Here is a 56,286-nt window from a genome sequence, read left to right on the forward strand (position 1 = left end):
CGCGCACTGCACCGGATATGACATCACGCGCCACAATTGCAGTCCGGCGCTCCACACCTGGTATCATCCATTTGCTCAGGTATTTATACCCAGCGATTTCCACACACCAATCACCCCTGATGAAGCCACTGTGAGTGGCGATACGCGTGGGGCTCTCCCAGCCCCTCACCCTCTGAGCCTGGTAATTATATTGATTATTCTTTTTTGTATATTTACCACATCCTCTTACTCTAGAGATCTTGTTTGATTATATACATATATTTTTCGGTGTATAGTTGTCATCTGACGGGCCGAGGGTTTTTGGGGCTGGGTAGGGAGGGGTTGTTTTTTCATGGACCGTATCATGGGTCCTAACCTCCCTTGGGTTTTGTATAGAGGACTTTTTTCCTTTTTAAATGTTTTTATTGGTTTTTTGGTTTGGTGTGCAACTTCTATGTTATGTTTATATTAAATAAAGATCACATATATTTTGGAATAGCACATGTTTCTTTTGCATGATTGTACGACATGTCATTTGGGGCATACAGTGAAATCCGTAAAATCCAAGCCCACAAGAATACGGCACATATGCATTTTTTTTACCAATTTCACTGCATTTGGATTTTTTTTCCCGCTTCCCAGTACACGCCTTGGAATATTAAATACCACCATTTTGAAGTGTAATTTGTTACGCAGAAAATAAGCCATAACACAGCTCTGTACATGGAAAAATAAAAAAGTTAAAGATTTTTAAAGGTGGGGAGTGAAAAATGAAAACGAAAAAGGGCTGCGGCTTTAAGGGGTTATAGTGACGGATAAAACATAACTGTCACGGTTGCCTGCTCTCCGGAAGAGGTTTCAAGGGACCAAGAAGAAGAGGAGGAGGCCGAAGGGGGGTAAGGATGCAGGCCCGTGCTCCTCTCTGCTGCGGTGCTACCCCGGTCCCCAGCCCAATCTTACCTTTTGTGGAAAACACAAAACAGGGGATCCATCTAATTCGTTCCATTGGATCCATTGGAATTTACTGTATCCAGATAATGCTAAGACATTGGGGCTCATTTTCTAAGGGTCCTCTGGCCACACTTTGGGCGGATAGTCCGACGATTTCTGATCCGCACCGCATTTAGCAGAGGATTTTGGTGCACGCGATTGGATTTTGGCGAATCGGTGCCGGCTTTCATGCGACACAAATCGGAGGGGGGGGGCTGGGCGGTCCGTCAGACGACCCGACTGATTGGGACTGAGCGCGGGATTTAACTTTGAAATTGTGTTGCAAGCCAAGAACTTACATGCACTGGGAATAAGATGGTGAACTCTGGCGGACCTGAGCGGGTAGCCACACACATGCAGGATATTGGGCGCACGATCTACGTGAATCACGGCAGAGTTCATCCTCGTCAGATCGGGGCTCACTCAGGGACCGGGTAATTAAATGTGTCCCATTATCTTTCAGCCAGGCTTATTGGGCATTGTTTTTTTCTTCCTTTTTTATTTTGTCTTAACATACCATCCAAAAATGTTGAGGCTGTTGCCTTATTTAGCAGTTGCAGGTTGGTTCGGAAAAAATCCTGTCCCCTGTTGTTGCTATTGCTTTCATTGATCAGGATTTGGCCAAGTCTATTGCTGAAGCTCGGAGTTCAGCTTGTGAAAATATTACTGAAGGAATGTTTGTTCTCCCTAACCTTCATCTTTGTGCATTTAAAAACATACATTGGTCTGTGTTAGCCGGGCATCAGGGCATTGTTAGAACTGTGTATCTGTTGTCTAAGGTACCATTGGTAGCTATCCTCGTGACATGATGTTCAGGGCTTCGTAGCTGCTTTCAAAGTGTGTGCGAGATTCAAGGTCCATCGATGAGGGGCACCTCCACCCATCCTCTTTCCAGTAAGCCTAGGACATATATTTTCATGGACTTTATTATGGATCTACATGAGTTCCAGGGTAAAAAAAGTTATTTAAGTGGTATGTGACTGGTTTTCTAAGATGTGCCATATGATACCCCAGAAGAAACTCCCCAGAGGTAAGGTTTTAGCCTCCTTTTTAACTAACCATATTCTACATATAGATGAAATCCCAGATGATATTGTTTATGATCACATTCTACAATTGGTGTCTAGGTAATAAAGGGAGTCCTGTAGTTGCCTGGGTATCTCTCTTTCCTTCTTCTATGCCTTTCATCTGGAGATGAATGGACAGACAGATATACAGAATCAAACTCTGGAACAATTTTTAAGGTTTTGTGTCTCTGACTCTCAAGAAAAGTGGAGACAATACCTAACTTTCCCTGAGTTTGCTCTGAACAATGGATTGTTCTATTGTAATTATGGGTTTAACCCCAAGTAGTTGTCTTGCAGGGACACTGAATCGCTTAACCTTTCCACCGAATAGACATTTCAATGACTGAGCTCTTTTGCCTGGCTAAAGCCAAAGGCAAACAACGACATGAAGCCAGAAAAAAAGGTGGACTCTGTGTCCTGAATATATGTTAGGGGAACGAGTGTCAAGAACTTGCATCTTAAAGTTCGGTTTGGAAAATTTGCCCCAAGCTACATGCGCCCATATGCGATATTGTTGGTGATCGCAGTGTACAATTTGTGTCTAGGAACAAGAGGGAGTCCTGTAGTTTTCTGGGCATCTTTCTGTCCTTCTTCTCTGCCTTTCATCTGGTGAAGAATGGACAGATAGATATATGGAATCAAACTCTGGAACAAGAGTCTCTGACTCTCAAGAAAATTGGAGATAATTCCTACCACTTTGTTCTGAGTTTGTTCTGAACAATGGATGTCAGCATTGTATTGTAATTATGGGATTAACCCAAAGGACTTGTTGTCAGGCTTCAGGGTTTGTGAACCCCCTGGACCACCGCGGACGATGACACAAGCCGACACCTGGGACCGGAGTCTAAGTGGCACCCGGTCTTCACCAGAGCCCGCCGCAAAGCAGGATGGTCTTGCTGTGGTGTGGTACCACCAGGTTGTTCCACAGGTTCGACTTGTCCGCGGTGGCAGCCAAGGTCGACTAACAGGAACACTAGGCAGTCCCGAGGTCGGAGACAGGCAGATAATCAGGGTAGGTGACAATGGTGCAGAAACAGGAATGGAGCAGGAGGTCAGGGCTGGCAGCGAAGGAACAAGGTCAGGGTCACAACGGGAGGTTAGAATACAAGGAATGCACATAGGAAGCTTTCTCATAGGCTATGAGTACTAAGATCTGGCGGGGGTTGCTGTGAGCAGCCAGCTTTTAAAGAATCCCAGAAGTGGCCAGCACCAATCAGCAGTGTCCTGGCCTTTTAAATCTGCGAGTGCCAGCTCACGCGCCCTAGGGAGCGGTTAAGCGCGCGCTGGCCAGCCTGACATGAGCAGGAACGTGGAGAGGTAAGTGAGGCCGTACAGGGGTGCCGCCACGGGGATACATGGATTGCAGGGGCACCTGTGACGCTTGTCTTGCAGGGACACTAAGTCGCTTAGCTCTTCCACCAAATAGACTTTTCAATGACTGAGCTCTTGAGCCTGGCTAAAGCCAAAGATAAGCAACAACACCAAGCCAATAAAAAGTGGACTGTGGGTCTTGAATATGTGGTAGGGGAATGAGTGTGGTTATTGACCAAGAACTTGCATCTTAAAGTTCAGTCTGAAAAATGTGATAACCAAAATTATTAATCCATTGTTCTTTAGATTGCAGTTTCCCTGTAACCACTGTATCCACACTGTATTTCACATGTGGCTTTTGAAAAGATACATTTCCCCTGTCCTGCCTATCTCTAAGACACCAGTTTCTGCTGTTGTCCAGGGAGAGTTCGAATTCTTGATTCCCCATGGTTCAGAAAGCTGTTCAATACTTATGTCATGGGATCCCCTGCGACCCATGTCTTGTGTCACAGGCGCACCTGTGTTCCTCTGTGTGTCCCCCCTCCCCCACGTGAACAGAAGCTTCACTCCTGTCCTCGCTCCATCAGCAGTCTCCACGCTTTTGCGCCGCATCCCCGCCTCCTATGGAGCATGCACGTTGACTCTCTAAGGCTAGGGCGCCGATGATTAGGGCTGGCTGCCCACCTACCCTGTTAAATTGCCTGAGGCCTCTCTCTGTGTCCCCTGCCGGATCTTTGTGCCCTTATGCCGTTGAGAAAGGACCCGTTGTGACTTCCTGCTACGTTCGTGACTTTGACTCTCTGCTGCCTGTCCAGACCCTGCACTACGTCCCCGACTCCGATCCTATGCCACCTGTCCTAACCTTCTGACTGACGATGATTCTGGTTTTGCCTGCTGACGCTGTATCTCGCCTTGGCCACCACCATGAGCAAGTCGCGCCTGTGGAGCTACATGGTGGTATCCCGGGTCCGGTTTCTTGTGAAAAACGGGTGCAACTTAGACTCCGCTCTCAGTTGATGGCTTACCTCATCGCTCGCGGTGGTTCCGAGGGTCCACTACCCCTGATCCTGACAGTAAGATCCAGTAAATGATCCCGCTACCTGAACTAGCTCATCTTACCATCATCGTGGCTTAGCAGTCACAACAGATTGTCGTGCAGGGCCAACAACTTGGTCAGCTCATCGCCATTATGCAGCAATTGTTGTCTACCCAGCAGCAGTGTCCAGTTCCTGCCACATCTCCCACTATAGAGGCCACACTACCTACTGCAGAACCCAGACTGTGATTATCTATGCCCTCCAAACATAACAGAAATGCCAAGTTGTGCAGAGGTTTCATCACTCAGTGTTCCCTGCACGTCGAATTAATGCCTACACAGTTCGCCACAGAGCGGGCGGTGTAATTCGTGATCAGTCTTCTCTCCAGGAAAGTCCCGGCATGGGCCACTCCCCTCTTGGACAGGATTAACCGGTCACGGCTAATCTCACCTCATTCCTCGCTGAATTCTGGTCCGTCTTCAAGAACAAGCTTGGGCGTCATCTGCAGAAACCGCCCTGTTGAACTTGCACCAAGAGGACTCTTCTGTTGGTGACTACACGGCTCAATTTCGCAGACTTGCCTCCAAGCTCTCTTGTAATGAAGCGGCTTTGGTCGCCACCTCTAAGAAAGATTTGGCCTGTCATATAAAGATGCTCTGCACAGACCTGCTGTCTTCGCTGAGTGACCTTATCTCCCTTGCCACTCAGTTCGACATCCGGTTCTCTGAGGGTTTATAGGAGCAGCGTCTTGAAGAAGCACAAATCAGTGTCAGGCGCCAGGCATAGTGGACCCACTGGACCACCACGGACGAGGCCTTAAGCTGACAGCTGGGAGCGGAGTCTAAATGATACCCGGTTTTCACCAGAGCCCGCCACAAAGGACTTGTACGGCGGGGTACCACCAGGTCGCTCCACAGACGCGACTTTCATAGTATCATAGTATATAAGGCTGGAAAAAGACGCAAGTCCATCAAGTCCAACCTTTAAGAATTAAATAAATGTTTTATCCCCATAACCCGTGATATTTTTTCTCTCTAGAAAGGTATCCAGGCCTCTCTTTAACATGTACATAGAGTCCGCCATAACAACCTCCTGCGGCAGAGAGTTCCATAGTCTCACTGCTCGTACAGTAAAGAACCTTTGTCTATGTTGATGGTAAAATCGCCTCTCCTCTAGGCGTAGAGGATGCCTTGTCCTGGTCACAGGCCTAGGTATAAAAAGATCTTTGGAGAGATCCTTGTACTGTCCATTCAGGTATTTGTACATTGTAATGAGGTCTCCCCTCAGTCGTCTTTTTTCTAAACTGAATAATCCCAGATTTTGTCATCTGTCAGTGTATTCTAATCCCCCCATTCCCCTAATAATCCTGGTTGCTCTCCTCTGCACCCGTTCCAGCTCTACTATATCCTTTTAATACACTGGTGCCCAAAACTGTACACAATATTCCATGTGTGGTCTGACCAGGGATTTGTGTAAGGGCAAAACTATGTCTTTATCATGAGAATCTATTCCTCTCTTGATACATCCCATAATTTTATTTGCTTTAGCAGCAGCCGCCTGGCTCTGGTCACTAAAATTAAGTTTACCATCCACCAATACCCCCAAGTCCTTTTCAGCTCCAGTTTTACTGAGTAATTGACCTTTTAGAACATAATTATACTTTTTGTTTCCATGGCCCAAGTGCATAACTTTACATTTATCTACATTAAACCTCATCAACCATTTCTCTGCCCACTCCTCGAGCTTCCACAAATCCCTCTGTAATGCTAAACTATCGACCTCAGTATTTATTACTTTAGACAGCTTAGTATCATCTGCAAATATTGAAACTTGACTGTGTAAACCCACTACAAGGTCATTAATAAAAATATTAAAAAGAAGTGGCCCCAATACTGACCCCTGTGGCACTCCACTGGTAACGTCAACCCAATCTGAGAATGTGCCATTAATGACCACCCTCTGTTTTCTATCACTAAGCCAATTACTTACCCAAATATTTTCCAATTTCTTCTTCTCAATTCCAATTAAGATTTCAATAAACGTGCGTGAGCAGGTATTACATGCTTCTTCCCACCTCTTTCTAGTGATATCGTCATCTAGAGGGAAAGATGGGTATACCTGTACTCGAAGTCCCCTCGGTATTAGGTCTTTAGCTAAATATTGCTCCAAAGCTACTTTGTTCCACCATGTTTTAACCCGTTTTTTCAACAGTTCTTTCTGCGATATTTGAACTGTCTTGGTCTCATCAGAGCCTAATGTAGAATGGGGTGAGTCGCAATTAAAAACTTGAGTGACCATCGAAAGCCAATTTCATTCCCTACTTCGGAAATCCATAGTAACTGTGGGATAATCAAAAAACAAACAATAAATACCAATAACCGTGCCCACTTCTTAGGTAACAGGCCCCTATGCTGTTCAAACAGAGAATACCAACAAAGAGCATATGAGACCATGTATCATACTGCAAGTACCAATTAATTAGCACATGACACTTTAGATCTCTCCTTGGCTATCCGAGTGAGGGATTCAGCAAGGCACATTTAAATGTATTCACCTTACAATTTATCATGGTAGTGATTGTTGCACTTTATTAATAAGCACATTACACTTTATACACATAGCACTTTATGTAGAGTTAGATCATTACTTCACACATAACTATTGGGTGAGTCCAGCTTCTCACTTGCCACATTAAGCCACAATAAAATCGGGCTACAAATTATCAAATCATCACATTGCCTAATTCAAATGTATATTAATATTATTATAGTTAAATAAACAGCACAATCACATAGATTTGGACACAGTATATATAATTGTTTTTATTATTTTTTCATATATTTGTTTAGATTTTTTGGTTTTTGTCTTTCACTTCACGTCCTTTTTATATGCACATGATTAATTAATAAACAATTAATAGTCCAAGGTATAAATGTATAATATTTATTCATACCATCTATGCATGAAAATAAGTTCATTATTATGGTGGCTTTCCATGTATATTTAATGTCATCATATTTTGACCTCCGGTACATATTGTAACAACTTTCTGTTACCCTGCTTTGTATACTTACCTTTAATGATCTCTGGTATATCTTGTGCCCACACTCCTTGCCAGCATCCAAGATGGCGGTTGATGCGCATCTCTCCGGCGCATGCTCTGAATCTGGCGACGGACCCGTGCTTCCGGTCAGCGATGGCGCGCATGTATGCGCTTCATTCGCTCTCCGGAACTCGGGCCTGTCTTCCGGTCACGTGCCTGGCGGCCGGAGCGTTGCGCCACTAGTATACACCTGCCTCATTACATATCTTGGGTAAGAGACATTTTTCATAGGCTCATATTGGTCAGCTGGTTTTGTGTGAGAGGGTAGATATATCCTCCCCCCGCCTTGCCACAGCACACCCCCTTGAGGAAGCGACAGCGAAACGCACGTTGGGGTGCTGTGGTGGTAGTCTGGGGCTAATTTGACCTGAGGCACAGGTATGATACTCTGACACTTGTGATTTAACTGTGATGTAGTTTATATTTTCTGTGCTCGGTACAGCCCTTATCTCTATACTTTATACTTTTGATTTTGTAGATTGTTATGACGTATTATTCCTTACTATGGCTAATGCATTGACCACCACCATGCTGTTTGTTCTTGTGGTTTTAATGTGTATGTTTTTAATGTCCAATTTTTGATTGTCTATATGTATTAATAAAGATTTATATTTTGTATTAATTGGTACTTGCAGTATGATACATGGTCTCATATGCTTTTTGTTGGTATTCTCTGTTTGAACAGCATAGGGGCCTGTTACCTAAGAAGTGGGCACGGTTATTGGTATTTACGGTTTTCACCATAGCCCGCCGCAAAGCAGGTAGGACTTGTTGCGGGATGGTAGCACCAGGTTGTTCCAACTCGTGGTCGGGGACGGGCAGGAGGTCGAAACAGGCAGCACAGGATTGGAGTCAGGGACGTATTTGAAGGTCAGAACAGGCAAAACGTGATTAGTCATTAATGCACCGGGGTCACAACGGGAATTCAGAAATACAGCAAATCGCATGAAATAACTTTATCAGTTATACAATTTCATGGGAATGGCCAGCACCAATCAGCAGTGCACTGGCCTTTTAAATCTTCGATCGCCGACGCGTGCCCTAGGAGGCAGGGATGTGCGCATCGGGGTGCTGGATCCGGAACAGGAACGCAGATAGGTAAGGCAGCTGGGAGGGGAACAGGGACCGGAGAGAGGTACAGGTGTGTCTGCGACCCGGAACGTGGGCTGTGGGGTGTACCCACCCCCCTTTGGTCTCCACCTCTTTTTGGTTTGAATGAACCTTTGCAGGAGGCCACAATCCAAGATATTGTCCTCGGGCTCCAAAGATCTCTCTTCAGGCCTAAACCACTTCCAGTCAACAAGGAAGAACAGCTTACCTATCACTGTCTTCATGTCCAGAACCTCCTTTCCAGCGAAGACATCAGTGTAGTCAGCATCAGGAGAAGGAGATTGCCAAAAGAAGCGGTTCAGGGTGACAGGCTTCATGAGAGAGACATGGAAGGAGTTCGGGATGCGCATAGTGGGAGGAAGAAAGAGTTTATAGGACACAGGATTTATGCGCTTTACCACCTAGAATGACCCCAGAAAATGGATCAAGCTTGTAGCTTCGAATCTTCAGCTGGACATATCTGGATGATAGCCACACCTTGTCACCAGAAGACTGGAGGAGACCTGTGCTTCTTATCAGCTTGGGTCTTGTTGCGGACAGATGCCTGAAGCAGTGACTGATGTGTCTGCTCCCAGATCGATTTGAGGTCCTGCACCAACTCTTCCATCGCAGGAACATCCAAGGGAACAGACAGAGGAAGAGGTGGGCTCAGAATTCATCCATAGACAATAAAGAAAGGAGCAGTGCCAGCAAACTCAGAATCCAGGGGATTGTAGGAGAAGTACGAGTGGTCCTCTCGGTTACCCACGGTAACAGAGAGGACCAGTCGTCCTGACGGGCAGAGACAAAATGACGAAGGTAACAGCCCAGGGTTTGGTTAAGTCTCTCTACCTGTCCATTTGACTGCGGATGGTATAAAGAAGAGAAGTCCAAATGCACTTGAATTTGATTACACAGATCGCCAGAAGCGGGAGATAAACGGAACCCCTCGGTCTAAGACGATGAAGCTGTAAGATGTGGGTAAAGAACAGGCTGGCAAGGCGAGGAGCTGACGGCAGACCTGGCAGCGGAACAAAAGGGACATCTTGGAGAACGGGTCAGTTACCACCCAGATGACAGTATTTCCAGAGGAAGATGGAAGATCCATGATAAAGTCTTTGGCCACGTGAGTCCATGGGTAGCTGGGTATTGGCAAACGGCAATAGGAGACCAGCAGGTTTGAGGCGAGATGGCTTATTTCGAGCAAGGGAGGTGCAGGAACCCACAAAATACTGTACATCTTTGACTATGTCTGGCCACCAATAGAAACCAAAAATGAGGGCTACTGAGCGCTGCACCCCAAGTTGCCCAGCCACACAAGAGCAATGTCATCACTGGAACAGTAAGAACCAGCCGTTCAGGAGGAACGATATGTCTGGGAGCAGGATTTTCCCCAACAACATCCGAGGCACGAGAGAGAGCAAGTTGAAACGGGAGAAGAAAAGAGACCAACAAGACCGTCTTGGATTGAGACACTGGGCCGTCTGGAGGTACAGGAGGTTTTTGTGATCGGCATAGATAGTGAGTGGATGACAAGCACTCTCCAAAAGATAAAGCCATTCTTCCAAAGCAAGTTTAATAGCCAGAAGCTTCTAATCACCAATAGAGTAGTTCCTTTCTGCAGCTGCAATGATCTTGAAGAAGAACCCACATGTGAGAATTCGACCTTTGGGCCCTTTCTGGGTAAGAACAGCTCCAGCACCAACGGATGAGGTGTCAACCTCTGGCAGGAATGATTTCTCAGTATTAGGGGGTGAGAACGGGAGCAGATTTCAGCTTAGTGGAAGCTTCTTCAGCAGCCCGAGGCCAGAGCTTAGGGTTGGCGTTCTTCTTGGTCAGCTCCACAATGGGAGATACCAGGGAGGAGAAATGTGGAATAAACTGCTGGTACTAATTGGCGAAGCCCAGGAATCTCTGGATAGCTTGAAGTCCCACTGGATGCGGCCACTGAAGTACTGCAGACAACTTTGCAGGATCCATCTGTAGTCCGTTGTCTGAGATAATATTTCCTAGAAATGGAAAACTCTTCTGATGTAGTTGGCACTTCTCAAGCATGGCATATAGGCAATTGGCCCTTAGGCGCCTGAGAACTTGCCGTACATGGGCCCAATGGCACTCAATGTCCGTAGAGAACACTAGGATATTGTCCAGATAGACCACGACACAAGTATAGAGTAAGTGCGCAAATATGTCGTTGACAAACTCCTGGAACACCGCTGGTGTGTTACAGAGTCCAAAGGATATAACAAGGTATTCGAAGTGCCCATCTCAAGTATTGAAGGCGGTTTTCCATTCATCACCTTCACGTATGCGGATGAGGTTATATGCCCCTACAGATCCAATTTGGTGAAAACCTTGGCACCATAGACAGATCAAACAGTTATGTGATCAGGGGTAGTGGGTAGCAGTTTTTCACCGTGACCTTATTGAGACCACGGTAATCAATGCACGGACAAAGAGAACCATTCTTCTTGGTCACAAAGAAGAATCCTACTCTGGTAGGGAAAGAAGACTTATAAACCCCTTCTGCAGGTTCTCCTTTACATACGCCCACATGGCCGCGGTTTCGGGAACAGATAGGGAATACACTTGATCCTCCATCTTCCAGTTAAGCACGGGTGCATGGAGCTGCAAGCATGGAAGGCCCAACAGAATAGAAGATGTGTATTGGGGTGGCACATAAAAAGACAGTCTCTCCTTGTGTAGCGCTCTGACTTGCAGGAACAGAGGCTCAGCGCGGTAATGGACCAGATCAGAGAGAATTTGGCCACTGACAGAGGAGATTACCAGGGGCTTCTCGAGACGGACCACAGGGATATGATGCTGGGAGAACAGGGATGCATCCACAAAGTTTACTGCAGAGCCGGAATCCAAGAAGGCAGAAATCTGGACCTGGCTACCTGTGCCAGAGCTGATGAGCAGAACGGGAATGTTCAGACGTGGAGAAGCTTTACTCTCACCTAGGGCCGCTTCTCCCCCTAGGTGCGTGCATTTCCCAGACGCTGAGGACCGACTGGACAAGTCTCAAGAAAGTGCGCTGGGCTGGCACAATAAAGGCAGAGGTTGTCCTGTCTTTGTCTGGTACGCTCTTGGGTGGTCAGACGAGCTCTATCCACCTGCATTGGCTCCTCTGCAGCAGACATGGAAGACTGCTGAGGTGGTCTTTGAAAAACTGGAACCAGGTGGGGCAGACGTCGGATGCTGACTTGTGGTTGTTCCAAAAGTTGCTCCTCAGAGCGCTCAATAAACCGGATGTCAATCTGATTGGACAGAGAGATGAGATCACTGAGCATAGGCGGCAAGACTCGTGCAGACAGGGCGTCTTTGATCTGACCAGACAATCCTTTTTCAAACGTAGCAAGCAAGGCCGTCTCATTCCAATCCAGCTCGGAGGCTAAAGTACGGAGCTGGACCTCGTAGTCTCCAACAGAGGAGTCCCCTTGATGCAGGTTCAGCAGTGCGGTCTCAGCAGAAGACGCCCGGGCAGGTTCCTCAAAGATGGACCGGAATTCAGCGAGGAATGCAGTGAGAGTCGCCATGACCGGATCGTTCCTGTCCCAGAGGGGGGTAGCCCAGAGCATCCCGGAAAGAAGGCTGATCTCAAACCACCTTAGCCCGTTCTGTGGGGAACTGTGAAGGCATCAGTTCAATATGTAGGGAGCCCTGAGTAATAAAGAACCTGCGTAAGTTGGCCTCACCATCATATTTGGAGAGCATGGAAAAATGCAGTCTGGGCTCAGCAGTAGACGATGCAGTAACAAGAGTTACCACAGGTACTGGACGCTTATGCACGGTAGCCAACAATTGCTGCAGGGTGGCAGTGAGATCAGTGGTAAGATCAGCCAGTTTAGGTAGCGGAACCTCAACGGGATCCATGTCCGGATCTTACTGTCAGGATCTGTGGATCCTCTGTACCACCGGGGACAATGACGTAAGCCGACACCTGAGACCGGAGTCTAAGTGGTAGCCGGTTTTCACCAGAGCCCACCGCAAAGAAGTTTGGACTTGTTTTGGCATGGTTCCACTAGGACGTTTCACAGGCGCGACTTTTGCCGAGGTGACGGCCAAGGCGAAGTACAGAATCGTAAGGCAAACTCGTGGTCGAGGACAGGCAGCACAGTATCGGAGTCAGGGACATAGCAGAAGTTCAGGACAGGTAGCACGGGATCAGAGTCAGTAACGGGACCGGGGTCACAACGGGAATTCAGAGAGAGCAAATTGCATGAAATAGCTTTCTCAGAGGCACTAGACAAAAAGATCCGGAGGGGAATGCTGGGAGAGGCCGGCTTTTATCCAATTTCCTGTAAATGGTCAGCACCAATTAGTGGTGCGTTGGCCCTTTAAATCTTCGAGCACTGACTGTTAGATACGAATAGATACTGACTGTTTTTCTCACTCCCTCACCCACATACCCCCACTAACATAGTAAAACTTCACATTTTAGGACCTTTTATTGTAGCCAACCAAATACACAAGCATGTGTTAATCATGCTGTCTAATTACCATCTTGATATACTAAACCTGTGACTTTTATATTTTTGTTAGGTGTATGTGACCCAGTTTCACCCAATCTTTAGCTGTTGGTCGGTCTCATATTTGGCTCTAGAACAAATTGGTATACAGAGGCATTCATGGTTGCCTTATTGGGAGGCATTTTTCAAGTGAAAAAGATCTTTTCTCAGCTTCAGAGAAATTTTTTTCAGTGGCACGCATCTGATTTAATGCTGATTTGCAGAATTTTAAAAAGCTGTTTTACTGAATTTGTAAGCAGGGGCGTAACATGAGGAGTTTGCAGCGGGTTTGGTCGCAACCGGGCCCAAGAGGCTTAGGCGACCCATAAGGTCTCACTTTTCCAAATTAGAAGGCTACAAATATAAACCATCAATTATAGTCGGGGGCCTGGCACTATGCATCATCTTCAAGTTACGCCTCTGTTCATAATTTTGTCTACAAATATGGCCATGTATCACCCATGAGCAGTTATTAGGCTCGGGCGCTCCCTATATGCATAATTATGCACGCCTCTCGCAGCTCAAGCTCTCCTACATGTAAATGGAAGGAAGGGAAGAAGCGCCCCTCGAGCTGTCAGAGTCGTGCATAATTATGCATATGGCAAGTCAAACCTTTGCATTGCAAAAGATTATTGCTTTTCAATGTGAATTTATTCAAATAATGAATATGAAATTTGAATCCTGCTAATCCCAATCGCTGCAGAAACAAAATGCTATTTTATTTTCATTTATTAACAAATCCTGCTCCGTTGACTTACATTTTGGCCTGGGCAATAAAATATTCACCAGCTGCATCTCTTATACTTTAAGCGTTAAAGGAAACCTTCCATGAGGAATTTACTATCAGAAGTAGATCATATCATAGATTCTGCCTGCCTGCCTCTGCCCTAAATTGTAATATAATAATTCTGGAACCCAACCTAACAACTTTATTTTAGTAGCGTGAAGTAGCCTTAGCTGACAGTGCCTGGCCAGGCTAGTACACGCCCCAGTAGCCTCTGCAGTTAGTTTACATATTACTAAAATAAAAGTTTTAACAAGTTAGGTTAGGTTCCAGGATTATTAAATTACAGATTCAGGCAGAGGCAGGAAGAAGGAATCTACCATCAGACGGGAAAATCAGTCTAAACGCACAAGGCAAGGGACATAGCTTTCTCAATGCCATGAGATCACAAAGATCCGGTGGGGAATGTGGGAAAAGGCTGGCTATTTATTAAATAGCAGGTGGCCAGCGTCAATTAGAAGCACGATGGGCCTTTAAATCTTGCAGAGCCGGCGCGCATGTGCACTAGGAGGTGAGGATACTAGGATACTGCAGGAGCCGCCACTGGAACATGGAGCACAAAACAGGCTAGTGCTATAGTGGGTATTATTATCTAGTCAGATAGTACTAGTAAGCAGTGCCATTGTGCACACATTCCCAAAAGTCCAATTTCTGCCACAATGATTGCATGCTTAACCCCTTAAGGACGCAGCCATTTTGTAGCTTAAGGCTCAGCCCGATTTTTTGGATTCGGACTTGCGTCGCTTTATATGGTTATAACTTTTGAACACTGTTACTTATCAAAACGATTCTGAGATTGTTTTTTCCCCACATGTTGTACTTCATTTTAGTGGTAAATTTTGGCAGATAAGTTTTGCGTTTATTTACAAAAAAAAGAAAATATGATAAATTTTTTGAAAAATTTGCCATTTTCGAAATTCTAAATCATTGCGTTTTCAGGCAGATAGATGTACCACCTAAATAAGTTGCAGAATAACATTTCCCATTTGTCTACTTTACATTTTCATAATTTCTGAAATGTCTGGATAATTTATTTTGATGTTACGCGGCTTACAAATAGAATATCGCTTTTCCGGATTTTCAGAATTGACTATTTTGGGGATAAATACAGTTTTGAATGAAATTTTACATATTTAGCATCAAAACCCCCTATATAACCAACCCATTTTCAAATCTGCACCCCTCAAGCTATCAGAAACAGCTTTTACGAAGATTGTTAACCCCTTGAGATCTTCATAGTAATTGAATCAAAATGGGGGTGAAATTTAGAATGGTCATATTGTTCCCTTATACGTTCATTTAGCACTAAAATTTACACATTTCCAAAATATAAAAAGAGAAAACCCACCATACAATTTGTTCTGCAATTTCTCCTGAGTACAAAGACCCCCCACATGTGGCTGTGACTTGTTTTATGGGCGCACAGCGAGGTGCAGAAGGGAAGGAGGGCGCTGCAGCTGCCAGGATTTTAGTTTTCTCGTTGCCCCCTTTTGAAGGCTATAAAATTTTCGCTTTTTCGTTATTTGGGTCATGTGACGGCATTTTTTTTGCGGGATGAGATGCTTTTTCCATTGTTACCATATTGGGGTTGGTATCACCTATTGTTGAAAATTTAGGAACTTTTTTTGAGGGCAGGAGTAGAAAAGCATCAATTCTGTACTGGATTTTTTTTTTTTTTGGTGTTCACCGTATAGACTAATAATCATGTTATCTTTATTCTATGGGTTGATACGATTACAGGGATACCAGACATGAATATATTTTCTTACGTTTTACTAAATTTGTCAAACAAAACCCTAATGTGGGGAAAAATCTATCATTTATGTATTGCCGTCTTCCAAGTGGCATAACATTGTTACTTTTTTGGCTACGGAGCTGGTTGATGGCTTGTTTTTTGCGGGACATGTTGTACTTTGCACCAGTATCATGTCTGAGTACATATGGTTTTTTGATCGCATTTTATAGCATTTTTTGTGGGATTGAAAAGGTAAAAATCATGATTTTTGGAGGGTTTATACCAGTTTTTTTTACGGCGTTTATCGTGGGGGTCCAATAATGATTTACTTTTATTCTACGGGTTGTTACGGACGCGGTGATACTATATATGTGGGGTTTGTGTTATGATTTAGACTTTTTTTGAGTTATATGTCTCTTTATATGTTTTGGGAGTTTGGGGCATTTTTAGTGATTTATGACTTTATTTTTTTATTGAATAACTTTTTTTTTTTTACTTTTTCACTTTTATACCATGGGACATGAAGAAGCAATCTTCTGATTGCTTCTTCATGATAATATTCTGCAATACTGATGTATTGCAGAGTATTATCAGTGTCAGCCTATACACTTGCATAGGCTGGCACTGTGCCAGTAAGATGACGTCACAGACGCCATCTTACTGGCAATTCTTGCAAGTAACTCTGGGGTCCAGATCGGACCCCAGAGTTACTATAGCAACGATCGGCGCCCCCCGAAAACGGTTCGGGGGGGCCGATCGTGGAGGAAAGACCCCCCAGATGCAGGTTAGATGCCGCGGTCGCGCTGACCGCGGCATTTAACGGGTTAAGCACCCGCGATCGGAGACAACTCCAATCGCGGGTGTTACACTGATCCAGAGCCGAGCCGGCATAAGCGCCGTGGCGGATATATCCGCCACTGAGCGCTAAGTCACTGCGCTCCGTGGCGGATATATCCGCCACGGAGCGTGAAGGGGTTAAGGTAAAGATATTGGAGCCCTTTTACCAAGGGTCCTGTGGCCGCATTTTCTTCGGCCTTTCAGGGATTGTGCACGCTATTGGATTGTATCGCAATTGCGCTGGCTTTCACGCGACACAAATCGGGGGCGGCCGTCGGGCGATCCGACAGATTCAGACTAAGCGCGGTATTTAACATTTAAATTTGTGTCGCAAGCCATGCACTTAGATGCACCAGGAAGAAGAAGGTGAACTCCGGAGGACCTGATCGGGGGAAGCGATACAAGCAGGATATTGGCCGCGGGATCTACATGGATCGCGGCACAGTGCATTGTCGTCGGAGAGTCCGGAACGGGGATCGCGACCTGGATGTGTAAGTAAATGTGCCCCAATATTGTTCCTCCTTCTGACTCATTCTACCAACTTTTTAATGTGAGTAGCCAGCTCTGTCATGGATATTTGAAATCATCTAACAAGAAATAACTATAAGCTTTACGTAAAAAAGGATCTTGAGCTAATTCCCAGAGAGCTGAATTTTCCAAGATTGCGGGGTTTAACCATCCTGACAATCAGTAGATTATAGTGGTACTAAAGCACAATTCAGGACAATTATTATTTTTATTTTGTTGATAAACCACTCAGAAGAGGCAATTTGCTGGAATTGATCTTGTCTACAAACTAGATACAATATCAGATTTGTAGGCTTGGAAGACCTTGGGCATCAGTGTTCACAACACAATACATTCCGAAAGTCAAAGCAATCTGTCTGGAGGTAATAGTGACTAGGTTTCTGATGGCCTTTATGGTTAGAAATCCTGGAAGTTATGATTTCTCATTCGCAAGACACCAAGCTGGCTCTACTTAGATTAAATTATTCTGCTGTATGTTCCATGCATCAATAGCAGAGAAAATGTTCCAATCTCTAGAACCATCTATAATATTTAAGAGGTTCTCTGTACATTTGGTGGTGGCTACTCTGGTACTGCAGCTAAAGTGAATGGAGCTAAACTGCAATACCAGTTATTACCACTAAAATGTGTGTGTTGATGTGACGCTCAATGGAGCCCTGCTACCATTTATATTGAGTGTATGTAACGAGTGCCATTTTGGCACCAGTATAATGTTCTTGGTGAAAAAGGAAATCAATAAAAAAAATCCTAAAGAACCTCAGTGTGAATGGGGAAATGTGTTTTTTTTAAGATTTTAACTAATTAGCCAATTTTATGAAAATCACACTGATTTATATAATCACGATTTATATATAATCCATTAATGTCATTGTGGCTTTTCATATATGGCAGCTTACATGGGTCACATCACATTTATACACAATCACCTGAGTGCTATGTTATATAGTATGGTTGAAAAGGGGCATGAAGCCCATGAAATTCAACCATGGAAAGGAAGGCAGGGCACTGGGAATGAATGTAAGGGAACACAATTCTATATAATAATATAACCATAAATGTTATTTTGTTGTAAGTAGACATCTAGGCCCTTTGAGACCCTCATGACTATGACTTTTGTGCCTCTTTGTTGTACCCGCTTCAGCTCCAGGGCATCCTTTTTCTTACATCCATATCACTGGCTTTAGAGGCAGCTTATTGACATTGCATGCAGTTATTTGAACTATCATCAATAAGTCCACCCAGGTTATATGTTATACTGAAAAATCCTGGACCTAAAAAGCCTGTATACATTTGGCCAAATTTGTGTTCCAAGGAAAAATTCCTTCTTGACCCTAAGAGAAGGTGGCCAGTTCTTAGATAAAATGAAAACTTAGGAGCAAAGTGTTACATACATTTTTTGAGATATACATATAGAACATTTAACCCCTTACAGACATGTGACGTAATACTATGTCACACACGGGCTCTTTCCAAGGATCGCCGCTCCCCGTGACGCCATTGGGGAGCAGCGATCCGTCGCAATGGCAGCCTCGGGTCTTACGAAGACCCGAGGCTGCTTCGGGTTAACCTATTGATTACAATGTGCTATCAGCACATTGTAATGAATGAGGAGTAAAATCCCCATATACTGCCATACTGTAGTATGGCAGTATATGATAGGATCGTATGGATAACCTAGGGTTAAAGTACTCTAGGGAGTCTGAAAAATAGTAAAAATAAAATAAAAAGTTTAGAAGAAAAATTATAATTAAAAAAACCTAAAAACTGAAATCACCCCCTTTCCCTAGAACTGATATAAATATAAATAAACAGTAAAAATCATAAACACTTTCAGTATCGACACGTCCGAAAATGCCAGATCTATCAAAATATAATAACATTTTTTCACTGCGTTTAACCCCTTTAGCGGAAAATCGCACCCAAAGTCGAAAATGGCACTTTTTTGCCATTTAAGAAAAAGTTTAAAATTCGATAAAAAGGGATCAAAAGGTCATACAGTCCTAAAAATGATAACAATGAAAACATCATCAAAAGCCGCAAAAAACGACAGTTCCCAAAGCTCGGTACACCAAAGCATAAAAAAGTTATTAGCACCAGAAGACGGCAAAATACAAAAAAAGTTTTGTACAGGAGGTTTTAATTTTTGTAAATGTATGAAAACATTATAAAACCTATACAAATTTGGTATCCACTAATCATACTGACCCAAAGAATAAAGTAGATATGTCATTTGGGGCATACAGTAAAATACGTAAAATCCAAGCCCACAAGAATACAGCACAAATGCGTTTTTTTACCAATTTCACTGCATTTGGAATTTTTTTCCCGCTTCCCAGTACACAGCATGGAATATTAAATACCACCATTTTGAAGTGTAATTTGTTACGCAGAAAATAAGCCATAACACAGCTCTATACATGGAAAAATAAAAAAAGTTATAGATTTTTGAAGATGGGGAGTGAAAAATGAAAACTTAAAAATGAAAAAGGGCTGTGGCGGGAAGGGGTTAATTATTAAAAATGTGTATGATATCTTATTCTTTAATCAAATAAAATGTACTATGAATAACATTTTATGTTTAGGAGGCAGATTGCTGCTCGTCACAACAATGGGGCACATTTACTTACCCAGTCCAGAGGAGATCCCGAGAGTGCATTGTCCGACGGCAATGCACTGTGCCACGATCTACTAAGATTGTGCGTCTGATATCCTGCATGTGTCGCTTCCCCGCTCAGGTCCGCCGGAGTTCACCAACTTCCTCTCAGTGCATGCAAGTGCATGGCTTGCGACACAATTTTTAAGTTAAATCCCGCGCTCTGTCCGAATCCATTGGATTGTCCAACGGCCCGCACCCCCTTTTGCATGGAACCCCAGCACCGGTGCGCAAAATCCGATCGCATGCCACTCAATCCCCTTCTAAATCCTGAAAACGCAACAGAAATGCGGCCGCGGGACCCTTAGTAAATAAGCCCCAATGTGCTAGTCATGGCTGGTTATTCCGAACTCTGGTCATTTCTGGCTCCATCTACAAATGGCTGGCCGCTACTTGCTGAGTCCAGAAAAATATTGTTTGATCATTGCTGGACCCTTACACAGAAAAGTAATTGCTGGCATTACTGCTAGCTAGAGCAAAATAGACAAAAGTCCTACACATAGACTGGTCACTCATTGGATGTCAATCACACAGACTGGTCACTGCTGGCTGGATCAACAAAAAGGCTGGTCGTTACTGACCTGGCCTTTCACAGGACGAAAACAGAAACATAGAAACAGGTAACCGCTGACTATAACCACTGTCACCAACAGATGTGTGGGAAGAGTCTCTTGAGGCTAAAGTCAGTGGACTCCCTGGACCACCGCGGGGGATGATGGTACTAGCCGCAAACCAGGAGCAGAGTCTAAGTGGACCCCTGGTCTTTGCCAGAGCCTGCGGCAAAGCGGGATGGTCTTGCTGCGGCGGGGAGCCACCAGGTCGCTCCACTGGTGCAACTAGGCCTGGGGTGGCAGCCAGGGTAGAGACACAGGGTAGGCAGAACCTCGGGTAGGCAGGACCTCTGGATGGCAGAACCTCTGGATGGCCACCGGGATACAGGACCGCCACAGGAATACAGGACCGCCACAGGAACACAGGACCGCCACAGGAGTACAGGACCGCCACAGGAGTACAGGACCGCGGGAATACCACAGGACCAAAAGAAACACAGAGGCATCTGGAAACGTACAGGAAACACGGAGGCGTCTGGAAACGCTCACGAGGCTTTCACTTCAGTGGAAGGACTTGAAGATCCAGCAGGGGATGCTGGGAGCCACGGATTATGTAGCAGAGCCAGGAATGCCAGCTCCAATTAGGAGGACGCTGGCCTTTAAGTTCCTGGAGAGTCGGCACACGGGCGCCCTAGCAGCAGATGCGCACGGCCTGATCGGGACCGCGGCATAGCCATCAGGACGAGGAAGACCGGAGCCGGACCAGGGAGAGGTGAGTGCAGGTCCAGGGCAGGGGAGCCGCGCCACATCGGAAGACACGGATGCACCCACGATCTGTACCAAAGATCGTGGGTGTAACCATGACAACCACATAAATGTTGATCAGTTCTGGCCAGGCCCAATTACAGACTGGTTCCTTACAGGACTGTTCACTCACACCCTGCCCCTCACATACTTTTGACCGGACCCACAAAAAAGCTACTTGCTCATTACTAGACAAACTTATGCTTGTCGCTACTGCTCTGACCAACAGTGATTGGTTTTGCCTTGAGTAAAGGGGAGCTGCAGCAGCTAATCCCTGTCACTGCTCACTTAGATGCTGTATGCCAGCAATAATCAACCAATGGACATTGGCCGAAGACCAGGTCCTGAGCAGTGACCAAATGGTTGGGGAATGCTGTTATAAATCTGAAAAATTTTATATCCATATTATTATTAATTATTAATTTTATTAATATCAATATTATCCATAATAAGCAACACTGGCACACCCAGATTTCCACTAGTTTTTTGCAGTAGTGAGGGCTAGCACTATAATAAGTAGACAAGAGCATTTTAACCAGTGACATATGACGCTATGAATAAGTGCTGCACATTCTCTACCGCAGTATACACCTGGAAGCGACATCATTCCCACAATTAGGTGTTTGAGAAGTGCGGAGTATCGAAACATTGGGTTTCTGATGGTCTTTCTGTTTGTGTAATCACCAAATGCGCACTTTGTGCTATGTTATATGGATATCAACAGGTTATCCACTATGGGCACATACATGGAGACAGGACAAAGTCTAAGACTAAAAAGTTATTATCTATCATTATAATACAACATTAATTGAAGATCAAAAGGTTCCAACAACTTGACCCTACACCAGTCTGAGTGTATAGAGCTGAAACCAAACAGCGCAATACACTCTGAAGTGGCCAGGCTACAGCAGCTGCTTATCTTCTACTCAATCAAATAAGCAGCCAAAGCTCAGCCATAAACATGGTGAACTTCAGAGGCCGGCGGCACAAGTGGCGTTTTGAACCCAATTTTGGGCTGTTTTTAAGCGGTCTGTTAAAAAACGCATGCGTTTTTGACCAGTTTTACCAATTATCTTAATCAAAACGGGTCAAAAAACACATTCGTTTTTCAAAACCGCATGCGGTTTTTAACGGACTGCTTAAAAATGGCCCAAAAACGGGTTCAAGTTGCCACATGTGCCATAGAGACAAACAATGCTTCTAGAAACAAAGGATACGACTGGCGCAACCAATGAATCCATTTATTGATGAACAAAGAACACATTTCTGCTCAGAACCTGACCCTTCACCAGGTGTAGAAATTCTTTTAGCTTTGTACATTCTGCTCATAGCAGGAAATCTGTGTAGGGCCTGGGTGTTGAATCCCCAGTAATCTCCAATTAACAACCTTTTATAAAGATAGGCCATTATCTTAACAACCGATCACTACTCCCCTTCTGTCTATATGACTGCAACTGCAGTCTGAATTGTGAGGGGGAGAAGGGAATGAGAGGAAGTCAGAGACAGCAGAGCAGGAAATGCCTGGAGTGACTGCCCTGCCCTATATGTGCTCCCTCCTACTTCCAACTTCCCTTTATGTTGGTGGTAATGGATGTGCTCCACTCTTATACCTGTATGGGAGAGGTGATGTTCACTGCTGCCTGCTTCACAACGTCCAGGCTCTACACTCCATGCCATACACTCAGTCACACTATGACTGTGTATTAAGAGACCTGCCTAGCCAGGACTGCTCCATCTACAAATCCCTCTGAGGAGTCTAGTCTTAGACAAAATGCGTAAGGGGGCTGCTGGTGGGCACAACTAATTAAGGGTCATTTTGGAGTCATAGGGATAAGCTAGGGACAGAATATTGCTCCCCCAATGCTCAGGATATACCCTGTTTGTGGCTCCAATTGGTGAGTAATCACTCCTTCTTTTTTACAAATTGGTCCATATCGCGGATCGCGGGGTCACCCGTGCCTCTCGCCTGCGCGCAACTTACGGGTCTCGGCTCCTGTCCTGGCCTCTTCAGTTCCGGCTGCCGCTGCTCCTTCGTCCGCAGCCATGCGCGCGCACGCGTCCCCGGCTCCCAACTTCTGCAGATTTAAAGGGCCAGCGCGCCACTAATTGGCGCTGGCCATTTCAGGTAATCTTTGTGTCCTGTGCCGGATCTTTGTGTCCTGTGCCTTGGAGAAAGCTTTGTTTATGCCGTGTGCTGTTTATTCCCGTGAATTCCCGTTGTGGCCCTGGTTCTGCTTTTGACTTCGCTTCTTTGCCGCCTGCCTTGACCTATTGCTACGTCTCTGACTCCGATCCTGTGCTGCCCGTCCTGACCTCCTGCCTGTCCCCGACTATGAGATTGCTTGCCGTTTCTGTACCTTGACCTTGGCTGCCATTGCGGACAAGTCACGCCTGTGGAACGACCTGATGGTACCACGCCGTAGCAAGACCAACCTGCTTTGCGGCGGGCTCTGGTGAAAACCGGGTACCACTTAGACTCCGGTCCCAGGTTGTGGCTTGTGTCATCGTCCGCAGTGGTCCAGAGGATTCACAACCTCGAAGCTTGACAATGTGTTAAAGCTTTACATAAACATCCTCTTCAGGTAACTTTTAGGTTTGCAAACCCATCTTGTATCCCAGATGTGGGTGCAGACCCATCTTTTAATGGTTTTTGCATTAAAGTTTTGTGCATTTTAATTGGTACCACTTAGTTTAACACAGTATTTGTCACAGAATAGGCACCGTATATACTCGAGTCTAAGTATATATCCAAAAAATGTGCTGAAAACCCCTAACTCGGCTTATGCTCCAGTCAAGAAAAAAAAAAAATTAAAAATCACCTTCCGAAGATCCCCCCCCCCCCTTCCTCGCAGGTCCTCTTCTATCCGTTGATGCTCCGACATCGGCTCTGCATGCTGACATTCTAGTGTGTGCACCGGCACACACTATGATGTACTGGGGGGAGAGGCAGGGCTGCAGCCTATATACTGGGGGGGGGGCAGGGCTGCAGCCTATATACTGGGGGGGGGGAGCAGGGCTGCAGCCTATATACTGGGGGGGGGGAGCAGGGCTGCAGCCTATATACTGGGGGGGGGAAGCAGGGCTGCAGCCTATATACTGGGGGGGGGAGCAGCGCTGCAGCCTATATAATGGGTGGGGCAGGGCTGCAGGCTATATACTGGGTGGGGGCAGGGGCTGCAGGCTATATACTGGGACGATGCCAGGGGCTGCAGCCTATATACTGGGGGAGGGGGGTCAAGGGCTGCAGCCTATATGCTGGGGGTCGCAGGGGCTGCAGCCTATATACTGGGGGGGGGCAGGGGCTGCATCCTATATACTGGGGGGGCTGGCTATTTACTACATGGGATGGCAGGCTACATACTGGGGGACAGGGGATCAGGTCTATATACTACATACTGTATACTGTGACCTATGCATCTCCCGCCCTCGGCTTATACTCGAGTCAATTGGTTTTCCCAGTTTTGTGTCAAAATGGGGGGTCTCGGCTTATACTCGGGTTGGCTTATACTCTAGTATATATAGTAGATTTATATGGCGTGCATGGAATGTGGAGTCTGTGTGGGTTGTGTATATACATATAATAGCCGTAGGTGTTTATTTAGAGAGCCTGCTTGAGCAATGTGTAATGTGTGTGTCTCCAGTATGAGTGAGAATGAATATATAATATATATATATTCATAGAATATGTGTGTAATTTACCCTGGATGTCCTAAAGGGATTATATGACATTTATACATTTTGGAGCATGGCCTGATCTAAAATGCCGAATAATTTCTACTTGTGCCTCTTCCGTGCTCTGGGCACCACCATAAATATACTTATGTATCCCCAGTTCTGCTTTCTTACACAAGCTGCAGCAGTGAAGTCACATTGATGGTAATTGACTGCTGCAGACGCAGCAGAGGAGAGAGGTAAGTAGATCTCTTTTTAATCTTCTCTTATTTTAGCTCAGCCCCTGCTCCAAAATTTGTGAATTTTTGGTTAATGGCTAAGGGTAATGTCACACACGGCGATTTTAAGTCAGTTTTTAAGCATGAATTGTTGGGATAATTGAGAAAAATGGACAAATACTGACAAAAACTGATGCGTTTTCAAAAAAGACTGAAAACACATGCTTAAAGGACACCTGTCATCAGGTCTCTGCCACTAGTCCTGTCACCTCTACCTGTTGGAGCAGCTCACAAGGATCCCATCCCAGCCTTTATCTAGTTATTTCATACATTAATCATTGTAAAATCATATTTTCTTTATCATGTAAATGAGGCTGGTCACATGGTCAGAGGCAGTGATGTCACCCCTGTTCCCCCTCCCCTCTCCTCCCCCTGCTCATGTCTGTGTGTAATGTATAGTAAAGCATGGCTAGTGTGTGCTGCATCTGCTCACATGCTGCATCCTCCTAATATACAGGTGAGAGACACAGACATCAGCTACACATGAATCTGACATGTTCTGCTATAACATGGCTGCATGGAGCTGCTGTATCTCTCCTATACACACACACAGGCTGCAGGGGGCGTGGCCACAAGCACCAGGAAGCACATCATTATACAGCCTCACATCATTATACAGGCTGTCAGTCAAGCACTGGGGGTGTGGCTGTACCTCCCACTCATGAATAGAGTGGACAGCTTGAATATGCTAATGCTTCATTGGATATTTCACAGGTCATTTGCATACAGCTTTAGGACCTCATTGCTTAGGTTTACAGGCATGTAGAGGGACAATGAAGGGATAGAGGCAATGCTCTCTAATGGCAGTTTATGAAAATCTATTTAGTTTAGGGGGGATATTTTGCATGACGGGTTCTCTTTAATAACGCCATCACCCTCAGGGTACGTTAAAACGGTGTTGCCTTGACACGGCCTTGAATGTAGTTGTGATGTAAGAGGCCGTATCCAATTAACTCATCGTGCTGATAATTTATAAAAAACTGGAGATACCTATTGAAGACATATTATACTGGAAACTGCCAGAACTGACTACAATACTGGAGACCCCCATAGTTGATCTATAATACAAGAGACCCCTAGAGTAAAACAACCAACAAATAGTCACCTCTATTGCCTCCTGTTCGCCCTGACCTAGACTAGCGCTTCTTTTTGTGTGCTGATCTAGCTGCTGAGGCTGGTTCTATGTGCTGGCATCAGGACCCAGAGCAGTGAGAAGATCGGGTTCCAGGTCCACTCTTGTTTCGGGCTCTGACCCAGCGCCTGAAACCAGAGCAGCGCAGTAGAGCCCCTGGGAGCTGTGAGTACACGTCAGACCTACTCACCTTGGCCCTCGCACAGTTGTATATTCCTGATCTATATAAGATTGGTTTTGGTGCTGTCCCCATGTAATACAGGCAGTCCCCGGGTTACATACAAGATAGGTTCTGTAGGTTTGTTCTTAAAGGAAACCTACCACCTATAAGTCATAGTTCTAAGACACATATACATGGCACCAGCTCAAGGTGAGCTGGTGCCGGAGCATATTTTCATTAGTAGAATAAACCACTGTATCACCGATTTATAGTAACATTTATCTCGGCGCACCGCACTAGGGCACAGCGCACCATGTGCACGCCTGTGCATGCGCCGGATTCTGAAGTACTGGAGAGCCGGTGACGTCACTAATCTCTCCGGCACCCGCGTGCCTGTGCAACTTCGCACGGGGGAAACAGGCCTTGTTAAGTTGTGCAGGCTCACGTGTGCCAGAGAGCTCGGGCAGGTGCCATGTATATGTGTCTTAGAACTACCACTTTTAAGTGGTAGGTTTCCTTTAAGTTGAATTTGTATGTAAGTCAGAACTGTATATTTTATAATTGTAACACCAGCCAATTTTTTGGGGTCTCTGAGACAATTGGATTTTAAAAATGATGGATTCTTCTACAATGTGCCTGATACACGATCCGGCCCCTCCTCCCTCCATAGAGAATAGCGGTGCACGGCCGCACACACGCCAAAAGATAGAGCATGCTCTATCTTTTTGTGGTGTGCGGGCCGGATCGGTGCCACACATGTGTGCCACCGTATCTGTGCCGCGCCGCTATTGCTGTCTATGGGGCCGCAGACGGCCATGTGAATGTGCCCTTATTTGGTAAGATGTTGGATCGTTTTAAATCCATTTACTGCACATAAATTTAAAAAAAAATGGCTAGGGAGAAAGGGGCTGGGTGTGGATTATGGGGGGCACATTTGCTCTGTGGGTTTTCCGCGGTGACAGGTCCTCTTTAATTGCAGACACCTGTGATAACTTATAGATGTTTATAGTAGCCTAAGGCTAAAGTACAGTAAATTACCACCATCCAGAGGTCCGTTTGTAACTAAGGGTCGTCTGTAAGTCGGGTGTTCTTAAGTGGGGGACCGCCTGTACATGTTACTAGTTTTGTTACATTACTATAAGTGGCCAGTCAGAGGCCCCTGAGTGGAAGGTTATGGACTGACTTCTCTCTTGTGTGTACGTGCGCTGTACACTGCAGGACTTGATTTAGCGATTTTTAGCTGAAATGACTAGAGTTGTACACCCTCGGATCACTCTGCTCTTCTGTGGGACGTCAGTCAGGCTCTACCCAGTTACCACAGCTCCCCAAGCCCAACGCTATAGGATAGAAATGCTCCTTCCTGCGCATGTCTCGTTTCCATGGAGACGCGTATGAATACCTTTCCTGTATTGATTCGAAAACAGTGACGATGCCAGTATTTCCCGACGTGCAATGCGGGAACCAAATCTGAAAGGGGGAGGGGAGAACAAGAAACAGCAGCGCCGCCATATTGACACCGTGAAGTAAGCGGAAAGCTGGGAGGCCGGGGATCAGGCAAGTGGGGAGCATAGAGGGGGTGAGATGTGTGCGGGGAAATGGACGAATGCCCGGTTACGCTTAGTCGTTAATCGTTGTAGGCCGTGATTTAACGGCCTCTTGCTGCTCCCCCCGGTGCACAGTGGAGGGACCCGGACAGTAAGCGGCGCCCTGGTCGGTGACTGGACGTGTTCTCATCAGTCCGGTTGAAGAAGTACAGGGCTCCGCACACTGGGCAGGTCCTAGAGGTTTCCTGTATATCTCATCATGGATGTTACTAGTGCTGACCCCTGCTCCCTCACACAGCAGATGTCTCATTTCACTTACACTCCCATATGTATGGAGGTGTATGGCAGAATTATTATTATTAAATGATCTGTAGAGAGCTGCAGGATCTCACCTCAATGATTACTCTTCTGTCTTCATTGGGTGCTCAGGTCATGACAGGTCAGATTTGAGCATGTCCGATCCTTTGTTACACTGCACATAAACTGCCCATAGGTGTGCCTTGCATTACCCCTATTCGTGCATGCCCATCCGAACACTGGTGTGTATGTGGTCTGACAATGGTGGTGGTATTCTGTCATAGCCATCATGGATAATGTATACCAATGGTTAACTAAAGCTACATGCCAGTATAATGTGTAGTGGGGATATTATTCCAGCATACCTATGTCATACTGTATTATTCAGACACAGGTCACAGCTTGAAGTAAACAGTGTGTTCTACGTTCAAAATAATTCTCCAAAAATTATGAAAACCCCACAGAGAACGGGGCAGATGTCAGGAAAAAGTGTTTTGTTATCCTGTTCAGACTTTGCTTCTTACACTAACATGGAAGCGTCGCCAGCTGTCACTGGACCGACCGCAGCCTATCATTGGCCTCCCCAGGCCCTTGTGACATCACTTTTATAGAAGTGGGCCACATGGGGTTTTTTCTAGCAATAGTGGGATTTAGCTGAAATCTGCAAGAAAAGGGGAGAGAATAAAATTCATACCTACTTATATCCCTCCTGCTTCAATGCTATTGAACCCCATCTGTCATGCAGTGACGTGCCATTTAGATGATTGTAGCGGCTTCTCACTGGCATACCTGTCATCAGGTAATAAACTATTACCTATATGTTGTCAAGCTGTTTAATACCTACTAGATCAGTATGCTTGCTAGCTATGCCATTACGAAAATAAAGTTTGAAGTGAGATGTAAATTAATTTATAAAGTCAAGGAGGTGGAGAGTTTAACACTGAAGTCAAGCTTTGTGATTGTCCACATGCATCTGGTTACTGAGGTCTCTAGATGCAGGTCCATCAATTATAGTGAAGGGACACTCTGAGACTGGGAGAGCTTAACTTCTTTCTTCTTGACTTTATACAACCAATTTACATCTGGATTCAAGGTTGATTTTCTGGATTATGCCCCCATACTACACGTAGAAAAAGAAAAATGATCTAAAAGTTGTTCCACTGCTAGACAATATACTGGTAGTGGTCTATTAGGTCAATTTCTGTTGACATGTTTGACAAGTTTTCCATTCTTGTGTATGTCAAGTCTTATTTATGAAATATCTAAAGGATATGTCATAAATACATGATAAGTGTTGGTCTCACCTTTTAGCTATTCTTTTAGATCTATAGGAGCGCATAAAATAACCAAATCTTTAAAACCTGCACCTATTGTGTATTTATGACATATCCTGTATGTATGTGTCATATACAAAAGATAAGAAACCTTTTGGAACTCTATTCCTCTATATGAGGAATCTCACACCTGAACATCAGTGTTCTCCAAGCCAAGCTTAAATGCATTATTCACAGTCCTGCTACTCCCAACCACACAGGTAATTTCTGCAGCTTTGTATTGTCAAAACTAATGACAGATTTCCTGAGTCATTTAATGAGGACCTGTCGCCCAAAAAAAAATGCACTAGGAGCTACTAAGCAGCTCCTAGTGGTAGCCCGTTTTTAGGAGTGATAAACTGCTAGCTTTATCGGAACCCTCCACTGTAGCTCCGTAAGTCTTATCGAAGAGGTCCGATAAAGCTAGCAATTTATCGCTGCTAAAAATGTGCTAGCGCTAGGAGCTGCTTACTATAGTAGTGCCTAGTGCATTTTTTGGGAGACAAGGAAAGGGCCCTTTTTCGTTTTTTGCATACTTTGGTGTACAGAGCTGTGGGTAGTGTCATTTTTGCTACTTTTGATGGCGTTTTCAATGCTTCCATTTTTAGGACTGTACGACCTTTTGATCACTTTTTCTAGAATTTTTAATATTTTTCAAAATGGCAAAAAAATGCCATTTGCGACCTTGGGCGCAATTTTCCGTTACGGGGTTAAACGCAGTGAAAAACCGTTATTATATTTTGATCGGGCATTTTTGGACACGGCGATACCTAATGTGTTTTATTTTACTTTTTATATGACTACTGATTTCAATTTTTAGTTTTTTTTAATATCTTTTTTTTTTTTTTTACTATTTTTCGGACTCCCTAGGGTACTTTAACCCTAGGTTGTCTGATTGAATCTACCATATACTGCCATACAACAGATTTTGCATACCATCTATTATAATGTGCAAATCGCATATTGTAATAGCCTAAAACATGATAGCCTCGGATCTTTGTGTGACCCGAGGCTGTCATGGCAACGGATTGCTGCTCCCCGATGACGACACGGGAGCAGCGATCAGAGCCAAGATGGCGGCACCCACATGCTGCCAGCTTGTTAATGCCGATCAAAGGTGTTATCGTCAGGCGTTTGCTTCATTGTGAAGCAAGTACCCAGTGAGTATGAAGCCCGTGAGCCCTCTTCATACTCCCCCAGGTACGTCTTCTTGCGCTATGGGGTTAAAGAGAACCTGTCATGCAGAATAACCCCCTAAGGTAAATATATTTTCATAAACTGCCATTAGAAAGCATTGCCTCTATCCCTTCATTGTCCCTCTACATGCCTGTAAACTTGAGCAATGAGGTCCTAAAGCTATATGCAAATGACCTGTGAAATGTCAAATGAGTCATTAGCATATTCAAGCTGTCCAGCTTATTCATGAGTGGGCGGCACAGCCACACCCCCAGTGCTTGACTGACAGCTGCTCCATGTAATGGCTGCTCCATGTGCTTGCTGGTGGCCACGCCTCCTGCAGTCTGTGTGTGCATGTGTGTGTGTGTATAGGAGAGATACAACAGCTCCAGGCAGCCATGTTGTAGCAGAACATGTCAGGTACTTGTGTAGCTGATGTCTGTGAATCACACATGTTTATATCAGAACATGTCAGGTACTTGTGCAGCTGATGTCTGTGTATTAAGAGGATGCAGCATGTCAGCAGATGCAGCACACACACTAGCAATCCTTTACTATACATTACACACAGACATGAGCAGGGGGAGGAGAGGGGAGGGGGAACAGGAGTGACAGCACTGCCTCTGACCATGTGACCACCCTCATTTACATAATAAAGAAAAGATGATTTTATAATGATTAATGTATGAAATAACTAGATAAAGGTTGGGATGGGATCCTTGTGAGCTGCTCTTACAGGTAGAGGTGACAGAAATGGTGACAGAGACCTGATGACAAGTGTCCTTTAAAGCAAATTTGAGTACCATAAGTGAGCCTAATGAAATGGGTTGGCTTTGCTCATTCTACATTTGTGGCAGTCACTTCACCCATATCACCAACCTCTTCAAATCATCTGGCACATCTTTCTAAGAGTCAATACTATATTCAGTATAAAATAGTAGCTGGTAGTTTAAAGGTGTCTTTTTAGGTTTTGTTTTTTTTTTTTAATTTAGGCCTAGGCTTGAAATTAAGGTTGTGCACTCCTGGTTTATCATGTGATGTAAGACTAATACAATTTAAAGTGAACCTGTCCCCCAGCATGTATCTTTTAGCTGCTGTCAGGTCCAATCGCTTATGCTGATTTTACAAATGGATTTGTCAGCATTATAAATACTGCCACTACTTTCTTAAGCTATATTTCACATTACCTAGCGGTAGGTGGCCTTTAAAGCAGTGTTCCTCAACCAGCGGGCCTCAGCTGAACTATGTAAAATAAAAAAAAATTTCAATGGAAGCAGGGGAGACATTGAACAGGAAATGGGCCAATATAAGTGTGTGGGGGGTTGTGCTTCTTCAGACATTATAAGACATACATTTTTGGCTAGACACCGGACCACCTACCCATGCCCAATGGTCCCTGGAAAAAATTTATGCTCGCTGCTGGTCCCTGGGCAAAAAAAATAACGGTTGGGGACCACTGCTCTAAGGGCCATCTACCTCCAGAATAAAGCATTGTACAGGCAGTCTCCGGGTTACATACAAGATAGGTTCTATAGGTTTGGTCTTAACCCCTTAAGGACGCAGCCATTTTACAGCTTAAGGCTCAGCCCGATTTTTTGGATTCTGACTTGCTTCGCTTTATATGGTTATAACTTTTGAACACTGTTACTTATCAAAACGATTCTGAGATTGTTTTTTCCCCACATGTTGTACTTCATTTTAGTGGTAAATTTTGGCTGATAAGTTTTGCGTTTATTTACAAAAAAAAGAAAATATGATAAATTTTTTGAAAAATTTGCCATTTTCGAAATTCTAAATCATTGCGTTTTCAGGCAGATAGATTTACCAGCTAAATAAGTTGCTGAATAACATTTCCCATTTGTCTACTTTACATTTTCATAATTTCTGAAATATCTGGATAATTTATTTTGACGTCACGCGGCTTACAAATAGAATATCGCTTTTCCGGATTTTCAGAATTGACTATTTTGGGGATAAATACAGTTTTGAATGAAATTTTACATATTTAGCATCAAAACCCCCTATATAATCTACCCATTTTCAAATCTGCACCCCTCAAGCTATCAGAAACAGCTTTTACGAAGATTGTTAACCCCTTGAGATCTTCATAGTAATTGAATCAAAATGGAGGTGAAATTTAGAATGGTCATATTGTTCCCTTATACGTTCATTTAGCACCAAAATTTACACATTTCCAAAATATAAAAAGAGAAAACCCACCATACAATTTGTTCTGCAATTTCTCCTGAGTACAAAGACCCCCCACATGTGGCCGTTACTTGTATTATGGGGGCACAGCGAGGCGCAGAAGGGAAGGAGGGCGCTGCAGCTGCCAGGATTTTAGTTTCCTCATTGGCCCCTTTTGAAGGCTATAAAATTTTCGCTTTTTCGTTATTGGGGCCATGTGACGGCATTTTTTTTGCGGGATGAGATGCTTTTTCCATTGTTACCATTTTGGGGTTGGTATCACCTATTGTTGAAAATTTAGGAACTTTTTTTGAGGGCAGGAGTAGAAAAGCATCAATTCTGTACTGGATTTTTGACTTTTTTTTTTTTGGTGTTCACCGTATAGACTAATAGTCATGTTATCTTTATTCTATGGGTTGATACGATTACGGGGATACCAGACATGAATATATTTTCTTACGTTTTACTAAATTTGTCAAACAAAACCCTAATGTGGGGAAAAATCTATAATTTTTGTATTGCCATCTTCCAAGTGGCATAACTTTGTTACGTTTTTGGCTACGGAGCTGGTTGATGGCTTGTTTTTTGCGGGACATGTTGTACTTTGCACCAGTATCATGTCTGAGTACATATGGTTTTTTGGTCGCATTTTATATCATTTTTTGTGGGATTGAAAAGGTAAAAATCATAATTTTTGGAGGGTTTATAACAGTTTTTTTTTACGGCGTTTATCGTGGGGGTTCAATAATGATTTACTTTTATTCTACGGGTTGTTACGGACGCGGTGATACTATATATGTGGGGTTTGTGTTATGATTTAGACTTTTTTTTGAGTTATATGTCTCTTTATATGTTTTGGGGGTTTGGGGCATTTTTAGTGATTTATGACTTTATTTTTTTATTGAATAACTTTTTTTTTTACTTTTTCACTTTTATACCATGGGATATGAACAAGCCATCTTCTGATTGCTTCTTCATGATAATATTCTGCAATACTCATGTATTGCAGAGTATTATCAGTGTCAGCCTATACACTTGCATAGGCTGGCACTGTGCCAGTAAGATGACGTCACAGACGCCATCTTACTGGCAATTCTAGCAAGTAACTCTGGGGTCCAGATCGGACCCCAGAGTTACTATAGCAACGATCGGCGCCCCCCGAAAACGGTTCGGGGGGGGCGATCGTGGGGGAAAGACCCCCCAGATACTTGTTAGATGCCGCGGTCGCGCTGACCGCGGCATCTAACGGGTTAAGCACCCGCGATCGGAGACAACTCCGATCGTGGGTGTTACACTGGGGTGCCGGCTATTAGTTACAGCCGGCACCCCGTGTTTCCCGATGCCGGTTCGGCTCTGATCCAGAGCCGAGCGGGCATAGGAGCCGTGGCGGGGTTAAGTTGAATTTATATGTAAGTAGAAACTGTATATTTTATTATTGTAGCTACAGACAAAAAATTTTTTTTTTGCCCCAGGGACAATTTTTTGCTGTAATTGTTACAAGGATTATCAATAAAACTACATTACAGCCACCTTACAGCTGATCATTGCAGCCTGGGACTATAGTAAAGCATTCAGAGAGCTTCACTAGAGGTCACAGTGGGCAAAGGGGTCCGTCTTTAAGTAGGGGCCCGCCTGTAATCCCTTACATGCTTGTGTGTTCCACCCCTGTGGCAGGATCCGCTCTTCTGTTAGCTTCTCATAGCCTTGTTTTTACAAAATTTCAAAATTATGCAAATGAGCTTGTGAGGCTTCAGGCTCTATAGCTGTTAACTGAGCCCAGAGCCCCACAGGTTAATTTGTATAATTTTAAAGCCTTTTTTCAAGTGTCATAAGAAGCTAAAAGAGAAGTAGATCCTGCTAGAGGGGCACATACCAGTATTTCAGTGTGCTTGGGTAACTGTCCTTGATCCTAGTAGTAGATGTCCTTTAAAGGAAACCTACCACCACGGATTTACCTATTAAGGTAGATCGGGTGGTAGGTGCCTCTATTGTATGTGAGGATAGCCCTTTTAAGGGCTAATCCTCACGTCCCCTGTATCTTTTTATAACTTTTATTTCCCTAATATGCTAATTTTCTTAAGAGGCTAATGGGGAGTGGAGTAGCCAGAGCTGAGGCTACACGGCTCCACGCCCTAGTAGCCTCTTTGATCCTTCTACCCCCATATCTTCAGCGTGCAGCTACGAGGGGCTGCGTGCCGGCGTTCTGCGCATGCGCAGAACAGCAGTCCAGTGGCTGCATGGTCACTGCTCCGAAGCCGGAGCTACTTTGTGTGCACAGAACTCCGGCTTCGCTGACGAGGGTGCGCAGCTCATCCTAACTGTGCGCCAAATTTTTGGGAGTAGGAGGATCAAAGAGGCTACTGGGGCGTGGAGTAGCATGCACAGAATTTGCCCTTAAAAGGGGTATCCTCACGTACAATAGAGGCACCTACCACCCGATCTACCTTAATAGGTAGGTCCGTGGTGGTAGGTTTCCTTTAAAGGGGTTTTCCCATGAAACCAGTTAGGCCCTATCCTAACTTTCTGACTGGGGGGTATCGGTGATCGGACGAGAACGGGGGTCCGGTGTATCCCAGATTTTCTTGCATAAATTGACATCTTATATATACTTATAAATGATCTATTTGTATTATTGAGAATGTCATATGTCATTTTCCTTGAATAAATGGTAAGAGGAATATTAATTTTTGCTGGAAAAAATGTAATCTGACTGCTACTCCCACAAAAATGTACGGTATGTTCTTTGTCGCGCTAGTGACACACATCATGTAATTTGTGGTGGAGATGATGATCATTAATCATATTTGTGTTACCTCCCCCCCCCCCCCCTTTTGGTTCACACTGTGTCTCCAGCTGACACTGACTCTTATGAGTGGACAGGAGCCCTGTTTCTAGGAAAGCCTCCTAAAAGACATCTGAGTCCTGAAAGAATAATTTGAGAAACTGAATTCCTGTTCACATGTGATTTCTTGTCCAGCAGCACTATTTTAGGACCAAAAGCTAGTGGATAACTCAGAAATACAGCCAACTGTATGATTTCCACAAGTTACATAATTTACCTTGTTTGTTTATCTTCCCTAGGCATTAGGTGGAAGCTACCCACCAGGGCTGAACCTCGTGGTCACCTCTGTGCCCATTTCCAACTCTACACGTTGCTGTCACTATGGACCAAGATTATGAAAGGCGCCTTCTTAGACAAATCAACCTCCAGAATGAGAACACTATGCCTTGTGTAAGTTGTTAGATTTTTTTTATTTTTTGAGCTTTCCTACTTCAATCTTATTTGAGATGAACAAATGGGGTGATGCAGATAACCCATGTTCTAGTGATCAATATGGTCCTTATAGGCCATGCATTTATCAGCTGTTGATTGGTAACAATTGTATTGAAATAATTTGTAAAGGATTTTTAAAGCATGCATTTTTATTAAACAGACCAAAAACGCCATGTGTGGCATGACCCTTAGGTTGGTGGCACATGTGGCGTTATGAACCCGTTTTTAGTCATGCGTTTTTAGTCCCTTATAAAAAAAACAAGGATTTCAGTCCCATATCCAAAAAAAACAAGATCTGAACACAGCCTAAGCAGAACATTGGGAGTATGTCACACGTCACATTTTTGGACCGGTTAAAGGCTGTGGTCACACGTGACGTTTCGAACGCATTTTCAAAAACGCTTACAAACGGGCCTAAAACGTGTTCAAAACGCCACGTGTATTTTAAAACGCATGCATTTTTGAATGTTTACCATGTGTTTGGCTGTTTTGAACCTGGTTGGCCGTGGTCACGCATGCGATTGATAACCCGATCACATGTGGCGCTAGCGGAACCTGTGAACGTGCCCTAAGTGTGATGTGTGGAGATGGCGTTTTGAAACCGTTTTTGGTCCGTTTTTTAAGCAATTCGGCGTTTTTGGAAACGCATGCGTTTTTGACAAGTTTTCCGAATTTGCTCAATAAAAACGGACAAAAACCGCATGCATTTTTAACGGAGTACTTAAAAACGGACCAAAAATGGTTTCAAAACGCCATGTGTGGCATCACCCTGAGGGCGCGTTCACACGTTGCGTTTTGACCTGCGTTTTTGAAACGCATATAAAACAGCTGAGGAGAGGTAATTTGCCTAATTATCACTATTAACATTTCCGTTTACAAAATGCATGCGTTTTGTTAACGTGTGCGTTAACAACCTGTTAACAAACGTAAATGGTAATGTCATTAGGCAAATTACCTCTCATCAGCTGTTGTAATGCATTTCAAACACAATGAAAATGCGAACAAAAGACAACGTGTGAACGCGCCCTGAGGCCGGTGCCACACGCACCGCTTTGTTTGCATTTGAAACCGCAAACATAGGCAAAGCCGTGCCTACCGGGGTGGCCCGCGGCCCGAAAACATCGGCATTTCTATGGAAACGCCTGCGATCGGGAACGAGCCACCGGTGTTTTGCATTAATTTAATGCAAAACACCGGCGGCTTGTTCCCGATCGCAGGCGTTTCCATAGAAACGCCAATGCGATCTGGCCGCGGCCCGCCCCGGTGGGCGCAGTTTTGTTTGTGTTTTCAAACGCAGACAAAGCGGTGCGTGTGCCACACATGGCATGTTTGGTCAGTTTTTAGTCCGTTTTTCCCAATTATCTTAATTGATAAACAGGTTGTAAGCAGCCAAATCCATGGTAAACTGCCAAAAACGGACCAAAAACGCCATGTGTGACATCACCCTAAAACAACTAGATTCCAGTCTCCAATATTACATTTCTATTAACATTTGTGTTTACAAAACGCTGTGTAAACATGCTGTTTATGCTTGTGTTAACAGTGAGTCCCGCGATTAGCGCTCAGCGCAGTACAGCTACTGCGCAGAGCCGATGCCGGTTCAGCGCTGCATAGCAGCCGAACCGGCATCGTTAGCCGCGGGATTTCAGTGGTAATTTACCGCTGACATCCCCGCCTAACACCCATTTAACATGCCTTCTGGGGGTCTTTACCCCACGATCGCCCCCCCCCCCCCCCGCACCGTTTTCGGGGGGGGGGGGGGCGATCGCTGTTTTGGCTCCTCTGGGGTCCCATCGGGACCCCAGAGAAGCCTGGAGGGTTTACCTTTAAGATGGCGTCTGTGACGTCATCTTAAAGGCAAAGTGTCAGCCTATGCATCTGCATAGGCTGGCACTGATTATACCCTGCAATACATTAGTATTGCAGAGTATTATCAAGAACAAGCAATCAGATGATTGCTTGTTCATATCCCATGGTGGATCATGTAAAAAATTTACAAAATAATGTTTTTCAATAAAAAATTACTTTATAAATCACTAAAAATGCCCATAAGCCCCAAAACATATAAAGAGACATATAACGCTCAAAAAAGTCTAAATCATAACACAAACCCCACATATATAGTATCACCGCGTCCGTAACAATCCATAGAATAAAACTAAATAACTATTGAACCCATATGATGAACGCCGTAAAAAAAAAAACGTCAAAAACCCGCCAATAATTATGATTTTTACCTATTATATCCCACTAAAAATGCAATAAAAAGTGATCAACAAAACATATGTACTCCAGAATGATATTGTTGCAAAGAACAACATGTCCCGCAAAAAACAAGCCATCAACCAGCTCTGTAGCCAAAAACGTAACAATGTTATGCCACTTGGAAGACGGCGATGCAAAAATGATAGATTTTTCCCCACATTAGGGTTTTATTTGGCAAATTTAGTAAAACATAAGAAAAAATATTCATGTCTGGTATCCCTGTAATCGTATCGACCCATAGAATAAAGATAACATGATTATTAGGCTAAACGGTGAACACGAAAAAAAAAAGAGTAAAAAATCCAGTATAGAATTGATGCTTTTCTACTCATGACCTCAAAAAAAGTTCCAAAATTTACAACAATAGGTAATACCAACCCCAAAATGGTAACACTGGAAAAAGCATCTCGTCCCACAAAAAAAATGCTGTTACATGGCCCAAATAACGGAAAAGCGAAAATTTTATAGCCTTCAAAAGGGGGCAACGAGAAAACTAAAATCCTGTCAGCTGCAGGGTGCTCCTTCCCTTCTGCGCCTCGCTGTGCCCCCATAACACAAGTAACGGCCACATGTGGGGGGTCGCTGCACTCAGGAGAAATTGTAGAACAAATTTTATGGTGAGTTTTCTCTTTTTATCTTTTGGAAATGTGTAAATTTTAGGGCTAAATGAACGTATAACCGACAAAATGTGACCATTCTAAATTTCACCGCCATTTTGATTCAATTACTATGAAGATCTCAAGGGGTTAACAATCTTTGTAAATGCTGTTTCTGATAGTTTGAGGGGTGCAGATTTGAAAATGGGTTGGTTATATCGGGGGTTTTGTTGCTAAATATGTAAAATTTGATTTCAAACAGTATTTATCCCCAAAATAGTCAATTCCGAAAATACGGAAAATCGCTATTCGATTTGTAGGCCGCGTGACGTCAAAATAAATTATCCAAACATTTCAAAAATTATGAAAATGTAAAGTAGACAAATGGGAAATGTTATTCTGCAAGTTATTTAGGTGGTAAATCTATCTGCCTGAAAACGCGGTGATTTTGAATTTCGAAAATGGCAAATTTTTCTAAAAATTCATCATTTTTTTCTTTTTTTTGTAAATAAAAGCAAAACTTATCTGCCAAAATTTACCACTAAAATGAAGCACAACATGTGGGGAAAAAACAATCTCAGAATCGCTTTGATAAGTGACAGTGTTCAAAAGTTATTACCACGGGAAGAGACACTGGTCAAATTTCAAAAAAAAGTTGCGAGCCTTAACCTGCAAACAGGCTGCGTCCTTAAGGGGTTAAACTGCGTTTCGTAAACGAAAATGTCAATAGTAATGTAATTGGGCAAATCGCCGTTCCTCAGCTGTTGTGAAACATATGAAAACGCAACCAAAACACAACGTCTGACCGCTCCCTAAAGTAGCCTTGCATTGTGGAATATTCAAATTGAGACCCCTCTCAAGTATGGGCATATGGACAGGGGTTCATGAGCCCACCACTCTGCCACTTGGTATAGTCAGCTGAATCTCTGTGTCTTTAGCAGTGGATATAGGTATATTGCTTTGTTAGCACCAGTTCCCATCTGTGTTCTGGATTGTAATTGAAACAGATGTTGGGCAGATGCATTACTAGCAAAGCATTAGCTTTAAAAATACAAATTCCTTGCTTTCCATTTTGCATTATTGTCGCATTGAAACGCTGTTATGTAAAATCAGAGCAGGCTCAGGCTGCGTTCACACATGGGGCAGATTTATCAAGCTATCATTGTATGTGTTTCTGTTGAAATGCATATGCGAACCCCTTTCCGTTACATCTGGATTGCGTTTTGAAACACATTCCAGACAGAGAGCAGGCTAAGGGTGATGCCACACGTGGCGTTTTGAAACCGTCTTTGGTCCGTTTTTAAGCAGTCCGTTAAAAGCACATCCGATTTTTGAAAACGCATGCGTTTTTGTCCGTTTTTCCGGAATTGCGCAATGAAAAACGGACAAAAGCGGATGCGTTTTCAAAAAACGGATGCGTTTTTTAACGCATGCGTTTTTAACGATCTGAAAACGCACTCAGTAAAAACTGCCCAAAAACGCCATGTGTGTCTTCACCCTTAGGGTGAAGACACACATGGCGTTTTTGGGCCGTTTTTGGGCCGTTTTTACTGAGTGCGTTTTCAGATCGTTAAAAACGCATGCGTTAAAAACCGCATCCGTTTTTTAAAAACGCATGCGGTTTTTGAAAACGCATGCGTTTTTGTCCGTTTTTCATTGCGCAATTTCAGAAAAACGGACAAAAACGCATGCGTTTTCAAAAAACGCATGCGTTTTTAAAAAACGGATGCGTTTTTTAACGCATGCGTTTTTAACGATCTGAAAACGCACTTAGTAAAAACGGCCCAAAAACGCCATGTGTGTCTTCACCCTTAGGCCGGCGCCACACAGGGCGCTTTGTCTGCGCTTGCAAACGCAGACAAAGTCGCGCCCACCGGGGCGGGCCTCGGCTCGATCGCATCGGCGTTTCTATGGAAACGCCTGCGATCGGGCCGAGGCCCGCCCCGGTGGGCGCGACTTTGTTTGCGTTTGCAAGCGCAGACAAAGCGCCCTGTGTGGCGCCGGCCTTAGTATGAAAAAGTGGATGGATAACTGATGGAACAAACTAATATAAATGATGAACAATGTAAAAATGCACACAAAGGAGTCTAAGTTTGCGTCCAACTATACACTCGGATAACGGAAAATGTTAAAACAGACAATTCAGGTGAAATTATTAGGAAAAACTAGAAGAATCTGCTATTCATCTGTTTTTAGATGGAAGCAAAAACTGATTAGAACTTGCCCTCACACAGGCAATGTGATCAGTCCCATTTTAGTCCACACTTCCGAAACACAGCACCTGTTGTTTTAGCATTTGCCTTTCCCATCCCCCAATTCCCTCCATTCCCTGCTTTCTCCCTCCATTACTACTTAGCTACACCTCTTTCCAGCTGTCTCCTGCTTTATATTCAAGGATCCACCCTCTTTTGTTTTTGGTAAAGACAAGAGAACTTCACCCAAAGCTCCTTGCTTTGTAGGACTGGCCAGCTGTAGTATTGTACAGAGGATAACTGACTGGCCATGAAGAGGCACCATTTTACTCCACTTTGTCAAGTCCAGAACTGTAAACTCTGGGTAACTATTCTGATGAAATGGTTTACAAAGGGTCGTTATAGGGGACTGATTTTGCGTTTTAGTAGTACTTGTTATGTGGAGTCTTATGTAGGGAATTTATCACAAGGGTGTATAGTTTTTATTGAATTATTTATATGGTTTTGTGTTAAATGATCAGTTTTAGGGTATCTGTGTGCTCACAAGTGGTTTGTCTATCTTTTTATTTTAAAGTAAATCTCCACTTTTTGTGCAATTGTTTAACTGGGTACTATCCACAGTGATGGTGAAGCCTCTGCTGCCATCAGTAACAGGGAAATGTAAAGTCATTGGCTGTCATCCTTGTAATTCAATAATAGTCACTTCAATTCCATGCAATTTGTTGTATAGTCAGTAGTGTAAGTTATTATTTTTTTGGCTAAAGGGTTAGTGGCAGCTTGGTACTTGGCATTGCCACATATTTCCTTCCTGACTATATTCAAGTGTTCCAAACCCCCAAAGTTGGCAAGTCTTGTGTAATAGAAAGGAATTACTGAGGACACCCTAGGTATCAGTTTTGCTAAGAGACTATGTACTTTATATGGTTTGCTCATCTATGGAAGGAGAGTTTAGTGCACAACCAAAATATTTTCCATTGTATCTTCTTGAATGTCTATTAATGCAACATGTATTGAATATGTCTCTATAGATATTTAGAATAATTTGGAATCCTTAGTTTATTATTATATATATATATATATATATATATATATATATATATATATATATATATATATATATATATTATTTTTTTTATTTTTTTTTTTATATCAAATTGTTTTCCCATTTAGTTGGCTAAAGGGTCAAACCCCTCATCAACCTCTTCCTATTTCCCATAGACCAAACATATACTATGTAATGTTCCCATCTGACAGTAAAAAGGGTAATTGGCATTAAACACAGAAAGTTACAGAAATTAAGCTAAATGTGTTTTTGTCCAATGAGCGGCCCATAGCTGGATCACTGTGGTTCCTCACATCTGACAGTAGAAATGTGGTAATAATGACATTGATTAATCGCAAACCGTGAAGAATAGGAAGAAAAGTCAGTTTACACCTTTTAGTAGAGAAATGCCTATTAAAGGATATAATGTGTTTGAGGTTGGTGAAGGTTGTTCTTTTTAAAGGGATTGTCCTGCTAGGTTTGGAGACTAGGTTCCTGTAGATAACTTACCCACCGCAGCTGGGTAGCAGAACCCATATTCCTTTAATAGGTGTCGATCCTGCAGTAAGCAGGTTATCCCCTATTCTTGGGCCTAACACTTTAAGTGTGTGCATATGAAATACAGACAGGCCCCCTTCACACAAACGTGATCATCCCGTGGTAACTGACCCGCGTGTCTTTGATACAGCAACTCATGTTCACTGCACTGTGCTTGGTCCGTGGATTCTGACAGGTCAATTTCCATGGGGTGAGTTTGTTGTGTATTTATTTATTATTCCTCTTAATGCAGGTATCTGAAATGAGAAGGACTTTGACACCATCTAATTCTCCTATGTCTTCTCCAAGTAAGCATGGAGATAGGTTTATTCCATCAAGAGCGGGCGCAAACTGGAGTATAAACTTTCACCGGATAAATGTAAGTAAAATAGTAACTGTAAAATGCTAATTTGTATTGTAACATGTGGGAAACTGTTCTTAGTGTGAGTTTTTACAAGGTTGGTGCCCTTATGAATTGGTTTAAAGGAAAGAAAAAACACATTTTACTATTTACCATTTTGGTAAATTTAAGCCAAGGTTGCATAGCTGATGCCCACTGCTAGTTGCACACATCCTTCTTCTCTTTACTAACCAATGAGTTCTGCACAGGAACTGTTTATTGACACTTTTCTTTCTGTGATCTTAAAGTGTAGTTAACGTGCTTATTGGCTTTATTTATCGTCTTGTCTGGCTTGTTGGGTCTTGGCTCTAATATTTGTTTAGTCTGGAGTCTGTAATAATATTTGGTCTGGTGTTTGGTTTAGAGTCTGTATTAATTAAAGTGTGGTTTATGGTTTTTGGGTCTGCATTTATTACCATTTCTGGGGTGGTATTTGGGCTACATTTCAATATTGGTTTGGTACTGTTAAGCAGTTATTTGGCATTGATATAAATGTGTCATATCTTCAACAAAATATATGCCCTATTTGTTTTTAGGAAAATGAGAAATCTCCGAGTCAAAACCGAAAAGCTAAAGATGCGACTTCTGATAGTGGAAAGGGTACGACTTTTGAGAATTTTCTTAGCAAAAAATTATGACTAACCATGACCGCATTTGGAAGGTGCCTGAACTTAAAGAGGACCTGTCACCCAATTTATCGGCACTAGGACCTGCTTACTAAAGTAAGCAGCTCCTAGTGCTTGATCAAATGCCGCAGTGTTAGAGTGATAGCGTTACCGGAAACACTGCGGCAGGGGAACAATGTAATTGTAGGACAGCTCGCAAAGCTGTCCGATGTATTCGTGAGGGGGCGGGGTTGCGGCGTGGCTAGGGGTGGTGACTGCCGCCTAGCGCGCGGCAGTCACTGCAGGCCTATGGAGCGAGCGGGGCGGTCCGGGGAAGAGGCAGCGCCTCGGACCGCCCCCTCATGAATACACTGTACATGATTACACTGTACCCTGCCGCAGTGTTTGATAGCGTTACCGGAGGTATCACTCTAACACTGCGGCGTTTGATCAAGCACTAGGAGCTGCTTACCTTAGTAAGCAGCTCCTAGTGCCAAAAATTTAGGTGACAGGTCCTCTTTAAATGAAATCTACCATCAAAATCAAGCATAATAAATTGATATATGCAGGACACTTGCTCATCAATCGGGGCAAGTGTCCCTGGTTTATCATCCTTAATTTTGATGGTAGATTTCCTTCAACGCAGAGCGGCGATGAGATGAGGGGAGTTCTTCCATTCCAAACACTAAAAGCCCTGAACACTGCTGTGAAGAAAGTGTTTGTGTGGACAAGAGTAATATCAGACTATTGTCATCATGGAGTTATAAGCTTTAAAGCATAACTCCAAAGTTAACTTATAAAAAAGTTTTGGCATAGCTGAGCCTTTGTCATAAATTCTAACCATACATTAACATAACCATATCATGCTGCTGGCTTCTTCATATCATTTGATCCAGCCCTACTTATAAAATTATCTTGTGCTTTTCCTGAAGTGGGTGGGCACTTTCAGATTGTGACATCAGCTGGGGGGACTAAGGCCAGGGCAGCTTTCCTCACTTACCATAATGTGGAGCTCTCCTCTACCACTAGCAGCCCAGCCAATCAGGACACAGAATCTCAGGCTGATTAATCTCCTCAGTATTATTGCTGCACAACACAGATGTGACCCTAACCTGACAAATAAATTCAATGTCCGTTTTACTTAGTCATATCCAGATTAACGTGCATTACAGATACTGTGACCAATACACATAAATTACACACATTTACATATACATCTATGCACTGTTACACAGACCTGTAATCTATTACAACCTTACGGTGTATATACGTCCCCCATACACTGCAATGGCTTCACGGCGCCATACCATTCCGTAGCCCGTAGGACATGTCCCATCTTTCTATCATTCAACGGAATTCGGCGCCTGGACCTATGTTACTCTATGGAGAGGGGCGGGGTTGAGTGGCGCTCTCCCTTTCCCTGGCACCGATGTATGCCCGCTGTACTATGGTACGGCGGGCATACATCATGTGAATTTAGCTTAAGATGGATGTGTCAGCCAAACTGTTTAGCAGTTGCTATCTATCTCCCCTTATCTGAGGACAGCGTGGTGGTGGTGGGTATACAGTGAACAGAGGAGACATGGCACACAGAACTAAATGGTCTTCATCTTGTGTATCAGAATGTTCTGCTGATCTTGCCTTAGCCTTGTAGAGGGATGGAGGTGGTTTGTACAGCAGGTATCACTTTTTTGGACATGGGTAATAATGTTCTGGAGCCATTTCCAGTGTTTTCTTTTCACAATCAATAACTCTTGGGCAAAGTTGTTCTATATCCCAATATCTTAATTACCTATGTGCAACTGTTTCTTTGCTATTCTCCTCTGTTTAGCATGGCTTTCACACTGGAATGTCTCATGGGTCTGCTGATTTCTCTTATGATCTGTAAAGTTGTAAACAAGATACAGGATTGAAAGAGGGGAGGAGCTACAGCTCACGAGGAAGGGGAGGTCATGTGACTCCTCTCTGTAGCTGAGAAAAATAGTAGAGCTGACAGTGTTCAGTGCTGTGGATGCACACGTCTCCTTCTACTTGGAATTTTCTGCAGAAGCTATTTTACCCCTAGTGTTCACACAGCACAGACTATACACTTAATATAACTGTTTCACTGCTGGTTTCTGCTAATTACTGCTTGCTGCACGCTCCTCCATGTGATGAAATCTCCATGCTAGTCACCATATATATCCTGTATGTACACTGGGCAGTGTTCAGTGAATTTACTTGTAGGAATCTTTCTGGATTTGCTCTTATTTTATTGAATGAGAGAATACAAGGCATCATGCCCATTCTGTTTCTGCCCACTTCACTGCAGCTGAAGAAGCTTTTAAACCAGTATCCACTGAACAGAAAATGCAATAACTGGAAATAAAAGTACGAGTAACACTGTGTAGGAATTGTTCTGTTTGCTTTTAAATGAAACCTTACGCCACATTTTTCACAAATGCAGCTAGTGGTAGGTTCCCAAAGAGGCCTGTTAACTAACGGACACCCTTCTTGTAGCTAAAATCCAGCAACTCCTCCTCATACCATCTCCGCATTCAGCAAGTAATGTTTTGTGGCCAGGGTGACATTTTCTAAGGTCCTTTAGCCTAACATTAGCAAACTGTACCCAGTGCATATATGATCACATGAAATCACAGCATGCCTCCATGGACTTCTACTCCTTCTACTTTTCCTCATGCTCCCTGGAGCATGCTTTGATTTCATGTGATCATATCTATATGCTGTATTTGTGAAAAATGTAGTGACTGGTTCCCTATAAAGGAGTACACATATATTAGTTTGGTATATATTAGGGCTGAAAAATTTTTTTTTAATGGTACACTTTGTAATAGATTTCATTAACACTTTCATGTTTCATTTCCGAAATAAAAAGAATTGCTTTAAAGGTCTGCTTACACTTTACGGTCATGCCATGCCACACTTTTTTTTAAATCGGGTAACATATATCGACAATCAACAATAAATGACAATATATCGGTGCGTTCGTTATTTGTTTGTATTACAGCTTCTTGTACAGGAATGATACACAGACAAAACGGGAACAATCCCCTTACACCCCCCCCCCCCCCCCCCCCAATCTCCCAGTCACAAGACAAAGTACCCTATAGGAGTGTCTCATCTAGCATTGCATACACACACACACACACACACACACACACACACACACACACACACACACACACACACACACACACACACACACACACACACACACACACACACACACACACACACACATTCATGCCATGTCACTTTAGATGCACAAGATACATTGTAGATCACTTCACTTGTTGTGGAGGGTGCACTTCATCTCTATATGTCTTTCCAGATGGATTAGCATATTCGGCTTTATTGAAGAATGAACTGCTGGGTGCTGGAATTGAAAAAGTTCAGGATCCCCAAACTGAGGACCGTCGTCTGCAGCCATCTACACCTGAAAAAAAGAGTCTTTTTACGGTAAGTTTCTTGACATTACTGTGAAGTTAGGTTATAAAGGTAATTTAGACTAAACTACCATGAGGTTTATATCACAAAAGATGAGAGGGAAGATCAAGTTAGTACATTTAAGTTTTTTCTAAAATATTCATGCTTTACATTTTAGAATTGACAATTTCTCCCACCAATTTTTACAGTATTCCTTAAGCTCCAAGCGATCCAGTCCTGATGATGGGAATGAAGTGTCTCCATATTCTTTGTCACCTGTCAGTAACAAAAGGTTAGCGTTCTACGTGAGTTTTCAGCAACGTATAAGGTGTTTCAGCCCTGTGCTAACTTCATGACTTTTATCATTTTTATCCCCACTCAACAGTCAAAAACTTTTGCGCTCTCCCCGAAAACCAACACGGAAGATTTCTAAAATCCCATTTAAAGTACTTGATGCTCCAGAATTGCAAGATGATTTCTACCTCAATCTGGTGGACTGGTCGTCTCTGAATGTTCTTAGTGTTGGATTAGGGACCTGTGTATATCTATGGAGTGCATGTACAAGCCAGGTAAGGGCAAACATGGGTACCATATATATTGACGTATAGGACACCCCAGATTAAAAACACTGAAAGTTAGGAAAAATATATTCGGCAGTAATTTTAACTTCCCTGATGGTCATCATCAATAACTTTATTGGTCTAGTCTAATGCCCCTTATTTTTATACTCTAAGGTCATTGAAGTGGTTAGCCTGACAAATACACACACACTTCTACCACATATATGGGCACCTGCACAGACAAGAAAGACAAAGGGGCAAAAGCTATACAGACACTTCTCTTTCTGAGATGTGGTGAAGAGCTTCATCATCGTTTCACTTGAGCATTAGAAAGATCAGGATGGCTTGGCACTGTTGTAATATCCTCACTTGCTGAAGTATGATGAGCATAGGGTGTTCATTTCTACCCCCCCTGGGGTCTACACAGGGGGGGAAAAATCCCAAGATGACAGTTTTAATATTTGTTTTATGAAGGAGAAATACATGTTGATGAGTGCATAAGGTGTCACTAGAAATGTAGTCAAAATAAAAAGACTAGCAATTCAATTTGTAAAATGTTTTAGTTTTGGAAGTAAACCATGTAATGTACCTTTTTTAATTTTATTGTTTTACTCATTGAGAAAATGTTATGTTTTAGGTTACGCGGCTTTGTGATTTATCGGTGGAAGGAGATTCGGTGACGTCGGTGGGTTGGTCGGAAAGGGTGAGTGGTGTTATAAGTTAGACATTATGATTCTGCTTAAAGGATACTTGCCACCAGGGTGAAGGATTGTAAACCAAACATTTGGACGTACTGGTGTGTGTCCCTTCTGGAAGGATCTGTTCTTCTTTCATCTTCTTATTCCATGGTTTTTACTCAAAGGCTTTTAAAATTTATGCAAATGAGCCTAAGGAGCTCCAGCTGTTGATGGAGCCTGGAGCCCCTAAGGTTCGTTTGCATGATTTTTAAAGCCTTTTTTTCTTTAAAAACCAAGGCATAAGAAGATAAAAGAAAGAATATGCTACCAGAGGGGGCACAAACCAGTATGTCAGTGTGCTTTGTTCACAATTCTTCATCTTGGTGGTAGGTGTCCTTTTAAAAAGCACTTATGAATAAAATGTTCTACTTAACTTTATTAATGTCTTTCTTTAGGGTAATCTTGTTGCTGTAGGAACTCATAAAGGTTTTGTACAGATTTGGGATGCATCAGCAGGGAAGAAGCTGTCCACTCTAGAAGGGCATACAGCCAGAGTTGGTAAGACTAGGTTTAAAGGCTTGTATCAAATATGAATGTCGATCCATTGCTTTTTGCCATGATTTGGATATCATAAAAAGGTTGCTTTGTTTTAAGGGGACAAAATCTTTAAATGTTTTATGTAAACAGAAGATTATCTTGACCCCACTGTTGGTTTTTCTGTATGACGCATTCATGCATGTAGTTTAGGGGCTCAAATTGACCCTTTTGAGGCCTGTAGGTGGAGAAAAAAAAATTTTCCCCCCAAAAAATTATTCATAGCCTCTGTCTGCCTATAACAAAGATTTGACAACAAATAATTGTAAAACGGAGCCTAGGAAGTTCATGCATACGCCAGTTTTACTCTCTTCTGTTTTTATAGGCAAATGGCTTTTTTAATAGTGACTAAAATGTTAGTCATATGAAAAAGTTTGGGCACCCCTTTTAATCTTGATCATTTTTAGTTATCAAAATTAGGGTTTTTGCAACAGCCATTTCAGTTTAATATATCTAATAACTGATGGACACAGTAATATTTCAGGATTAAAATGAGGTTTATTGTACAGAAGAGAAAATGTGCATTAAAATTTGACAGGTGCAAAAGGATGGGCACATCAACAGAAAAGTGACATTAATATTTAGTAGATCCTCCTTTTGGATGCTGGATGAAGTTATTTTTGACCATTCCTCTTTACATAACAATTCTTCTCTGCCTTTCTGATATTTTTCTTGGCCTGCCACTTCTGGGCTTAACAAGAACTGTCCCTGTGGTCTTCCATTTCCATACTATGTTCCTCACAGTGGAAACTGACAGGTTAAATCTCTGAGACAACTCTTTGTATCCTTCCCCTGAACAACTATGTTGAACAATCTTTGATTTCAGAACATTTGAGAGATGTTTTGAGGAGCCCATGATGCCACTCCTCAGAGGAGATTCAAATAGGAGAACAACTTGCAAGTGGCACGTCACGGGTCGGCTGCAGGTGCATGGAGAGTGCTCACGAAAGTCGAAAATGGCACTTTTTTGCCATTTTGAAAAATATAAGAAAATCAATAAAGTGATCAAAATGTCGTACAGTCCTAAAAATCATAGCATTGAAAACTTCATCAAAAGTCACAAAAAAATACCACCCACATCTCTGTACAAAGTATTTAAAAAAGTAATTAGCGCCAGAAATGGCAAAATTAAAAAAAAAAAAACTATTTCTACACAAGTTTTTCATTTTTGTAAATGTATGAAAACATTATAATACCTGTCCAAATTGGAAATTTGGTATCCCCGTGATCGCACCTACCCAAAGAATAAAGTAGACATGTCATTTGTGGCGCACAGTGAAAGCCATAAATTCCAAGCCCACAAGAAAATGCTGCAAATACGTTTTTTCACCAATTTCACTGCATTTTGAATTTTTTTTTCCGCTTCCCAACTCCATGAGGTTACCAAACCAATTTAGTGCTTCAGTAAGTCAGTAAAAAGTAGTTAGTATTCAAATCAAGCAAATAAGGGTGCCCATACTCTTGCACCTGTCAAATTTTTTGTGCATATTTTCTCTAAGTACAATAAAACTCATTTCAATCCCGAAATATTACCGTGTCCATCAGTTATTAGATATATCAAACTGAAATAGCTGTTGCAAAAACCCAAATTTTGATAACTAAAATGATTAAGATTAATAGGGGTGCCAAACTTTTTTTATATTACTGTATATAGGCAGTCCCCGGGTTACATACAAGATAGGGTCTGTAGGTTTGTTCTTAAGTTGAATTTGTATGTAAGTCGGAACTGTATATTTTATCATTGTAATCCCAACCAGAACTTTTTTGGTCTCTGTGACAATTGGATTTTAAAAATGTTGGGTTGTCATAAGTACCAGGATAAACAATAAAGCTTCATTACAGACGCCTGTGATAACTGTTACAGCTGTTTATTGTAGCCTAGGACTAAAGTACAATAAATTACCAATATCCAGAGGTCCGTTTGTAACTAGGGGTCGAGTGTCCTTAAGTAGGGGACCGCCTGTATTCCTTTTTAAGTTCTTACAATGCAATGCCCCCTGTTGCAGGCGCTTTGGCCTGGAATGCCGATCAGTTGTCCTCAGGAAGTAGAGACCGTATGATCCTACAGAGAGATATCCGAACACCACCTGTACAGTCTGAAAGGAGGTTACAAGGGCACAGGCAAGAAGTTTGTGGTCTGAAGTGGTCCACTGACCACCAATTGCTTGCATCAGGAGGAAATGACAACAAGGTATGACAGCTTGTGTTTGTGTGCTTATTTTATTTTTTTTTTTTTCTCATACAATGTTGCTTTATAAAATGCTTTCCATTCCTTTTAGCTCCTTGTATGGAATCATTCAAGCTTGACCCCTGTCCAGCAGTATACAGAGCACCTCGCTGCAGTGAAGGCAATTGCTTGGTCACCTCACCAACATGGTCTGCTTGCTTCAGGAGGGGGCACTGCTGATCGTTGCATCAGGTTTTGGAACACTCTCACTGGTCAACCACTGCAGTGTATTGATACTGGTTCACAGGTCTGCAACCTGGCCTGGTCTAAGCATGCCAATGAACTGGTAAGTACTGAGTGTGGTTTCTGGGATCAGGATGTTGATAGCTTTATCATTGACACACAGCGTTTGCTTAGGAGTGCAGCATTTTGCTGTAATACCCTGCATCACTACTGAGTAGATAGACTGAGGTTGCAGTGCTTGTAGAAGGGTTAAAGTCTGTTCAATACAGCTGATGACTTTGTCTAAAAAGTGAACCCCATCTTTTCTTCTCTGCATCATAACCCTGTAAACAGACTTCTTTACCTTTTATTTGTCTGCCTTTTCCTTATCCACAGGTAAGCACACATGGCTATTCTCAGAATCAGATCCTAGTGTGGAAGTATCCATCCCTTACGCAGGTGGCTAAATTGACTGGACACTCTTATAGAGTTCTTTACCTTGTAAGTATTTGTGTTGCATCTTCAATCCTATTTTGTTGCATGACCACTCCACCCCAAAAAATAAATTGATCTCCAATTATCCTGGTACAGGGAAAAGAGAATACTTTGTAGCGTCTCACTGTGGCTATCATGGAAAGATACATTTCCTTTTGATGCATATTTCCTAATACAGGCGGTCCCCTACTTAAGGACACCCGACTTACAGACAACCCATAGTTACAGACGAACCCCTCTGCCCACTGTGACCTCTGGTGAAGCTCTCTGGATGCTTTACTATAGTCCCAGACTGCAATGATCAGCTGTAAGATGTCTGTAATGAAGCTTTATTGATAATTATTGGTCCAATTACACCAAAAATTTTGAAACTCCAATTGTCACTGGGGCAAAAGAAAAAAAATTGTCTAGAACTTCCATTATAAAATATACAGTTTCGACTTGCATACAAATTCAACTTAAGAACAAACCTCCAGACCCTATCTTGTATGTAACCCGGGGACTGCCTGTACTGTGTTTGTAAGTGGGTTTTTTAAGTTAGTCAACCCTTTATTGCAAAACCAAGTAATTTGGGGGCACGTTTATTTGGCTGATGAAGACAGAAGAGTGTAATATATTAACCCCTTCGGGACTCAGCCGATTTTGGCCTCTAGGACGCGGCCCAATTTTTCAACTCTCCCCTGTGGTTATAGCTTTGGAACTGTGTGTGTGTGTGTGTGTGTGTGTGTGTGTGTGTGTGTGTGTGTGTGTGTGTGTTTGTTTGTGTGTTTCTTGGATGATATCTTTTGTGTTAAGTTATGAACAGAACCAAATGTTGAAAAATTCTTGATTTTTTCAAAGTTCTAAATTCTCTACTTGCACCCAAATTAATTTATTACTTGCGTTTCCTAAATGTCTGCTTTATGTTGGCATGGTTTTTTAAAATTCCACATATTTTACTAGAATGTTACGAGGCTCAGAATTTAGGTGCCATTTTTCAAATTTTTTTGGAAAATCACGAAAACCCGTATTTAGATGGACCTGCTCAACTTTTGATTGTGAGAGGCCTAAATAAGACTCCTTACCCCATTATGGAAACTACACCCCTCAACGTATGAAAAAGCACTTTTAACCCCTTCACGCTCACGGGCTGAGCCCTCTTCATACAGAGATGGGCTTTGCAGCATACCTCCGGTAACGCTATCTAACACTGTTTTTATGGGAAAGTGACATTTTAGGGGCATATATTTTTATTTTTATTGTAATGTTTAATCCCTTAACGACTTGGCCCTTTTTAGTTTTTTTTTTTCACTTCCATTTTTCACTCACCACCTTTAAAAAAATCTATTTTTTTTTCTTTTTCCACATAAAGAGCTGTGTGACGGCTTATATTTCGCGTAACAAAAATTGCGCTTCATAGTGACAGTATTTAATATTCCATGCCGTGTACTGGTAAGCGGGCAAAAATTCGAAATGCAGTGAAAATGGTGAAAAACCACATTTGCGTCGCTTTCTCGTGGGCTTGGATTTTACAGCTTTCACTGTGTGCCCCAATGACATGTCTACTTTATTCTTTGGGTCCGTGCAATCATGGGGATACCAAATTTGTACAGGTTTTTATAATGTTTTCATACATTTACAAAAATTAAAACCTCCATAACAAAAAAATTTTAAAAAAAAGTTTGCCATCCCCTGGCGCCAATAACTTTTTCATACTTTGTTGTATGGAGCTGTGGGTGGTGACATTTTTTGCAACTTTTGATGGCGTTTTCATTGCTATAATTTTTAGCACCGGTAGCACCAATCGCGGGTAATGCAATATACAGCAAAGACTTACCGGCTATGGAGAGGGCTCGGCCCGCAAGCCCTCTCAATGCACCGTGACCCGGCTTGAGCCAGACTAGTACAGCGCAAGTCGTGATGGGGTTAAACTTTTGTGTTTTCAACTTTTTTTTTTTTTACTTATACATACTTGAACCAGCGATCACTCACCGATCGCGGGTGTTAGAGCACGTGTCAGAGGGTGGTGTCAGCTGTAATATACAGCCGACAGCCACTGCTTCTGGTGGCGGCTCCGTTCATGAGCCGGTGCCAGAAGCGGGACGTTATAGACAGTCTCCGTGCAGGAAGTAACTTCCCGCAGGGACGTACTATAACGTCCTGGTGCGTGTAGGGGTTAAGTGTTGCGCCTTTGTGTATCGTAAGAGTAAAGCAGAAAGGAAATTTGAGCAAATCTGGGGTCCTTGGTTAGACTCTCACAGTCCACTATCTATACATTCTCAACGGAACCCATTCCCTACTCGAAGTCTGTTGCCATAACCCTATGTATAGCGAATTTCCTATCCCATCGATTTAACCCTCTGGAATTTGTATATCCCTGAGTACTGCTATGTATTATTTTTTTTTCCCTTGTGACCCCACACTGTGTATATTTCTTGTGCCATTTGCGCATTCTATTATACTGATTACTGCAGCTCTTGGCCGGGGGTTGACCTGGTCGACACTGCTATTTGAGCACTTACAGTGGTCTAATAACTGTAAATTGCATTTGCTAGTCAGTAAGCTTAGGCTTATGTTCTTCAATTTTATACATTTATTTACAGCAGCTCTTCCAGACTTCACTTTCATGACAGGAACACCTCTTTCATTTTAGAATAGCGGAATTCTTTTCTTATTTTATATTTAATTTTTTTTTGTTAATTTGTACAATGTTTTGCGTTAGTGGATGGACATAGTACATGTTGACATAAATATTTTTGTTTTGACAGGCAATGTCTCCAGATGGAGAAGCTATAGTCACAGGTGCTGGTGATGAAACTTTGAGATTTTGGAATGTTTTTAGTAAAACGCGATCCACAAAGGTGAGTTAATTCTGTTATTGGTTTTTAAAAGAATTGCCTCAAACCTTCCTTTAAAAGAAGTCTCAATTTCAGCAAATATTTAACTTTTCATTATACAAACAATAATGTTTTTCCATTATACTTTCAGTATGGATTTCTCATGGGTTTTCGAGATATCTGCTTGCTGGGGTTTTATAGAAAGCTTTTGCCCGCGTTCACACACAGCGTTTGTAGTTTTGAAGTGCAAAGGCTGCAAGGTTGACGCGTTTCTATTGAAATACGATCAGTAACCAGCACCAAGTGTTTTGCAATGTTTAGAGGCAAAACATGTGGAGCTTGTTCCCAATGACAAGTGTTTCAGTAGAAATGCATCTGTGTTTGTAAACGAAATGCAAATGCCAAGTGTGGCTACCCCTCTCTCTCTGGGATGCTAAACAACCTTTGCACATTTGTAACCATCAATAATTTTTATCCACTGGAGGTAAACGTAGAAGCCTACTATAGCAAGCAGACATCTAGAAAATCGTGAAGAATTCATACTGAAAGTTCAGATGTTCAGATTTTCTATCAGCTACTGCAGCAATCGGGTATTTTAAAAAAAAATGTGTTTTTTTGCTTTACTGACAGCATGGGGTTGATATGTTAAAGCTTGAAGGGGTTGTCTGAAGTTTTGCAAATGTGGCTGCTACCTTCCAAAAACATCTTTTCTTCTGACCATTGGTAGCGTTTTGCAGTTTAGCTCCATTCATTTTTTTGAAGCTGAACTGCAATACCTGGTGTCAATATTGCAGTATGTGTCGTATTAAACAGGAGAATCTCCCCTTTTTAAGAGTGGATATATCTGGTTCTGTGAAGCATCTATACACAATCCAGATATCATGTTAACATTGCAATTGGAAATCTGCATTTGCATGTGCAAATAGGAGGTATATAGCTGTATGGCAGTCATGAAGGGCTTAATAGTAAATCTGTCATTGTTCAATAAATATGAAAATGATTATCCTGTAAAGGCTCAGTAAAATAGACACACTAGGGGGTAAGGTATGAAATATAGGATAAGACTTGGTAGACTTTGTATAGATTTTGGGCTACTATGCGATTTGTCTAAAAAAAAATTCACATGGCTTAAATTTGTTGTTTTTTTTTTTTTTTCTCCTAGGAATCTGTTTCTGTTCTCAATCTCTTCACCAGGATACGATAATCTTTTCATGGTTCTATGGCAGTTTTTCCTCGTCTTTCTTCACCGAGAAGTCGAGAATTTATTACTTTCCAACCCAGCAAAGAGACTAACGTTCTGTGTACAGTTCAGGGATTCATCGGTAGCCTATACCATCATGGGAAGCATTAAATAATACACTGTTCTATCTGAGTCAATTATTCAATCATTGGCATTGAAAGGAGGAGGATCCACTTATTTTCACATAATGGGTATTGGCCGAAATGAACCCTAATGACCATGTTCTATAGATGTGTGTGTTATATGAATGCTTCAGAATACCTTATTGCCCCATGAGGAATGTGTTGCAGCCAGAAAGCTACCATCGGCACAGCTTATTTACAGATTTTGGGACCACACTCGGTTTTATAGAGGCACAGAGAATCCCTGTACAAAACTGTCTTGTTTGCATGCAAAAGATATCTGATACTATATATAGAAAGGCTACTCATGACAACTCT

General features: G+C 42.9%; 1 protein-coding gene across 6 annotated transcripts; it reads left to right on the forward strand.

Moving 5' to 3' along the window:
* Positions 1-27,589: 27,589 nt before the first annotated feature.
* On the forward strand, positions 27,590-55,971 carry FZR1 (fizzy and cell division cycle 20 related 1). 6 transcript variants are annotated; one of them, XM_072113980.1, is made up of 15 exons: positions 27,899-27,992; positions 35,820-35,970; positions 41,297-41,429; positions 42,898-43,023; positions 43,581-43,644; positions 46,981-47,108; positions 47,285-47,367; positions 47,461-47,644; positions 48,273-48,338; positions 48,768-48,870; positions 50,913-51,097; positions 51,186-51,419; positions 51,692-51,796; positions 54,538-54,630; positions 55,769-55,971. In XM_072113980.1, the coding sequence occupies exons 3-15, from the start codon at positions 41,376-41,378 to the stop codon at positions 55,808-55,810; spliced, it is 1,467 nt and encodes a 488-aa protein (XP_071970081.1). In that variant the 5' UTR covers positions 27,899-27,992; positions 35,820-35,970; positions 41,297-41,375; the 3' UTR covers positions 55,811-55,971. The 6 variants fall into 6 exon arrangements, with proteins under 6 accessions (XP_071970078.1, XP_071970077.1, XP_071970079.1 ...); XM_072113977.1 differs by lacking the exons at positions 27,899-27,992; positions 41,297-41,429 and adding an exon at positions 27,590-27,744; XM_072113976.1 differs by lacking the exons at positions 27,899-27,992; positions 41,297-41,429 and adding an exon at positions 27,609-27,775.
* The last annotated feature ends 315 nt before the right edge of the window (positions 55,972-56,286 follow it).

The sequence above is a fragment of the Engystomops pustulosus genome, chromosome 1, assembly GCF_040894005.1.
Source record: "Engystomops pustulosus chromosome 1, aEngPut4.maternal, whole genome shotgun sequence".
In the NCBI taxonomy this organism is placed as follows: Eukaryota; Metazoa; Chordata; class Amphibia; order Anura; family Leptodactylidae; genus Engystomops; species Engystomops pustulosus.

Excerpts from the sequence above, each read along its gene's own strand:
- FZR1 (XM_072113977.1), top strand. The coding sequence starts at position 35,902 with ATGGACCAAGATTATGAAAGGCGCCTTCTTAGACAAATCAACCTCCAG. Across the intron at positions 47,645-48,272 it reads GGAGTGCATGTACAAGCCAG|GTTACGCGGCTTTGTGATTT; the intron begins GTAAGGGCAAAC and ends GTTATGTTTTAG. Across the intron at positions 48,339-48,767 it reads CGGTGGGTTGGTCGGAAAGG|GGTAATCTTGTTGCTGTAGG; the intron begins GTGAGTGGTGTT and ends GTCTTTCTTTAG.